General features: G+C 39.2%; 1 pseudogene; it reads left to right on the top strand.

The window, feature by feature from the left end:
- The first annotated feature begins 14,147 nt into the window (after nucleotides 1-14,147).
- On the top strand, nucleotides 14,148-49,598 carry LOC103345834 (sorting nexin-7-like; annotated as a pseudogene).
- The last annotated feature ends 22,491 nt before the right edge of the window (nucleotides 49,599-72,089 follow it).

Here is a 72,089-nt window from a genome sequence, read left to right as displayed (position 1 = left end):
TTTGAAAAAAAAAATACAATTTAATTTAAAAATGGTCACAAGAGACAAAGAAATAAACAATGTAAGCAGAAAAGGGTCTTTCATTAGGGATTATAAATACATATTCAGAGAGAAGAGCAAAGGACACAAATAAAAGAAATAAAAGGCAAACATTTGCAGAACTGAAGGGAGAAATAAAGTAACGAAGTAATAGTATAGTTTAGTCCTTTATTTTCAAAAATGAATAGATCAACTGGAGAGAAAGTCAATAAAAAATAGAATGAAAGATATCAAGTATTGATGAGGACTGAGACAAAAGCCCTTGTACACTGTTGGTGAAAATGTGAATTAGCACAGCTATTATGGAAAACTGGATGAAGCTTTCTCAAAATACTAAAATTAGAGTTACACTGTGATCCAGAAATCTAACTTCCAGTTATTAACCCAAAAGATACAAAACCATTATGTCAAAGAGTATCTGTGTCCCCATGTTCATCACAGTATTATTTGCTACAGCCAAGTTATGGAATCAACCTAAGTAGTTGTGTAACATATGAGTGGCTAAAGAAAATGTGGCTTCTAAAAAAAGAATACTATCCAATCTCTCTCTCTCTCTCTCTCTCTCTCTCTCTCTCTCTCTCTCACACACACACACCCCATGACAAAATGCCATCATTTGCAGAAAATGACTGAAATTGGAGATTATAATATTAAGTGAAGTATGCCAGGCACAGGGAGACAAATACTGCATGTCTTAGTAACATGCAGAATCTAAAAAATCGAACTCAAACAAGCAAACAGCAGAATAGTAGAGAATTATGGAATTCTGGGTGCAGATTCATGGAACAGGAAGACGATGGTCAGGGGTTACAAAGCTTCAATTAGCAGAACTGTTGTCAAACAGATATAGAATTGTAATTTTGCAAGATGAGAAAGTCCTAGAGATTTATTGCACAAGGTGCATGTAGCTGCTTCTGTATTACACATTTAAATCATTAATTTGGTAAATTTTATATCATGGCTTTTACCACAATAGAAAAAAAAGGGACACAAGGAAACTTTTAGGGTCATGTGCATGATTTTTTTCATAGATGTCATCATATATCAAATCTTATGTTTTTTAAATATGTGCATTTATTTGTATCTAACTGTATCTCAATAAAAAGGTATTAAAAATAAGCAGTAACAAAATAAAAATAAACAGTATACCCTAATTTTTGTTCAGGTTTGCTTTGCTATTTCCCATAGAACTACTTGATTTATGTTCTTGGTCATCTTAATGGGTTCTTAGCATTTCAGGTTGTTAGTATTTCTAACATGGAGTTGAATATATCTATAATGTGCCTAAAACTCTAAATAGCCAAAGCAATCTTAAATAAGAAAACTCAAGTCAGAGGCATCACAATATCACTCCATCCCACTAGCCAGCCCTGTCTGTAAGGAAGCTATGGTGTTCCCAGGGCTGCTGTCTGTGTGTTCCTCCCAGCCAAATTCAATGTTGATGGGGAAGGTGGGTTTTTCTCTCTGGTTAGGTCTGTGGGAGATAGGACAGCAGCTACCTGCCTATGTCCAAAAATGGCCTGAGTCCTTCCCCCACTTGACTGCAGGTTTCTGCTCTAGCAGGGAAGGGGGGAGGGAGAGAGATACACTGCCTTTTTTTTTTTTCCTGCCTCTGGGTGCTTGGTTGCCTGCTGTCTTAGAGTGTCCCTGTGGCACTCTAAAAGCAGTTCACCAAGCTCTCCCTCCTACTGCATCAGCAGTGCCGTGGGCCCATGGATTCCTCTCTCACCTGGCTCATCAGGGTCCACATCTTCCTCCCTGGATCCACGCTTTTGTTATCTTCTATTGTGTATTTGCTCTTTTGATGCAGGTCTGGAACATTCCTATTTCTTTCACAGGGTCTTCTTCTGTGGTTCTCCCACAGCTTTATCCTAACGTGTACCTTCTCCCTCTTTTTAAATATTAACTTCATTCCACATAAATCAGACCTTTCTGTTGCTATTCCACCATCTTGAAACTCCTCAATTTCCTTTATAATCACAGGTTTAACGCACCACTAACCATAGTGTTCAACGAGTGAAAAGTAGAAAGACTTCTGGGTTGAACTCTATTTAGAAGAGCATTAAGTCTTTGACTATAGAGTAAATTAAAAATATGTTATCTCCAAAATTAAAAAAACAAAACTTTTAATCTATGAACATGGGATATCTTTCCAACTTTCAGCTTTAATTTCTTCTAGCTACATTTTGAAGTTTCTAGTGTAGAAGCTTTTCATCCCCTCAGTTAAATTCAATCCTTAAATATTTTATTAGTTTTTATGCTATTGTAAAGGAAATTACTTTCTTAAGTGCCTTTTTAAATAGTGATGTTTGAATGTTGATTGGAAGTCCTCTAAGTTTACTGAATTTATTTATTAGGTATTTTTTCAGGCTTTAATCAAGTATAATCGAGAAATAAAATTGTATATATTTATATTGTATTAGATATAGCTTGCATTATATGTGCATGTATAAATGCACATATTTTAAATCAGTATAAATGTAATTAGCATATTAATCACTTTAAATACTTTTTTTGTGTGTTGTAAGAAGTTAAAAAACCTTTCCTATGCTGAATATTTTCTCCCATTTTATAAAAAAGTTTATTTATTTGAAAAGCAATGTGACACATTACCTCAGACTTACCCCTAAGGGTAAAGCTAAAACCTTGCTATGGGACACAAAATCGCATTAAGTTGGCAGGTGCCAATGCTATCTTACTATTTAAAGTGATCAGTTTAAGTTCATAACTGATCATAAAGATAGGATTAAGTATCAAAGGATTACATAAATAACAATTGGTAGAATTAAAAGGGGGAGAATGACCCAATATGGGAAGCAGGACACACAGCAGATTCATAGCATGACAAATGTCCTAAACACCACTCTGGCCTCAGAATCAGCCATTAAGGCATTCAGATCTGGCTAAAAAGCCCATGAGAGCATTTCAGGCATGGAAGCCAAGACACTGTGCCAAAAATTGACCTAAATGAAAGATCTCTGTGAGTGAGATCCTGGTGGAAACAAGGGGCCATCAAAGGAGGAGGTACCTTTCTCTGAAGGGAGGAGAGAATTTTAACTTTGACTATGGTCTTGTCTAAATATGGTCGGACTTTGTGAACTCAAGAGGCTTCCATAGCCTTGGCATCTCATGACAAGAGTCTCAAGTGATCACTGACATCATAAATAAGAGTGTCAATTGTTAAATCAACAACATGAGTCACTGTGCACATACTCCCCATGTGGGACCCCTGTTCTTAATGTGTTGTACCATGAGAATTAACAATAAAACTTGTCTTCAAACAGTATTTTATACTTTGTGTGTCTGTGTGGGTGCAAATTGTTGAAATCTTTACTTAATATACAGATCAACTCTATACTAAGATAATTAAAAATGAATCTTAATGCAGATTGGGATGGGAGAGGGATTAGGAGGTGGGATGGTCTGGGGGTAGGGGGGCGTTTATGGGGGAAGAACTGCTATAATCCCAAAGGTGTACCTATGAAATTAATATTTATTAAATAAGAGGTTTCTAAAAAAAAAAGAAAAAGCACTGTGACACACAAACACACAGAAACACACACACACACACACACACAGATTTGAGAGTGAGAGCAAGTGCAAGAACAAGAGAAAGAAACAGAGATGTATATCTCCCATTCAGTGGTTTATCCTTAAATGCCTGTAGCAGCTGGACTAGCCAGGCTGGTTTTGGTATGGTGATTCTGGTTTTTTTTTTTTTTTTTTTTTGAGAGAATTCCTTCCACTTCAATTTTCTGAAATAGTTTCAGAAGAATTTGTGCTTATATTTCCTTGAGTAGAGGGAACTCATGAGAGTCCTGGGACTTTCTTTGGACAATCATTTTATGTTGGCACTTTGAATAAATTGGTACACTGCCTTCTGCCCTCCAGTGCTGTGGATGTTAAATTTGCTTATAATCTCCCAGAGAATTATTTGTGTGAAGTGCTGCAGCCTCCCTGCTTCAAGATTCTTCGGTCATTGCCCTTAAAAAAATTGATTGTGGCCAGCACCATGGCTCACGAGGGTAATCCTCTGCCTGTGGCGCCAGAACCCCAGGTTCTAGTCCCGGTCAGGGTGCCGGATTCTGTCCCAGTTGCTCTTCTTCCAGTCCAGCTCTCTGCTGTGGCCCAGGAGTGCAGTGGAGGATGGCCAGGTCCTTGGGCCCTGCACCTGCATGGGAGACAAGGAGGAAGCACCGGGCTCCTGGCTTTGGATCGGTGCAGCATGCCGGCCACAACACACCGGCCATAGTGGCCACTTGGGGGGTGAAACAACGGAAAAAGGAAGACCTTTCTGTCTCTCTCTCACTGTCTCACTGTCTAACTCTGTCTGTCAAAAAAATATTGATTGTAATATGTCTCAGTGAGGATCTCTTTGAATTCACCTAATTGAAGTTTTTGGTGAGCTTGATGTTTGTTACAGTCATGCATTTCATCAAATTGGGAGATTTTTAGCCATTACCTTCCATGTCTTTTTTGATCCTTCCTCTTTCCCCTCTCCTTTTGTTGACTTGCACAACGATCCCACCTGACGGTGTCACACATGATTTTTAGGCTCTGTTCTCTTGAATCTTTGCTGTTTCTTAGGTTTGCTTATTTTCTTCGTTCTATCTTCGATTTTGCTGATTCTTTCTTTCATCTGTTCAGATCTGCTTCTGGATCCCTCTAGAGAACTTTTCATTCCTGTTTTTGTTGTTTTCAGCTCTTAGAATTTTTTCCTTCTTCTGTTTCCTTTCTCTTTAATGATATTCTTATATTGTTCATAGTTTTCCTTACTTTCTCCACTTTTTTAATTCTTTGCACATTTTATTCACTATTAAAGTCTTCATCTACTATATCTGCCATCAAGCCCTATTCAGGTACAGTGTCAGTTGATTTTTTTCTTTTTGATGGACCACACATTTCTATTTCTTTATATACCTTTGAATTTTTATTGACAAGTGGAGATTTGATTCTAATAATATGGTAACTCTGGAAAGCAGATTTTCCCTATTCCCCAAGATTTGCTATTTTTGTTCATTTTTCTTGATTATTTATAATAAGCTTTCACTGTGCTGTTAGCAGCTTGAGATGTCAACTTAAGACCTGCTTGGGTCTTTTCTGAGCTCTTCTGTGAGCATGCAGTCACTTTCACATTTTCCCCAAGTAAGCAGTTGTTTTTCAATATTCTAATCTCCTTTAAAGCATGGCTCACAAAAAGGAAAATGAGAACAATGAAAAGGAGAAAAAATATGTTGTCCTTTTGACTTTACTGGATATTTCAGCTGTAGGGGGGGGACTTAGCACAATGGGGGTAGGTGCAAGAAAAATGCCTTCCAATTTTTGAAGATACTTCTCTGGCCAGATGTAGCACTCAGTGATCACAGCACAGATCCTGATATTTGAAGGACAAGGCATGGTTTTGTCCAGGCATTTCCTGAATGCTTCCTGCAAGCTGCTCCAAGAGCATGAGCACAGCTGCTGCCAAGGAGCTGACAGTGGGGGATGGGAATTTGTGGCTGTTCCTGCACTAAAAGCTGAAATTTGCTGAAATTAAGCACAATGTACCATCCAACCATGTCACCATATTTGCAAACACTTAACAGAGTATAGAATTTTAAGTATTTGAAGTATTTACAACTGACAATATAATTATTTTATAGGTTGAGAGATTCCTAGTGCTTTCTACTCATCATCTTCTTATAATGTTCTCCCTCAGCTTTTAAAGAAAACTTTAATGAATGCAAATTTCATAGGTATGACTTTAGGAATGTGGAGATTCCTCCCCCTATACTTGCCCTCCCACCCCCACACTTCTCCCACCTCCTTCTCCCTCTCCCATCCCATTCTTCATTAAGATTAATTTTTAATTAACTTTATATACAAAAGGCATACTAAGTAAAGATTTCAACAATTTGCACACACACCCACACACAAAATACTGTTTGAGAACAAATTTTGCAGTTAATTCTCATAGTACAGCTCATTAAGAACAGAGGTCCTACATGGGGAGTCAGTACACAGTGATTCCTGTTGTTAACAATTAACACTCTTATTTATGACATCAGTGATTACCAAAGGCTTTTGCCATGAGTTGACAAGGCTATGGAAGCCTTCTGAGTCCACAAACTCCATCTGTATTTAATCAGGGCCATAAGCAAAGTGGAAGTTCTCTCCTGCTTACAGAGAATATTACATCCTTCTTTGATGGCCCCTTATTTGCACTGGTGTCTCACAGAGATTCTTCATATAGACTCTCTCTCTCTTTTCTTTTTCCACTTGGCTTTCCATGCCTGAAATGCTCTCATGGGCTTATCAGCCAGTCCAGAGTGCTTAAGGGCTGATTCCTACCCTAGCTTTTGTTTGTGTGGGCAGTAGTTACTTTATCACTTTTGAAAGAAATTTCTCCATATGTGATGTTCTAAATTGGCAAGTTTACCTGCTTCCCATCTTGGATTGTTCTCTCCCTTTTTAATTCTATCAGTTAGTATTTTCAGACACTAGTCTAGTTTATGTGATCCCTTTGACTCTTAGACCTATCAGTGTGATCAATTATGAACCGAAATTGATCACTTGGACTAGTGAGATGGTATTGGTACATGCCACCCTGATGGGATTGAATTGGAATCCCCTGCACATTTCTAACTCTACCATTTAGGGGCAAGTCAGCTTGAGCATCTCCCAAACTGTACATCTTCTCCATCTCTTATTCACTCTTATATTTAACCCAGATCACTTTTCAGTTCAGTTTAAACACCTAAGAACAATTGTGTGTTAATTACAGAGTTCAACCAATTGTATTAAGTAGAACACAAAAAATACTAAAAGAGATAAAGTATAAAGTTGTACATCAACAGTCAGGACAAGGGCTGGTCAAGTCACTGTTTCTCATAGTGTCCACTTCACTTCAACAGGTTTCCTTTTTGGTGCTCAGTTAGTTCTCACCGATCAGGGAGAACATAAGATATTTGTCCCTTTGGGACTGGCTTATTTCACTCAGCATGATGTGTTCCAGATTCCTCCATTTTACTGCAAACGACAGGAATTCATTATTTTTTGCTGCTGTATAGTTATTCTATAGAGTACATGTCGCATAATTTCTTTATCCAGTCTACTGTGGATGGGCATTTGGGTTGATTCCAAGTCTTAGCTATTGGGAATTGAGCTACAATAAACATTGCAGTACAGACAGCTCTTTTATTTGCCAACTTAATTTCCTTTGGGTAAATTCCAAGAAGTGGGATGGGTGGGTTGTATGGTAGGGTTATATTCAGGTTTCTGAGGAATCTCCAGACTGACTTCCATACTGGCTTTACCAGTCTGCATTCCCACCAACAGTGGGTTAGTGTCCCTTTTTCCCCACATCCTCTCCAGCATCTGTTGTTGGTAGATTTCTCCATGTGAGCCATTATAACTGGGGTGAGGTGAAACCTCATTGTGGTTTGGATTTGCATTTCCCTGATTGCTAGTGATCCTGGACATTTTTTCATGTGTCTGTTGGCCATTTTGATTTCTTCTTTTGAAAAATGTCTATTTAGGTCCTTGGCCCATCTCTTGAGTGGGTGGTTTGTTTTGTTGTTGTGGAGTTTCTTGATCTCTTTGTAGATTCTGGTTATTAACCCTTTATCTGTTGCATAGTTTGCAAATATTTTTTTCCCATTCTGTAGGTTGCCTCTTCACTTTCCTGTTTCTTTTGCAGTACAGAAACTTCTTAATTGGATGCAATCCCAAATGTAAATTTTGGCTTTGACTACCTGTGCTTCCTGGATCTTTTCCAAGAAGTCTTTGCTGGTACCTATATCTTTCAGGGTTTCTCCAATGTTCTCTAATAATTTGATAGTGTCAGGTCATAGATTTAGGTCTTTAATCCATGTTTAGTGGATTTTTGTGTAAGGTGAAAGGTAGGGGTCTTGCTTGTTTAACATGTGATGGACTGAGGAAACAGATGAATAAACCCATTGACTTAAAACTTCATAGGTGATCAACAAGTGGTAGTTACAGTTCCAATGGTTAATACCTAGAATATACTCTCTTTGGTGTGTTAAAACATATGATTCCTATTCTCAAGAGAATATTTTTTGTTGATCCAATAAACATTGTAAAAACAGTGTTGGGGCTACGATCTCTGTTTATTACTTAAAGGTTAGTTTCTGAATGATATTTAAAGAACATAAATCTTAGTAAAAACAACAACAACAAAAAGGAATGGAATGGGGGTGGCACTGTGGCACAGCAGGTTAACACCATGGCCTGAAGCACCAGCACCGCATATGGGTGCTGGTTCGAGTCCTGGCTGCTCCATTTCTGATCCAGCTCTCTGCTATGGCCTGGGAAAGCAGTAGGAGATGACCCAAGTCCTTGGGTCCCTGCACCCGCATGGGAGACCCGGAGGCTCAGCTCCGGCCATTGTGGCCAATTGGGGAGTGAACCATCAGGTGGATGACCTCTCTCTCTCTCTCTGCCTCTCCTCTCTCCTTGTAACTCTGATTTTCAAATAAACAACAACAAAAACAGTTTAAAATATATATTTTTTTTAAAAAGGAATGGGGATAGGAGAGGGAGGAGGAAGAAGAGTGGGAGTTCAGGTGAGATGGTGGGTAGGGTTTGAAGAATCACTATATTCCTAGAGTTGTATTTATGAAATGCATGAAGTTTGCATAATTTAAATAAAAGTGTTTTCGTTGAAAAAGTTTCCTAGGAAACTATGTTCCACTGGGACAAAAATCCTGTTTTTCTTGAACAAGATCAAAAACTAATGAAAATTACCTCTTAAGCATCTCTCTCCAAGATGGCTACATTGGGGGGAATTGTTTCTTAATAATTGGATCCATGCCAACCCACGTTTAGATTTCCACTTCACCAAAGTTGCTTTTGTCTACTCTAACCCATGCAGTTCATTTGGGCAGGAAATTCAGGAGGCAAGTCTTCAGAAACAGGTTTGCTTCCAGTACACTGTAGCACTATACTTGGGAAATTTGAAAACACAACCTTGCAGATAGCACAATCCCTCTGTAAAATTCTCAAATTATTCAACTTTAGATTCAAACAGAGCATGCCACTTAGCAGTTGTTCAAATATTATAAAGAAATAGATATTTGGGGGAATACAGGTCATCCATCCATTCTTACATAACATCACTAACTCAAATTTTCTGATCATCTAAGAACACACAGTAACAAAGGCATGCACAAATTTAGAGAACTCATATGTGCATTGAAAACTGTCTGTAATGTCCATTTTTGCTATTTAAAAATAAAAATTCTAACAATGTTTTCAATTCCTCACAAAAACTTTTGTCATTTTACTTTTCTTTGTAACAAATTGTTGTTTGAGTCAGTTTAAAAGCTATTGTTTACCAATTTTCACTATTATTTACTTACATAAAGCTAGTGAAAAAATCCATTCAAAAAGAGCCATTTAGAGATTTTTTTTTCATATAATTTGAGATTAAAAACAAACAGTAAAAATCCAGGTGTTGTGAAGTACTAAAGGAAGACAAGTGCTTGAAGGTCTTTGAACAGCTGGCCAATTCATAAATTTTAACTCAGATGCAAAAATAGGCTTTAAAATATGATGTGTTTATAATAAAAAAAAAACACAGGAAGAAAACGGGTATTGAAGCCAAGGAGATTTCATGAACAAAAAACAGATTATATTTAACAAGGTCAATAACCCTCCCAATGACGTCTTTCACTTTCATTTGCTAAAAATATACAGGCCAGGGAAAGACAGCTCCCTGTTTTGATCCTTAGGTTTGTTTAAGCTTCCCAGTGTTGCATAACACATTAAGACATATGGTAAAACTTTCCCTAAATTCTGAGGATTTATAGATCCCCCACAGCCAATGAGAACTGTCCCCTCGTGCTGGTAAAATGTCCTGAGATGTTTAAATCTATTTTTAAATATGTTTATTCTAAGGAATTGTTTTCCCAAATGATCCATCTCAGCTTCATTTTTAAGCATTAATATAAATACATTCATACATTAGTCTCTTCTCAACAGAAGGAAGTGTTTTAAACCCAGTATAGATTTTTGACAGCAACCCTTTTTGGCTTAAAGAGAGCAGTCACCAACACTTGGGAAATTATATTTACATGTGTATCTATGAAGTACAAGCAGTCAAGCTGTATCTCTTACTATTGCTACTTCCTTAATATAGATTTTGATAAGAATAATTTTCTTCAGTGCTGACTGGAAAAATCTCTGCAGCATTTTTTTCACTGTAAGGTCAATGTACATCATTAAATAGTAATTAAAGCTATTGGAAAAAGTGACTGTCATTTATCTTAAATATTTGATAAACATGTTCACATTATCAATATATGCACATGCCTTCACTCCACTATCATATGACAAATATTTACATTGGATTATAACATAATTGACACATAAATCTGTCATGGCCCATTTGCAGATATTACTCAGCATCACTATTTTTACTCCATTTTCGAAATTAGTTTCTGGCTGGTGTAACCACAAGGTTAAGAAACTCAAAGTGTAGCACATCAAACAGTAACTTATTTGAATAAAAATTTAATTGAACAGCAAATCATTTTTCATTCTGATGAACATAACACAGGAACATTTCTTAGGTTATTCAGTAAGAGAAAAACCAAGGACTGGAAAGAATTCAAATAGCTGTGATGGAAGTGTAACTTATTTAACTTCAACTAGGAAGCAAACAAGCTATGAAATTCCATGTTGTCATGTAAAAACACACGGACAGTTTCTGTTTCAAAAGGTCCATTTTTCAAAGAGCTTCTTTTTATCTAGACACTACCCAGGAGTTTATATAGATGGAGGGGGCAAAGAACACAAAATGCAGGCAGATTTCTATTAGCTCAAGCCTAAGGCTAATCTGCTGCATGTGCAGTTTCTACACTAGGAAGCAACTTGTAGGAAGCTCTGCAGCTGAGAACTAGAGAGCTGGAAACTGTTCCCCTGGTTAGGATCTCACAAATGACTCTGCTGTATTCCTTCTCCTGCCACACACCATGGCTCAAGCTTGTACACAGCCATCGGGCCCCCAGGGCAGCTTCTTGTCCTTAGATAAGGACCCTCTGCTCCATCATTCTTCCTGAAACCTTCTGACCAGACGAACACACACACAGAAGCAGCTCAACCAGGGTGATTCAGCCCCTATTCTCTGCATCCCCCCCACCACACACACACCAGGTGTCTGTGCTCCTTTAGCACTATTAACTGAGATCATACAACTGGACGAATTGTCAAGTTTCCCAATACACACACTCACACCTTTGCATCCAGTATTCCAACTACAGATTTACTAATTTTATGTAAAATAGCTTGTACCATTTACTTTCATCCTCGGACACCATGGTAAAGACTCTGTTGATGGAAATTCAAGAGAAACTTTCAGGACGACTTCTCTCACTCCTTAGCTCTATCTATTGATTCCATGCAATATCCTACTTTGTTACGTAACACTAAAATCACCAAGCTCACACTTAGTCACACAAACCCAGAGCAGGAACTCTGATTTCTACATCTACCCAATGTCATGTAGGGAGATTTCCAATTCATTATAGACCAATCCTCTTTGACATACCACAAGTTACAGCTATGTATTTCTTTTGACTAGAAAACAAAAGGGCCAAACCATACTACCTACAGTAAAGCTTCCCCCTCACCCCCAAAGAAACATAAACATACATTATTCTTCCAGACCATGCATTTTACACGTCCAAACATCCTCTTGATGCTGTTAGGAACTTTACCCTTGAAGTCTGACATGTATTTCTAGTTAAAAGGTATAACCACCCCATTGCTACCCTAGCAATGCACCCCAATTCCAGGCATCCCTGCAAACCTAATCCTAATCCTCTTGATGTTAGCTTCCCACCAAAACCCATTCAGTTTGGGGTAAAGGCAAACATCCTTCCCCAATTACATATCAAACATGTGAAAACTGGACAGGATGTGGCTTAAAAGGTTTTGTTTTGGCTTCTGTAACAGAATAACATATGCTGCAGTACAACACTGCTGAGCTTCTGTGTTCCCTGTTAAGAGAGCTCCCAGCAGAGTGCTTGCCATGTTCCCCAGTGACACCTGTCAGCCAGTCTCAGGGAGTCCCAGCGTCACTCAGCTGCTTCAGCACCGCTCTCTGAACAGCTTCTGCCACAGAGTGGTGCAGTCTTAACAGGTCTCTGGCACACCAAGTCCATTGCTAAAATAAGGGAACCATGAGTGAACAATGCTCTTTCCTCTAATGAAAGCCAAATCATTAGGTATTAATTAACAGTAGGACAAAAGCCCCCCAAATGTCGACCGCAACTTAAATAGTTGGCCATCACCGGATACAAATTGAGAAGATCTGACACACTCTGTATTATAGGCAGACAAAGCATGGCCTGGTGCTGAGTTTTGTGAAAATTCAATTAACCCAACCATCTAGTAGATGCATAAAGACAGAGGGAGAATGCTATTACGTGTATTAGAATTGGTGATGTGTAATCATGTGAATTTGTGGTTTGCGAAGAATACCATGTAATCATCAACACACAGCAGGTTATCAGTAAGTTACACAGATGTTTATATCACAGACATTATTTTACGAATGGCATAAATGAAATGCTACCTTAGAAGGGTAGTGAAATTTTTCAGCCGATTTCGCCAACCTGATCCTACCAGGCACCCCTGGGGCAAGCACACTTCAATGGCCTAAGGGGAAAAGGTGTGGGAAACTGGCTGCGACGCTTATCTTCCCAAGGCCTTCTCCAGGGCCTTCCACATGCCACTCCGTAATTCTGTTCAACGAAACTTTAGCGTTCTCACACCCAGAGAGACTCACAAGGTGCACATTGCACCCATCTGCGGGACATGGAGTCCCCCACAAACTCCCGCCAGCTCTGTGGGCGACCGTCCTCCGCCTGCCCGCTCTCCACACGCACCAAGCCGCGACCATCTCCACACTCCGGGCGCCCAGGCCCAGTCCTATCCGACCCGTCCTCCTTCCCAGGAAAAAGCCCCCACGGGGCGGCCCAGCACCAGCGCCTCCTCGCCACATTCAACTTCAAGCAGCCACACGCGGAGAAAGCCACTGACACGTTTCGGGGCCACGCAGTGAAGCAACCCCCAAAAAGCTAAATTTAAAAAAGCTTCAGAACGCCCCAACCAAGGTGCAAACTTGGGCTTTCCACCAGCAGCAGAGCCCAAGTCGCGGCCGGGAAGCCTGGGAGCCGCGAAGCCTCCCTTGCAAGGGGGCCGCCTCCGTCCCGCCGCCGTGGAAGCCCCGCGCGCCCCTCGCCCGCGCGCCAGCAACTTACCGCACCGCTTGCACAGCACTCGGCTGACCTCTTTCTTGAGGTTCAGGAAGAGGCTCCGAAGGCGGCCGGTGCGCGGCTGCTGCTGCTGCTGCTGCTGTCGGTCTCCGGCTCCATGAAGAAGATGTAGCTGCTGTCCTCCTTGAGCCTCCCGCAGGACGGGGAAGCCGGATGGCCCCAGGTCCGCAGGCGCACCGTGAGCAGAGTCCTTCTTCAAGCCTCGGCTGTCACTGCCCACACCTGGTGCACCTTCACCAGACAGGGCGCCTCCTCCTCCGCAGGCTCGCCGGGGCTGGGCGCCAGGGTCGTGGGCCGGGAGGGCAGGGTCCCGTGGGCGGCGGACAGCGGGTCCTCGGCGGGCAGCCCCAGCGCCCCCGGGCCGGCGGCTGGCTGCTGGCGCTCGGCGCCCCACGCCCCTGCCTCGCCGGCCGCCGCCGCCGCGTTCCTGTCGAGCGCCCCCTGCTGCCGCCGCGGCGGGCGCACCTTTCCCTGGATCACCGCGGCGGCGCGCTGAGCCTGCTCCTGCACCGAGCCCGCGCTGGGCGGGGACGAGTAGCACACCGAGCCCCCGCGGGAGCCGAGTCGTCGCCGGCCACCGTCCCCGCCGCCAGGGCCGCGGTCCCCAGCAGCAGCACCAGCAGCAGCGGCGTCGGCGAATGGGCGGCGGGGCCCGGACTCCCGGAGCAGCGCGGGGCACGTCGCCATCTCATGGTGTGAGGTGCGTGCGGGCTGCCGGCTGTCGGGTCGGACTCTGCCTCGCTCTCTGGAGCTGCCTCCTTTTCCTTCTACTCCTCCCCCACCCTCCTCCTTTTATTTATTTATTGGGGGGGGGTAGGAAAGTTGTTTATGGGAGGAGGTGGGGAAGAAGTGGGTGGAACCACAGAAAGGCGAAGAGGTGTGAGGGGAAGAAAAAAAAAAGCAAAATTAAGAAAAAAAGCCGCTGCCGCCGCCTCGGCTGCAGGGAGCGATAGGTTCCGCGCCGCCGCGCCCGAGCCGCGCTGTCGGGGCTGCTGTCGCCGGAGGACGACGCGGAGGTGGCGGAGCTGCTCGGCGGGTTACGGTCCTTTGTGTGAAGTGATGCTGCGGCGGCTGCTGCTGGGGCTGCGAGCGAGCGGCGTGGGAGCGCGGGTGGGAGAGCGCCCTGGAGGCGGGGCTGCGTGCCTGGAAGTCGCTGGGTGCCTGGGCGCTGCCCTGCGCCTCGCCGCCCCGTTTCCCTGTGGTGCGGGCTCCCGTCGCACCTCCCTGCCCCTTGCTGCTTCGGAAGCCCGGCCCGCCGGTCGCTCCCGCTGGCTCTGCCCTTTCCCTCGCTGTCGGCGCGGCCACTGCTGCTGCTGCAATGGGAGGACGAGGTGGCGAACAGGCCGCAGTGCGAGTGGACTGCGGAGATTCACTGGGGCTGGGAGGTGACGCTTCAGGAGCAGGGACCTGTCAGCGAGCGCAGGACAGCACCGACGCAGGTGCGAGGTAGGCCGGGCTGGGGGGCGCTCAGCCAGGCACGCGGGACGCGCTGACAAGTTTCAGGTGAACCGGTGTCTTGACAGTCAGAAGAAAGCAACATGCTGTGGTAGACCAGCAATTAAACTAACTTATCACACCTTTTTCTCGTGTGTGACGCCTCTGACTCCGTGCCTCAGTCAATCCAGGCTTCATGACACCTGCGATTTCTGTCATCCAAACTCCTGTTCCCCCAAGATTTCATAACAATTGTGCTACTGCTGAGAGGAGCTTAGCTTGAATTAAAGATTTGCTTGGTCAGGCCATGTTGTATGAAGTTTACGACACTTTAACACTTAAATGCAAATCTGTAAGTTTTGATATGAAGTAAGGTCATCTTCATTCATTTCCAGAATTTTTTGATTTCTCTTACAACACACTGTTCATTTAGAAGCATGTTGTTCAGTCTCCAGGTGTTTGCATACATTCTTGAGATTCTTGAGTTGTTGGTTTTGAGCTTAAATCCATTGTGATCTGAGAAGGTGGATGGTATGGTTTTGATTTTTTTGAATTTGCTGAGACTTGCTTTATGGCCTAGTGTATGGTCTATCCTAGAAAGAGTCCCTGCACCACTGAGAAGACTGTGTATTCTGCAACCGTGGGGTGAAAAGTTCTATTGATATCAGTTAGGTCCATTTGGTCTGTAGTGTCAATTAGCTCTGTTGTTTCCTTGATGATTTTCTATCTGTTAGATCTATCCAATGATGAAAGTGGGATGTTGAAGTCCCCCATTACTATGCATCAAAGTCTATGTCTCCCTTTAGATCTGTTAACAGTTCTTTTAAATAGCTACTCTCTCTAATGGGTTGCATATACATTTATTATAGTCACATCTTCCTGTTGTATTGATCCTTTAATCATTACATAGTGTCTTTCTTTGTCTCTTTTAACAGTTTTGTGTTAAAGCCTATTTTGTCTGATATTAGGATGGCTACACAGCCCTTTTTTCCCAATATCATGGAATATCTTTTTCCACCCTTTCATTTTCAGTGTACATGTATCTTTGTTGGTTAGGTGTGTTTCTTGTAATAAGCAAATAGATGGTCTTGTTTTTTAACCCATTCAGCCAGTCTGTATCTCTTAACTGGAGAGTTGAGGCCATTTACATTCAGGTAACTATTCATAAGTAACTACTTGATCCTGTCATTTTTCTGTGAATATTCCTATTGTTTACTTTGCATTTCTTTTGTAATTTTACTGGTTTTCACTGTGTTTGTATTCTTTCTTGATGATGACTTTCTTGATGTGTTTCTGTGCGTAGCACAGCCTTATGAACCTTTTGTAAGGTTGAATGCATGGTGACAAATTATTTCAATTTCTGTTTGTTATAGAAGGTCTTTATTTCACCTTCATTCATAGATGAGAGCTTTCAGGGTACAGTATTCTAGGTTGACAGTTTCTTTCTCTTCCTATTTGGACTATATTTTGACATCATCTTCTAGCCTGTGGGGTTTCTGATGAGAAGTGAGTTGTGAGTCTAATTGGAGATCCTCTGATAGTAATCTGGCATTTTTATCATGCACACTTTAGAATCTTTTCTTTATGCTTAACTGTGAAAAGTCTAAGTACAATGTGTCATGGTGAGGTAAAGATCTCTTCTCATTATCTGTTAGGAGTTCTGTGTGCTTCCTGTACTTGGACATTTGTTTCTCCAAGTTATGGAATTTTTCTGTAATTATTTTACTGAGTAGGTCTTCTAGTCCTTTCTCTTTTCCACACCTTTAGAAACTCCTAAGACCCATATGCTGGACATTCTTCCAAGATTTGTCTTCTAACTCAGATACTCTTTCTTCTGTCTCATCAATTCTGTTGTTATAGGTTTCCACTGCATTTTTATTTGATCAGTTGAATTAATCATTCTAGTATATCATTTTCATTTCTTTTTAAAAATCTTAATTTCCTGGAAAATTTTCATTCATATCATATATGGTTTACTTTACTTCATGGATTTTCTTCCAATTCTTTTGAGTAAAACTATGATTAATTTTTTGAATTCCATTTCTGATATTTCCTCAATATTCATCTTCACATTACAATATTGGAATGTTGTGTACCTTTGGGGGGTCATAGTGTCTCCCTTTTTCTTGTTTCTTGAAGTTCTGCATTTAGTTTTAGGCATTTGTAGAATTTTTGTCCCCTCTGATGGCTTTTATCTTTGAGCTAAGCCTCTGTGGCTTAGCAGATTGTCTACACATTAAGTGAATACCAAGAGGTGTGTGGTGAGTGTGGCCAAGGGGCTCTGGTCAGTACTCCAGGATGGGGTGAGTATCCAGGGTAACACCCAGGTTGGGTGTGGTAGCTCTCTTCTGGTTAACTGGATAGAGAGGAGTGGTCACCTTTGTAACACTCATCTGTACCACCTTATGCACTACACATGATCTTCACAGTCCTTTCTGTGAGCATAGTTCTCTCTGCTATGAGCTGCTCTGGGCAGCCAAGGAGCATTGAGAGTGTGCAGCAGTACTCTGTGATTGGCCATAACCCAGCTACACTCTGCCTCCTCTCACTTAGTCACATTGTTTTCTAAGACACGGGTGCCACACTGCCAAGGCATCATCATTGGGAACACAGGTTCAGTGTAGACACCAGGGATATGATAGGACCTTGGGCCAGAATAAGGAACTAATTATTAAAGATCCACTAGCCTGGGGAGCAGGTGGGTTGTGAAATTCTCTGCCTTAGATAGGCACTGATGGATGGGGAAGTAAGAATTTCATAGTGGCTCTTGATGGGTGAGCCAATGGTTGTGCTAATGAGGATCAGTATGCATGATTTTAAGCTGGGAGGTGATAATTAACAACAATGTTTGGAGGAGAATAACTAAGGGTAATGTGGAATAGTGATAACCTATGTAGGCTATTGGAAAAGTCTTGGTGTGAGCAATGAGATATTATATTGAAGAGAAGGCAACAGAAATAGAAAAGGGATACTGTTGGCATCCCATGTCGGACTGCTGGTTCATGTCCTGCTACTCTTCTTCCAATTCAGCATCTTGCTAATGTATCTGGGATGACAGCAAAAGATGGCCAAGTACGTGGACCACTGCTCCCCATATGGGATGTTGGGAGGGTGTTCCTGGCTCCTGGTTCATCTTGTCCCAGATCTGGCTATTGTAGAAATTTAAGGAGTGAAGCAATAAATAGAAGATCTACCTATATATCCCTGTATTTCTGTCCCTTCAAATAAATAAACTATACACTATAGCTTTGCAATACAACTTTGTCAAGAAATGTGATACTTCTTACTATGTTCTTCCCAACCTTAGTTTGACTCTGCTGGGGTCTTTTGTAGTTCTATATGAATTTTAAGAAATACTTTTTCAATTTCTATGGAAAATGCCATTGGAATTTTGAGATTGCATTAATCTATAGTTTGCGTATTTATGAACTCTTTAATTATCCAAATCCATAAATATGTGATGACTTTCTGTTTATTTGTGCTTTGATTGGCATTTTGTAGTTTTTAATGTAGACATCTTTCACTTCCTCTGTTAAATTTATTCCTGAGTATTTCATTATTTTGATGCTATTAGAAATGATGTGGTTTTAATTTCATTTTAAAGATGGTTTGTTATTAGTGTACAAATGGTTACTTTTATTTACATGTTGATTTTTGTGTTCTTCAACTTTACTTAATTTGCTTATAAGTTCTAATAGTTTTTGGGTCTTTAGGTTTCTATATGTAAGACTTTATATCTGCAAACTGGGACTATTTTATTTCTTGCTTCATGATTTGATGGCTTTAATTCTTTTTATGGTCTAACTGCTCTGGAGGTCTTCCAGTAATATATTGCATAGAAGCGAGGAGAATAGGTGCCCTTTTATTTTACCAAATCTTTTAGAAAATATTTCCAATTTTCCCTATTGATTTTTATGTTTGTTGTATATTTGTCATAGATGGCCTCTATTGTACTGACTTAAGATACTTCTATGCTTAGTTTATTGAGAGGTTTTATTATGAATGGATTCTAAACTTTGTTAAATATTTTTCTGCATCTGTTGAGAATATCAAGTAGATTTTATCTTTCAATCTGTTGTTCTGGTGTATCACATGATTGATTTGTGTATGTTGAAACAACCTTTCATTGCAGAAATAAATCCCGATTGATAGTGGTATATAAATTTTGCTATGCTGTTAGATTCAGTTTGCCAGAATTTTGTCAAGAATTTTTGCACTAAGGGATATATAAATGATTAAGAAGAACAAATTAGAAATTTTGGAGGTGATAACTTTAATCATTGAAACAAAAAATATGATTGAGGGATTCATGGGACAATAGACCAAGTGAAGGAATGAATTTCTTGTCTGGAGGACAAGTCTTTTGAAGTGACACAACCACATACACATAAAGAGAAAGGAATGAAAAAATCCTACCTGAAATATGGGATACCATTACATGATCATTTATTTCTGTTATAGGGATTCCTGAAGGAGAAGAGAAGGAAAAAACATTGAGGATTTGCTAAATGAAACAGTATTTGAAAATCACATAGGTCTTGAAAAGACATGGACATCATGATACAGGTAGCTCAAAGGACCTCAAGCAGATTCAACTAAAAAAATCTCCAAGATGTTCAAATTGTCAAAATTAAGGACAAGAGGAGAACCTTAAAGATAGAAAAAAAATATCAAATTGAATATAAAGGAAAACCAATTAGACTAACAGCAGATGTCTCTGCAGAAATACAACAGTCACAAGAGAGTGGGATGATATATAAATTTTCTTAAAAGAAAAAATTCTCTGGGGCTGGTGTTGTGGAATAGCAGGTAAAGCCACTGCCTTCAATACCAGCATCCCATGTGGGTGCCGGTTTGTTTCCCAGAAGCTCCACTTCTGATACAGCTCTTTGCTAATAGCCTGGGAAAAGCGGCAGAAAATGATCCAAGTATTTGGGCCCCTGCTGCTAACCTTGGAGATTTGGAGGAGGCTCTTGGCTCCTGGCTTCAGCTTGGCTCATCCCTGGCCATTGCAGCCTTCTGGGGAGTGAAGCAGTGAATGGGAGCTCTCTCTGTCTATCCTTCTTTTTATCTAACTCTGACTTTCAAATAAATAAATAAATCAAAAAATATTTCCAACCAGGAATATTATCTCCAGAGAAGTTATCCTTTGGAAGAGAAGGAGAAATTAGGTATTTTCTTCCAGACCACTTGACAAGAAATTGTATTTCACCATCTCCAGACCAGCCTTACAGGAAATTCTGAAATGAGTCCTGCAGTAGAAGTGGACAAGGAAACATATGACACTACCAAGTTCATGAACAGACCAGAATAAATCAGTGACCAGTCAACAAAATGACAAATGTTAGTCCTTATCTATCAATACTAACCTTGAATGTCAATGGATTAAATTCTCCTACCAAAAACTTTAGGTTGGCCAAATGGATTAAAAAAAAATCAGACCTGAATATATACTGCTTACAAGAAACTCACTTCACTAATAGAGATATAGATAGATTTGAAGTGAAGGGCTGGGAAAAAATACAGGCAAATGGAAACCAAAATTGAGTAGGAATAGCTATACTCATATCACATAAAATGGACTTTAAATCCAAAAGTAAAAAGATAGAAAAGGAAGTTCGATTGATAAAAGCTCAATTCTCCAAGAAGATGTAACAGTAATAAACATAAACAATACCAACACAAGAACACTCAGATACATACAGCAAATACTATTAGACTTAAAGAGAGAGATTGACACCAATACAAAAACAGTGGTTACTTCAACACCCATCTGCTAGTAAAGAATAGGTGTTCCAGACAGAAGATGAACAAAGATACATCAGACTGGAACCATATTATTGAGCAAATGGACCTGACAGAAATTTGCAGGACATTTCTCCCAACAGGTACAGAATAACATTTCTCTCATTAGCACATGGAAAATTTTCTATGACAGACTAATATATTAAGCCACAGCTCAAGTGTCAGTAAACTAAAAAAATTGAAATCATATCTTGTATCTTCTCATATCACAAAGAATGAAATTAGAAGTCAACAAAAAGGAACAATAGAACATTTAGGAATATAATGAAATTAGTTACATGCTACTAAGTGATCCATAGATCATAACAGAAATTAAACGGGAAATTTTAATTGTTTAAATTTTAATTTAAATGTTTAATTTTAAATGTTTAAAACGGGAAATTTTCTGAAATAAATGAAAATGAAAACACAAAACATATCAAAACCTGTGTGACACTGCAAAAGCAGAAATTAAGAGGGACATTTAGAGCATTAAGAGCTCATATTAAAAAAGAGAAATGTCTCGAATAAATTATCCAACAATGTGTCTTGAAGACAGTAAAACAAGAATAAATCTAATTTAAAATTAGCAGGACATGAGAAATAATAAGATCAGAAAATAAATAAAATTGGAAGGATCAAGAAAAATAGCTGGTTTTGGAGTAGATAAAACAATATATCAGATCAACAAAAAATTAAAGAGAAAAAAATAAATTAGAGTTGAAAAAGAGACATTACAAGCAACACCACTTAAATGCAGTCTGTGTTAGCCTAACTAGTATTCCTTTATATGTAACTCAATGCTTTTATATTTTTTGCACTTAAGAATCTCTCCTTGTCCTTAACTTTTGACAATTAGACTACAAAATGCCTTGGAGAAAGTAATTTTTGGTTGACTCTGCATGGGATCCTTTGTGTTTCCTGTATCTGGATAACCACATGCCTTTCATACATAGGGAAATTTCAACTTTTTTATGTAGCAGTTTCTAAATGCCTTTTTCCTTCTCTTTTCCCTCAGAAATTCCTATAAAGCACATATTTTGTGATTTAATGGTACCCCATATTTCAAGTAGGTTTTTTTTTCATTTTATTTATATGTGACTGTGTTATTTGAAAAGTTTTTGTCCTTCTTTTGTTTTATGTATTCTGCTGTCAAAATCATTATATTTTTATTTCATTAATTGAAGTTTTCAGCTTCAAAATTTCTATTCAGACTTTTTAATGATTTCTAACTTCATAGTAAATTTTTTATTCATGTCACCCAACACCCCTCCCCATTTTTTAAACTATCTGTATTTCCTACTATCATGTTGAATTTTCTTAGGATCATTACTTTGAATTCTATTTCTGGCATTTTATAGAATTTTTTGTAAAAGCAGATATTATGTATTTGTAAGTCACTATGGAATAGGTATACAAACAGAGGTTATGCAGTGTTAGTATGCTGTTTCATACATACCTGTATGTAGGTATGAAAACATACTATGTATGTTTTACTTCCTCTATATTTTCCTTTAAATGTTGATTATATCACCTAAGATTTTTTAACATGGAAAATATTTATTTTTAACTAACTTGTACATATTTATGGCCTATAGATTAACATTTAATTTATATGTATACAAGCCATACTGATCAAATCAAATTAATCATTTTTGCCAATGAAATTTAAAGATTATTTGAAATTTGGAAAATCACATAACTCTACTCAACTAAAATGGATCCATCAGATGAAAAATTGGGTCTAAATTTATCCCAGCAATCAGAGTATGAGATGTGGATTCTGTGACCCAAAAGTCATTGAGTGAGTAATCAAATTAAAAATAATGAGATTGATTGGATTATTTTTACCTGAATTTTAAAAAGTATATTAATATTGAAAGAGAATTTAAGGGGCTTTGGGACTATTCAAAATGCATTCCTTAAACAATTGTTAAAAGTGTTTGAAATTCTCCTCCTTCCTTTTAGAGAAGGGATTATCAACTGCTAAAAGCTGATGTCCTTTGGAAGAAAAAATCATCTCAAATCTACAAGACCATATCTGCCTCTTAGTAGGTCAACCCATGTCCATGTTTGCTACATTCTGCTGTTTTTCCACAAATATTATTTATTGAAATGTGAATATGTTGTCCTACCATTCACTCTAATTCAAACACTTTACCATCTCCCCATTTCTCTGAATGTAATGGTCACACACATACCATGAGGGAAAAGGGAGGATGAAGAAAGGTGAGGAAATGGAGCAGTAAACGCCAACTAACCCATTTCAGGGTTTTATTGGATGCAGGCACTTCAGTCCAGTCATCTTCTATGCATTGGCCATCTGAATGACATCACCACAGCAAGAGACTAAAAATGCGGGATTCAAGTATGAGTGCTGTGTGGAAAAAGTCTTTAAGGTATTCTATGGTGGCTCTAACATTCTGACAGAGAAATTAGATGGCAGAAAGACAGATGTGAGATCCTGTGGTACAGGGTACAATTTACAATGTATTAAGTGGTATACCAAAAATTTTCTTTGTAATAACAAAGTCTAATCATTTATTTTGCCTGTGTGCTATTTTTCTATTGCATCCTTTCTGTGGGAACATAGTGGGCCACAGGATGTGTTTCCAACATATCCTGACTTCACCCAGGTGATGAAGTTAAATGTAGTAGGAAAAATAAATAGCAAGAGTTTTAAAAAATATTCTTTTTAATGATTTCTTGATTTCTAAAGCTGAAATGGTGTATTTAAGAATGGTCCAGAATGAAAATGCACTATATATTTTTCTAAAAATAAACTGGAAGGAAAGATTTTAAATGTTTTCATCACAGAGAATTATCACTATTTCAGAAAATATATATGCTTACCCTAATTGGACATCACACAATGTATAAATGTACCTAAATGTCACAGAGTATCATATAGATATGCATATTTTGATTTTAGTTAAAAATAAAAAATATAACTCAGATAATTAATGTTCCACTCCTACCCCAACCATGTCTTAAGAATATAATTTCCTTTTGCTACGTATTTGTTTTAAACATTTCTAAATTTAGTTAGGTAATAGTTTTTATTTTTAAGAGGAATTTTAGATTTGAAGAAGAATTGAGGAGCATATGTTAAGGGTTGCCATATGTTCTCTCTTGTTCTTGTTGTTCCCACTATGTGTGTTATTAATAGTTGTGTGGTAACTTGTTTCAATTGATAAACCTATGTTAGTACGCTACTACTGAATAAAGTCCATAGTTTACATTAGGGTACACTCGTGATGTTGCAAAGTTCTGTGTCTTTTGACAACCACATCCCTGCAAGTATCTGCCTTTATGGTATCCTCTGTACTCCACCTATCCTTTCCTACGCCTGACTAGGCCTGGAAATTGCTGATTTTTTCACTGTATCTCCAGTTTTGCCTTTTTCATTTTAAATATTTATTTATTTGAAAGGCAGAGTTATAGAGAGAGGAAAGAGATAGAGATAGAGAGAGAGAGAGAGAGAGAGAGAATCCATTGGTTCATTCCCCAAATGACTGGGACTGGGCCAAGCTGAAGACAGAAGCCAGGAGCCAGGAACGTCATCCAGTTTTCACCCAGTTCTGCCATATGGGTGGCAGGGACCCAAGCATGTGAGCTGTCTTCTGATTCTTTCCCAGGTGCATTAGCGGGGTGCTGGATGGGAAAGTGGATCAGCCAGGACTGGAACCTGGGCCCATATAGCATGCCAGTGATGCCAGAGGCAAATTAGCCCACCACACCACAATGCCAGCTCCTGCTTTTTCAAAATGTCCTTAAGTTTGTTCTCTCTGTAGACTTTCTTTTTATATTCCTTACACTATGTCTTGCTGATTCCCTTACTTTTTATTTGTTGAGATGGTCTTTGTTCTTTGTGTTTGAAGTATTCTTTCACTGAATAACCAAATTATACATTGGTGGATTTTTGTTGTTGTGGTTGCTCCTATTCTTCAAATGTTTTACTCTACTCTCTTATTGGTTGCATGTTTTCTGAATAATTGTCTGGTGTAACTGATATTCTTATTCCTCTGTAGGTAATGTGTTTTCTTTCATCATGCATTTGTTTTATTCTCTGTAGTTTGACTATAGTATTCATAGGTGTAGACTTCTTGGTATTCTTTCCATTTGATGTTCTGTGAGCTTCCTGTACCTATGGTTTCATGTTCATCAGAAATTTTGGGAAATACACATGTACACATAACCTTATGTATTTCCTATTTCTTAAAAGATAGAAGTGGAATTGCAGAGTCCAAGGGTACACATATTTGCTAGATTTTGCAAAGTTGCCTTGCTGAAATATACCATAATCAGAGTAAAAGGACACCTATTACCATATCTTCTTATAAACATTGACTGCCACAAAATATTTTAAAATGTGTGATTATATTACATCTTAAATTCTATTTAAATGGTTTTAATTCACATCCACTTGCTTACTGTGATACATTTTACTTAAATTGGCTAGTGTTAATTGATTGTGAATTGCTTAATCCTATCCTTTTCTAGTTTACTGAGGTTGTTTGTCCTTTTCTTGCTTTGTAAAATCTCTTTATCTGCTAATAATGTTTTGTATATTTTGTCTTTAAATATTCTCATCAAAACTAGCATTTATCTTTCTGGTTATTTATGGCTTTTTTCTTATCAGATTTATTTATAATGATGCATTTTCTGAAGTTTTTAACATTTTGTTATCTGATATATACACTTCTCCTTTGGGAATTTTGGTACTATGCAAGCTTATGAAATATTCCTGACACTGAGCTAATTAACATATGCTATTAATTTCTCTGTAATATTTTAAATTTTTACTTAGACTATTCACTCTGCATACAGCATAAAGTGTTCAACCATATTATTTTTCTTCAAATGCACTTATGGAAAACTGTCCCCTAATTTATATTAAAAGAAATTAATGTTACATTAATACATACTAAATACATATTTTCTCAATTTTTACCTATATTTCTATGCTATTTCTTTTTTAGCTTTTACATGTTTCTAAGCTTTTCAATTGATCTAATCAATTTGTGTTCTTGTTATATTATTGTATAACACCGTTTTAGTTTTCATACTTTCATATATTTTGATACCTGACATCACAAGTTCTCCCTTCTGTATTGAACTTTGAATTTTTTTTAATTTCATAGAAAGATTTTATTTATAGAAATAATACATTTTATTTCAACTGGTTCAGTGTAACTACAAATTGTATTTTATATATGATTTTGTGTAATAAAGAGCCAATTAAAATCCCTGTCTAGGGTGGTAGATGGTTCCAATATTATTTTGGTCTGGAAACTTTTGGGCCATTTACAGAAGAGAGTAATAATAGCAATTACTGGTTTTTCACATGATGTGGTGTTTATCTAACAGACTTCAAGCCAGCACCTTTGGTTTTCAATTCACCATAAGCATCATTCTCTTGAATTAGCTGTTTGGAAATTTTTGAAGCATGCAATTTGATCTAGGTATTTAGAAGAGAATATGGATGGTTTCTTTAAGGAAAATATGACCCCTTTATTTTTTTTTCAATTTAAGGCTAATGCTGAAAATATGAAAAAAAAAACAGTATGGAAAAAGCAGCAAAATTACTTACCAAATAAGTGTTATTGAAAGTGTGCACATTTTGTCCTAAATGCATTCAGAAGGAACAATGATATTTAAGTTTATTCATTTACATGCTTGTTCATCCACATGTGAAGCTGCATAGATATATGTATCTCAGAGACCAATTCCTAACATCTGTCTCTTTCAACAATATCTGACCATTAGGGAGCTACAACTCCTTTGTAGTTGCTGGGGAAACAATGACAGAACTCAAGCTAGGAATCAATTAAACTAAGGAGACTGTTACAGGTGTTTAATAATTTACATAAATTATGCAAAATCTAAAGCATTTACAGTAACTAAAGACTTAGCAACAGACATGAATGAGAGGTGAATTGGCTGATGATGTTTGGTATTGCAGCGGCGCCTGCTAGCACTGCTATTGTTACAGTTTTTCAGAATTTCCATCGTAAACAGTTCTTCAGGGATTTATATTTTAGTCATAAAATCTGCCTCAGATTTATTTTATTTTTTTAACTTTGAAATTTAAATAATTTTTTTATATTTACTTATTCAAGTAAATTTTATCTAGGTTGTAAAATTTATTACAGCTTACTTTTATATCTTCTTCAACAACATTCTATTGAGATTCTAATTGAATGTCATTGAATTCATAGATTTATTTGGAGGGGAAGTGACACCTTTATAATATTGAAAATCCTCATCCAGGAACATGGAAAATGGAATCAAAAGATAAATTTAGTTTGATGCAAAAATTGAAATTAATGTACAGTTTTTCATAATATATGTTTCATGAACTTTTTGAAGACTTCTCCTATTTACATGCATTCAGTCCTTCTTTAAGTGTGTCAGCTAGGTTTCATATTTTTTTGAAAAATCTCATAGTGAAGCTATATGTGATGGTATAAAACCGGAAGATTAGAGGTTGTCCAAAGGGTTTCTGCTGGTTACACCTTCCCCTTGAAAATTTGCAAGGGAACTATGTCATCAGGCATTAAGCAAGTAAAAATCAGGTCAGATCAGTGCTGGGCACTCATGCACACTTTGTGAAAAAGCTGGGCCAAATGTGAATTTATATGTTTTCTCCAGTATGAGTTCCTCATTTCTTGGGTCCAAAAGCAAATTCATTCAACTTCCAATGTATATGTACTGAGCATTGCTTTAGGACCTAAATATATAGAAGGTCATAAAAAGAGGACCAAAAACTCTACATTATCCACACGGAGCCTACATTCTTGTTGGATTGAAGCTTTCCTTATTACCTCCCTCTGTCTGTGAGTGAAATACAGAAAGCCAACAGCAAGGACAGCTTTACCTAATTTGATACTTGGAATGAAAGATAGAAGATAAGAGATTATAAAAGTAGTCATGCCATTAGCAGTCATAGACAGATGACTCTTGGGCAGGAAGCCGGGTTTGCACACACACACAGGGTATATCAGGTATAAATCGTGTGTAGATATCATCCAATGAATGCCTGCTTTGTTGTTGGCACCCTACTAATGACATTTTACATTGTACTTCATCTTCAGAGATAGAAACTATCCTCCTTTTATGGAGGAAGAATCAGAGACTCAGAGATTAAAACAATACATCAAAGCTTATATTGCTTCAAATGTTATGTATGCTCTTTTCTTCCTGTTACTCTAACTAACCAGTTATTAATTCATCCACCATTTAGTGAACTTTATTGAATATCATTTCTGGCTTGTAATGTGTGAGGTACTGCAGATAAATGTGGTAGATAAAATAGTCTCTTCCCTCAGGAGCTGTCATGGTGGCAACAGTGAAATACAAACAAAAATTATAATGTGCCAGATTGGTTCCAGGATAGCTGCACAGAGAGGCCCTGCACTTGCCTCCACCACAAAAGAGAACCAGAACATCAAAGGAAGGACTACATTTCCAGGAGATTGAGAGAGAATTTCAGTAAAGGTGTGATAGGAACCCTGAACGGCAGACTCCATGAGCCAGAGTTGGGGGGGGCGGGGAATAAAGTACATCACACTTTCTATCCTGGCTGGGAGGTCAGGGGGAGGACATTTTGCTGGGTAAAGATAAGGGAAAAGCTTTATGATCCCTCCCCCCATCATTTTCACATACTGACAGTCCTCACACAGAATTTCACAGTCCTCACTGGCCTAATAGCTTGACTGGGGTCCAAGCAACTGCTTTTCTCCAAAAAAGATACCCACATTGGCTACCCCCACCCCTACAGCTCCAGACCTGAGCAGCTGTGGTACAGTTGCTTTCAAACTCCATTTTGCCTTAACGAACTGCAAGAAACCCCAGTGCTACCAGAAGCTCCCAGGAGCTGCAACCAGGGTTCCTCACAGGGCAGAGAACAGGACCTTTTGCATCCTGAAGCTACAGGAGCAATGCTTACTTACCCACCATGATCTAGGGAAGATTCTACTGCTTCTTGGGGCTTGGTACCAGCAGCAACCTATACACAAGCCACGAAGACCAGACCCGAGGAACCCCCCTCCCTGCATCTCCTAGAACAGGGTGCTGGGTGGCCAGGGCACAAACCCCAGCATCAGCATTGCAAGCTCTGTGGGAATTGGGGGATATCTTTTCTCTGTACTGAAGCTCTGGAACAGTGACTGTTGGTGCTACAATCTATGGAGTAACTTAAACCCAAATGTGGGATAAGGAGGATTCTGTAGATGTTCCTCTGCTTCAAGTTGGCAGCTACAGAACCGAAATCTCCAGTAAAACCTGTTCTCACCTGTGGGACCTGGGGAAGGATTCTGCTGCATTCTGAAGCTCTGGAACCATGATTCTTGATTTAATAAGTTTCAGGAACACCTGTGCTCTCCTGTGGGCCCAGAGGAAGGCCCTATCTATATTTCTCTCTCTCCAGGCTTGCACCTGAACCTGCTAATGAGCAATCCCAGTATAACCTGATATAACCATGTAATACCTTAGTAAGGTACCTTCTGAGTACCGCTCTGGTACTGTGACTGTTGTTTTATTCTACAGTAACCTGAGTTCCCTCTGAAGTACCTAAGGACCCCAGTGCATTCTGCAGATCTGGGAATTGACTATTACATGAGTCCTGGGACCTGGGAAAGGCCCTCACTGAAACCCATTGATCTAGGGTTGCAGCTGCTATTGCACAACCCCCAGCACAACCTGTGTCAACCTGTAGAGTGTAGTAAGTTATCCCTCAATGTCTTCAACTCAGGGACTGAGACTGTTGGGGCTATATTCCACATAGTCACTGCAGATCGATCCATGGGAACTGGGAGAACTCTATCTGAATTCTAGTGCCCCAGATGCATGCCTGTCAGTGTGTAACCCCAGGCATACACTGAATGTCAAATGTGAGACCTGGTTAAGATATCCACTGCATTCTGCAGCCCTAGGACTGTGATTCTTGACTCTCTGAATCCTGGAAACAACTATCCTTGACCTTGTGGACCTGCAGAAGCCTCTTTCTCCATTTCGATGCTACAGGTCCATGGCTACCAGTGTATAATCCCCAGCATAGCCTATGATTTTCCCATGGTAACTCAGCAAGGTATCCTTCTTGTCCTGCAGCTCCAGGCTGTGACTGTTGGCACTACATTCCTCAGAGTTACCAGGACCCATATCACAGGACCTTGGGAAGACCCTACATGGATTCAACTATTCCAGGCTCACAAGTACCCACGTACATCCCCATACATAAGGATTTTCTCATATCACCCAGGGCTAGAACTGGGAATGTTGATGCTATAAGCCCTGCAATCAACAAGACCTGCCGGAAAGAATCTAGGGAGGGTCCTATCCATATTACACAGTTCCAGGGCCATAGCTATTGGTGCCAGAAGCCCCAATGTTACTCAGGCTTGTCTGATGGGGTGCCAGGAATATAGCTACTGCCATCACAAACTCCAACATGATTGACAACTCTTTGTGGCTTGAAAGTACACACCTTTGGAAGTCCATGTCCATTGTAAAGTCAGACTACTACCTCCACGAGCTGCTACAGACTAGAAACTAGACAACTATGGCTCCCATAGATAATGCTTACACTGATTACAGCTAAAGAAATCACTAAATGTTTATGCTTCTGAGCTCATATGAAACCAAAGCAAAAGCAACAACCTAACTGAAACTGCCTTTCATCTAAACAAGACAGTTTTTCTCATGAAAGCTGCTCCATGGCCAGCGCTGTGGCTCAGTAAGCTAATCCAATGCCTGAGGCGCCAGCACACCGGGTTCTAGTCCTGGTCAGGGCACCGGATTCTGTCCCAGTGGCTCCTCTTCCTGTCCAGCTCTCTGCTGTGGCCTGGGAGTGCAGTGGAGGATGGCCCAAGTGCTTGGGCTCTGCACCTGCATGGGAGACCAGGAGAAGCACCTGGCTCCTGGCTTCAGATCAGTGTGGTGCACTGGCCACAGTGGCCATTGGGCAGTGACCAATGGAAAAAGAAGACCTTTCTCTCTATCTCTCTCTCTCACTGTCCACTCTGCCTGTCAAAAAAAAAGAAAGCTGCTCCATGAAGATGAAAGAACTGTTAAACCTGATGCAAAGATGACAACACAGGGACACTGGGAATGTGAAAAAGCAAGGGAACATGGCAACTTGCAAAGAATTCAGGAGTTTTTCAGAAATAGAACCTTGAGTTGAGAAAAAATGGTGAAGTGCCTTAAGAGGAATTCAAATAATGATCCTGAGGAAACTTAGCGTAGTGAGGGAGAATACAGATAAACAATTCAAATAAATGAAGAAAACAATGCATACCATTGATGAGAAATTCATCTAAGAGAGATCATTCAAAAGAACTAATACAGTTTGGAGCTAAAACTTTCAATCAATGAAATAAATAATACAACTGAGAGTTTCAGAAACAGAATAGACCAAGCAGAAGTGAAGAATTTCTGCTATTGAGGACAAGGTTTTTGAAATAACCAAGTCAGAGAAAAACAATTTTTAAAATGAATGAAGAAATGAGATGCCATTTAGTGATCAAATATTTTTAACAAATTTAAAAATAATGAACTCATACCATGTGTCTTCTCAGATCACAAAAGCATAAAACTATAAATAACACAAGAGGAACAATATAAAACTTCCAAATATGTGAAAATTGAGCAATATGTTCCTGAATGACTGATGGATTACTAAAGAAACCATTATAGGTAGTGAAATAAGTCAGTCCCCAAAAGACAAATACCAAATGTTCTTCATAATCTGTGGTAACTAATAAAGTACCTAAAAGGTATAGGAGTGAAATAGAGACTTTGAGCGCTTGTCTCAACTGTTGAGAAACAGTTGTTTTTTTTTTTTTTCTACATACTATTTGTTTTGAACTCTTTACTTAGTATAAGGTTAATCTTATCTCAGAACCAGGTGACTTTGCAACTCAATTTTTAAAAGCTTTATTTTTTTATTTGAAGGGAGAGATGGAGAGGGAGACACACACACAGAGAGAAGGAGAGAGAGAGATAGAGAGAGAGATTGAGAGATCTTCCATTAATTGGTTCCCTCCCCAAATGGCTGCAAAGTTCAGAGCTGGGCTGATCCAAAGCCAGAAACTAGGAGTTTCTTTTGGATCTCCCACATGGGTGGCAGGAGCCCAGGGACTTGGGTCATTTTCTGCTGCATTACCAGGCACATTAGCAGGGAGCTGGATTGGAACTGGATCATCCAGGCCTCAAATTCATGCCCATATGGGGTGCTGGAATTATAGGCAGAGGCTTTACACACTACACCACAATGCTGTCCCCTGTAATTCAAAAAATTATGAAACACTTAAAGAGGTGCTGCCTCCAATACTGCTCCAACTTTAAAATAATGAAAAGGCTTAAATTTCACCAAATTATTTTTTGAGGCCAGCATTACTCTGATACCCCACAAATAAAATTATATAAATAAAAGCACAGCATAAAAAGGAAACTAAAATGGACATCGTGTTCTGGTCCTGGCTGCACCTCTTCCAGTCCAGCTCTCTGCTGTGGCCCGAGAGGGCAGTGGAGGATGGCCCAAGTGCTTGGGCCCCTGCACCTGCGTAGGAGACTGGGAAGAGGCACCTGGCTCCTGGTTTCGGATCAGCGTAGCTCCGGCTGTTGAGGCCACTTGGGGAGTGAACCAATGGAGGGAAGACCTTTCTCTCTGTCTCTCTGTCTCACTGTCTGTAACTCTACCTGTCAAATAAATAAACAAGTAAATATTTAAACAATTAAAAATAAAACAGGAAACTAAAGACCAATATCCTTGATGATCATAGATGCAAAAGTTCTCAACAAGATATTAGCAGCCAAATATAGCATTACATCACAAAGATTATGTATTATGATAAAGTGGGATTTCTTCCTATGATGCAAAGATGTTTTGACATTCAGAAACCAATCAATGTATAAAGGGCAGGCATTTTGGCTCAATAAGTTAAAGTACAACTTGGAATTTCCACGTCATATATCAAAGTGCTGATTTAAATTGTGAATGCTCTGCTTCCAGTAAAACTTCCTGCTAATGCAGCATGGGCGGGAGCAGATGGTGGCTCAAGGGCTTGAACTCCTGCCACTGACATGGTAGACTTGGATGGAATTCTAGACTGGTTTCAGCTTTGTCCAGCCACATCTTTGCATGCATTTGAGGGAGTGAACCAGTAAGTGGGAGGCAACAGTCTTTCTCTTTGTAATTCTGCCTTTCAAGTAGATGGAAACAAATATATAAATATCAAATGGAGGAATCTGGAACACATCATGCTGAGTGAATTAAGCCAGTCCCAAAGGGACAAATATCATATGTTCTCCCTGATCGGCAACAACTAAATGAGCACCAAAGGGGAAACTTGTTGAAATGAAATGGACACTATGAGAAACAGTGACTTGATCAGCTCTTGTTCTGACGGTTGATGTACAATGTAATACTTTATCCATTTTAGTATTTTTTTTTGTTCTAGTACCATTGGTTGAACTCTGTAATTAACACACAATTATTCTTAGGTGTTTAAATTTTAACTGAAAAGTGATCCCTGTTAGGAATTTGGAAAACATTATGCTGAGTGAAATACACCAATCCCAAAGGGACAAATACCACTTGTTCTCCTTGATAGGTGACAACTAACTGAGCACCAAAAAGGAAACCTGTTAAAGTGAAATGAACACTATGAGAAACGGTGACTTGATCAGCCCTCACCCTGACTATTGATAGGCAACTTGATATGTTATCCCTCTTAGTATTTTTTTTGTTTGTTCTACTTAATACTTTTGGTTGAATACTGTAATCAATACACAATTCTTCTTAAGTGCTGAAACTTAACTGAAAAATGATCACTGTTAAATATAAGAGTGGGAATAAGAGAGGGAAGAGATGTGCAATTCGGGACATGCTCAAGCTGACTTACCTCGAATGGTAGAGTTAGAAACATACCAGGGGATTCCAATTCAATCCCATCAAGGTGGCATGTACCAATGCCATCTCACTAGTCCCAGTGATCAATTTCTGTTCACAATTGATCATAATAATAGGACTAAGAACCAAAGGGATCACATAAACAAGAATAGTGTCTGCAAATACTAGCTGATAGAATCAAAAAGGGAGAGAATGATCCAACATGGGAAGTGAGATACACAGCAGACCCATAGAATGGCAGATGTCCTAAACAGCACTCTGGCCTCAGAATCAGCCCATAAGGCATTTGGATCCAGCTGAAAAGCCCATGAGAGTATTTCAGGCATGGAAAGCCAAGACACTCTGGGGGAAAACAAAAACCTAAATGAAAGATCTCCACGAGTGAGATTCCAGTGGAAAGAATGGGTCATCAAAGAAGGAGGTACCTTTCTCTGACGGGAGGAGAGAACTTCAACTTTGACCATGGCCTTGTCTAAAAATGATCAGAGTCAGTGAACTCAGGGGGCTTCCATAGCCTTGGCAGCTCATGACAAGATCCTAGGTTGATTACTGATGCCATAAACAAGAGTGTCAATTTGTTAAGTCAACAACAGGAGTCACTGTGCACTTACTCCTCATGTAGGATCTTTGTCCTTAGTGTGCTGTACATTGAGATTTAATGCTATAACTAGTACTCCAACAGTATTTTTCACTTTATGTTTCTGTGTGGGAGCAAACTGTTGAAATATTTACTTAATGTATGCTAAACTGATCTTCTGTATATAAAGAGAAATGAAAATGAATCTTGATGTGAATGGAAGGGGAGAGAGAGTGGGAAAGGGGAGGGTTGCGGGTGGGAGGGACTTTATGGGGGGGGGAAGCCATTGTAATCCATAAACTGTACTTTGGAAATTTATATTCATTAAATAAAAGTTTAAAAAAAAACAGTGCTTGGCACACACTTGACATTGCATATTGCTTTGGATTTATTAATGGATTTTAATGTTCACATTTTGAAGTTGATCAACACTTTATTTAAATAGCACATTTGTGAGAAATCTGCTTTTTTTAAAAACAGTTGTCCTATATCTAAGCCTATATCACCCATTTTATGTGTCTTCATATGTGTGGGTAGAGTTGGGATGCCTTTAGACAAACAATAGTAAAAATTTGATTCTTTTTATTAATTGATAATGGCCAATTTGATTCCAGCATAAATTGCATTTTCTACCAATTCTTTCTGCTTGAGCACCTGGTCAATAATCTGTGGTATTATTAAGGGTCAAAATATGTATGTCTGAATAAGAATTAAGTTGTTAACTCAGTTCTCTTTGGATAGCAAACATTACATTTGTTTATATATTAATAGTTGCCTCTTAACTGATGCTTGGTGCTTCTAAAACTTTGACTTTTACTTATTTCTCCTGATATCAAGATTTTAAAAGAGAAGTCTAAATTTGTTTTTAATACAAGGTACACCTTTCGTTGGTAGGCAGTTACTTTTTTTCTGCATCATGTGAATTTCTCCAAGTAATTCATATAGAATTCACAAAGAATCAAGTGTTAATAAAAAAAAGAATATTGGCTTTTCCTCACAATGTATGGATTATTTCTCATGATATCGTTACCAAAATTAGGGACATTCCAGGCATATAATACATGAAGTAAAAGGATTCCTCCATTCATTTCTGTTTTTTAAGACTTATTTATTTATTTGTAAGTCAGAGTTAGAGAGAGAAAGAGAGAGAGAGAGAGAGATCTTCCATCCACTGCTTAAGCCCTCAGATACCTGTAACAGCTAGCTTTGGGCCAAGCTGAAGCCAGGCTCCAAGGGCTTCATTTGATCTCCCAAAAAACACTTGGGCAATCTTCCAATACATTCCCAGATGCATTAGCAAGAAGCTGGATCAGAAGTGGAACCACCAGGACAGGAACCGGCACCCATAAGGGATGCTGACATCACTGTACCACAATGCCAGATCTGGCTTCCATTTTTTATTAGGACTTTATTTACTAATTTAATTGAAAGGCAGAATACAGAGAGAGAGGGCAAGACAAAGAGAGAGGCCTTCCATTCACTGGTGCATTCCCAAATGGCTATAACAGCCAGGTGTCTGGGTCAGGCCAAAACCAGTAGCTAGGAACTCCATCCTAGTCTCACACCTGGGTGGCAGATGCCCAAGCACTTGGGCTACCACGGCCTTCCTTCTCAAACACAGTATCAGAAGAGGAGCAGCTGGGACTCAAGCTGCCGCTAGGACACAGGATACCAGTATTCCAAGTGGCACCTAAACACAACGCACCACGGCCTCCTCATTTTGAAAATATTTTATGTACATCAAACTCTGAAGCAGAGGTACTAAGGATATTTTCACAGTGTAAAACTACAGATGCTTTGAGGAAGACAGAAATATAAAAGAAAATGTTAAATATACAATAGCAATATATTGTAAAGCCAAATTCAAAGACTTTCAGAAAATGAGAGGAAAGGACTACTTTCCCAGTAGAAGTTTTATTGATGTATTAAATAGTGGTCACTATCTCTGATTTATGGAAAGTGGTTCTCAAATGTTTATAGAGTCTGAGAGAAGTTTTCTGAACAATTCGAGTTTCTACTTTCCTGCACAGGCTTCTCAGTTCTTTGTTCTCACTGTCTTAGCTTGAAAAATCATGTTTATTCTGAAAGTGAACTTTCCTGGTCTAAGTAAAAAATTTGCCAATATTATCTTGATTATAAGACATATAAAAGACACAAGTTATAAAATACTAAGTTTTAAAGGCATTTTATCACTATCTGCTCAGTTTTAGAATATCACAACCCAACCAGCAAAGCCAAAGTAAATTATTCAAATTAAAAAGCAATGTAATTGTCTGTTTTAAAAAATGTATTTCTAAACCTGAATTTTACTCTACTAATGGCATTTACTAAAATCCTTCTCTTGAGTCTTAGGTCTTGGAAGATAATTTGTTTAAAGATCTCACCATGTGGAATTGTCCAAGATGAAGAATGGTGCTGAGTACTGCAGTTCACATAGAGATGTTGTCATGTGTCTATTCATCTGGAAGACCTGCTACTGGCTGATCAGTTTTCTGTTTACTAATATGGACTAGCAAGAACCAAGTGAGCTGATAAATAGAGAAAATCTGGGGGTCCAGAATCTTATGGAGCTGACTTAATCTTACAGTGTGCACTAAAGCTTTCTGCTCTAGAAAATTTAGGTGCCTAAATCTGGGAAGACACATTGGGAATAATAGGTAAAAAATAAAGAAAAGTAAGCCATTTGTGATACCTTAAAGTGTAGATAGAATAATTATAGAAATTGCTTTAACTGTGTTCAACTATATTATTTTTTAAGTAGCAAATAAATTAGATCTTTGTAAATTCAGTGACAACAAACAACTGTAATTTTAAGAGAATATAAAAGTTTTCAAGTATGGCTTGTATGAAAATGAAAACCGGGTAAGTTGCAGTCTAGTACAGAATTATCTATATTTTTGATATTATACCTCCAATATTTGTCATTGTAGTTTTAGTTGATATTCATTCTAACTCTCATCTTTAAAAGAAATACTTGAAATTCATCAATAAATCATTTTTATCTGCAAGTTTGTAGCATTGACACGAATAATAGCTATAGCAATATTTAAATGTTTTATGCTTCTAAAATACTAAGAATGATTTCCTTAAAAGATAATATATTTCTTAATTTACCCTGATTCACATATATTACTGTTTTTAAATGCTTCCTAGTATTTTTCCAAAATTGGTAATTTTTTTAACTTTTGTTATTAACCAATAACAAAATATGTCAAAAATATTTTCTTGTGGTAAAGTGAAAAGTGTAATCATGTAATATATACAGGGTATGTGTGTGTGTGTGTATTAACATCTACATTTATAATTTCACCCTTGAAATTGATGGCCTAAAAGTAAAATGGGAGAATCATCTAGATCTAAAGATATAGACAAGTGCAATTTAATATAATTTTGCTTAGCCTATAGCCCTATAGAAAGACTGTTAACCAGTTAAAACAAAATTTTTAAAGAAAGAAAATAACTATGCCTATTTTTATGAAATAAGACAACAATTCTTTTAAAGCATTCAATAATAATTTAATTTGTTTACTACTGTTATTCATTGAATAATAATTTGTTTACTACTGTTATTGAATTAAATGTATCCATGTTTAAGTACATTCTTTGAAGCAATAAATCTCAGTAATTCATAATATGACCTTATTTGTAAAAGATGGTTCTTATAGAGATTCCCAAGTTAAAATGACACAATTCAATGGACTTTAATCCCATGACCAGTGCCTTTATGAAAAGGGAAAGAGTTTGGGGACATGTATACACACAGAGAGATTTTGCATGTAAAGAGAGATGGGGAGAAGATAGCTCTCGATCAGCCAAGAAGAAAGCCCTAAACTGGATCCTTCTCTTACTACCCTAAAAAGAAAACTGCCAGTATCTTGATTTCAAAGTTCTGGCTATAGCAGCAAATTTTCTGTTACTTAAGGCAGCCAAGTTGTGTTACTTTTCAATGTAACTCAAACATATAAATGCAATCTGTGGAATATGTGCATTTAAAAGAATGCAAAGGTTGTTACTTCTTTGGGACAGTGTAAATGCAAAATATAATCCTTCATATCTTTTAGGAATTTTGATTCAGAATGTCAGCACAATAAAATTCACTGGCAGTGTTTAAAGTAATAATATATGTATGTATACTAAAATCCCACAAATAGACCAATTAAGAAGATGTCACTCAAAATGATCTTTTTCTTATTTTTTTAAATATTTATGTATTTGTCTTATTTGAAAAGCAGATAGATAGAGACTTTCCATCTGTTTGTTCACATCCTAAGTGCCCACAAAAGTCAGGGAGGGTACAGGCTCAATGCTAGGCCTGTAACTCCATCCAAGTTTTCCATGTAGGTGGCAGGGATCCAAGCACTTGAGTCATCAGCTGCCACCTCCAAGGATGCACACTGACAGGAAGTTGGCATTGGGAGTGGAGCTGTGATTCAAACCAAGGTACTCTGATGTGGAATGTGAGCATCCCAAGTGGCATCTTAAATTTTACACTAAATGCTCGCCTGGGGCCATACTTTTCAAAATTTAATTGTGAAATTAACTATCACTTTTGTTTAATGAAATCGAATACTTTAAAAGCGAAAATACCTGCCTGCTTTCTATAGATTTTGAAAGTGATCTTTTCAGAGGCATATGGTGTTTTCGCCTACTGAGTTTCACAACTCAGTAAATAAGGAGATCTATTTTAATAGGAAAAATTACTGGAAAGCTGTTAGCTGTTAAGGCAACCTTTATCATCATTGTGCATGCTAGAATAAATTAACAAGTCCCATTTTAATATATATCAGTCACCAATAAAATGAAATATATGCATATATTTAATGTTCAGGTCAAAGAAAGTACACACTGATAATTTAGAATTATACCATAGACAGAAAGACAAATTTTATTTTTAACAAATAGTTTTCTTAAGTCAATACAAAAATGATAGTAGAGTTTAAGGAAAAAGGAAGAATCAGCTGAATCTTAAACAGTCTGAGATTTTTACCTAAATGTCACATCTATCCTGCTATTTAATTGACCTCTGTGGGATGACTGTATGAGAGTGGGGAGACACCAAACTGATTTTCTTGCACCTGTTTCTTACCTGTGGTATATGACAAATCAAGCAGTTACTTTCCAAATTAAAGGGACAAGCTGCGACCCAGACCAAATTTGGCTCCTATTCAAAGGGTTGGGTATGGTAGAACTAATATTTTGTGTTTCTGCATGAAACATTTTAAGAATCATGCTTGCAATCATTTATTATTTAAACACTGATTCAAACATATTACACTTATTTATTATACTGTATTTACTCTACCAGACTTTTAAATTAAATATTCATCCTCTAAATATTAAACTTAACTGATTTAGGAACAAAAGCAAATCATATCACAGACAAAACATAACAAAAATACAGATGCAAATAAAAATAAATCTTATGATTCATATTAAAAATTCATATAAAGTATGATGTTAATATCTTTACATTGTAAAAGCTATTGTGACTATAATACCTTAAATATGACTGATCTTAGTTATTGAAAATATTAAATTGATAGGATTCTGCCTTATGCTGGATGTAATCAACCTTGAAAAATACACATAATTCTGAGGTTAAATTCAGAGTAAATTATTTTATTGTTTTTGATATGATACATTTCTGCTTTTAATTTAATTTTCTAATCCGAGGCAATATTTTCTCTTTATTTTGTAATCCAGGTCCTCCAAATAACTTTTTAAAAATAACTTTTTAGCAGCATGATTCTAAGAAGATGACACAGTAAGAAATACCAGAAATCTTTCTTCTCACTTTGATAACAATTGTACAGGCAGAATTAACCTGGTGTGACTCTTTCAGAACTCAAGACTGTGAAGAGCTTTCACTTCCCAAGGTAAAGATTATCAGTAAATTAGAATTAACTTTGCTCAAACTTGGCACAGCAGTTGTTATCATTCCCTCCCTCATATCTGGTGGCACGGAACCAGGCACGTGCTCCTGGAGAGGTTACATGGTGACAAAATCTTGTCTTTCAAATAGTGGGGTTTGTGTTCTCTCATTTCTGCTCCTGATCACAGAGGTCCGAAGAGACTCGGAGCAATTTTTGCCCACATACAGCTCTCTTCCTTCCCTATGGTGAACTCTTCCTCTGTGGCTAAAGTGCAGAGGAGTTAAAGAGCTAATGCCTTTGTTTCCTTGATTTTACTCATTTTCTTTTTTTTCAAGCCAATCATTAAGGATGATGACTTGCAAAATGAATGACTGTACAAGGAATATTAAAAACTAACCATGCATGCATATAGAAATGCAGCATCAGAGAAAACCTAAGGCATTACATTTACACCTTAGGTTCATCTTTGGCATAGAGACAGACTACAAATATCAGAAACTAAAATTAAAACATAGAAATCCCTAAGGGAATTATTATATTTCTGAAGTCACCACATTAGTTGATTCAGATTTCAAAAAAATCACAAGACATACAAAGAAGTGGAAAAATATGGGCCATCTAGAAGAAAAACAACAATAAAAATAAAAAAGAAGTTATCCATGAATAAGACCAATGGCAGACTTAGTACACAAAGACTTTAAAACAATGATCCTAAAAATGCTCAAAGAACTCAAGGAAAACAAGAAAAATGCCAAGAAACTAATGTATGAATATGCATGAATAGTATAGAAATATAAATAAAGGTAGAATCCAAAGGAAGTCATAAAGAATTCTATAGTTCAAAATTACACTAACCATATAACCAAATGGCTAGAAGAATTTAGAGGGTTATTTGAGTAGGCTGAAGAAAACGTCATATAAGTTTAAGACAAAAAGATTGAAATGGTTAATTTGGGGGATGGAGTGAGAATGAAGGTTAGAGATCCGAGGACTCTGCCAAGCAGACCCACACGTATTAAGGGAATGAACAAGAGAGAGGAGCAGAGAGATTTTTGAAGAAATAATGGACAGAAATTTCTCAATGAAAGACATGAGTGTCAACACTGTCAAAGCGCAACACATTCTAACGTGGCTCTTTGGACCACTTGGGGGGTGAACGAGCAGGTCAATGATTCTCTCTCTCTCTTTCTGTCTCTCATTCTGGCTCCATTGCTCTGCCTTGCAAATCAATTAATCAGTCAATCAAAAAACTGGCCGAAAAACATAGATTTTTATTGCTTTATTGTGACTAAATGGAAAATATCCTGGGTGAGACTAAACTTACAACTTGGATAGAATCTCTATGATTCACTGTTATTAATATTGTTAAAAGCTAAGAGTAGTGAACTCTTTCCCTGCACCCAAAACTGCTATGAGTTTTACAGACATTAGTTTACTTAACTTTATAACAATAAATCAATCAATCCATATCAAGACATTTTAATCAAGTTGTTGAAAGACAAAGAAATTATCTTGAAAATAGCAACAGTTTAGTGACATCACAATAAGATTATCAGCACATTTCTTATTTGAAGATGAGAATTCAGTGGACTAAGGTTAACAAGTGCTAAAAGAAAAGCTGTCAGTCTATAATCTTGTATGTATAAAATTATTATTCAATAATGATGGACTAATTAGCACATTATTAGATAAATAAAATCTGAGGGAGAGGGTGGCACTGTGGCATAATGGGTAAAGCCACCACCTGTAGTGCCAGCATTTCATATGGGCACTGGTTCCAGTCTCAGCAGCTCCACTTCCAATCCAGCTCTCTGCAATGGCCTGGGAAAGCAGTAGAAGATGGTCCAAGTCCTTGGGCCCCTGCACCCACATGGGAGACCCGGAAGCAGCTCCTGGCTCCTGGCTTCAGATCGGCGCATCTCGTCCATTGGGGAGTGAATCAGTGGATGGAAGAACCTGCTCTCTTTCTCTACCTCTGCTTCTCTGTAGCTGGGCCTTTCAAATAAATTAATAAATCTTAAAAAAAAAAAAAAACTTGAGGGAGTATGTCACCACCAATTGTGTGAAATCCTAAAGGGAACCCTGCAGATAGAAGTAGAGGGATACTGAAAATTCAATGCCATAAGAATAAATAAATATATCAACAGAGAAAAACATATGGGCAGTCATAAAAGCTAGTTTATTATCATAAAGACTCATAACTAAATTTTCTGTCTACATAAAGAAACTAATGCACTAAAATTTATTAACTGTATTTTTTGGATACAAAATATACAAAATGTAATTTTGTTACATCAAAACTTGAAAAGGGTAGGTAGAATTATAAATGAGGAGAGCTTTAGTGCAGTAATAAAAATAAGTTGGTATAAACTCACATTAGAGTTTTTATAACTTTAAAATATTAATTGAAATTTTCATAGTAACAACAAAAAAAAGAATATACATAGAAGGAAATGAGAAAGGTATCTGAGTGTTTTTCTGCAAAAATAAATCAACTAGAAACAAAAGAGAGATTAAGAAAAGCTATAGGTTGGGGCAGACGTTGCGACACAACAGGTTAAGCTGCTATTTGTGAGTCCAAGTTCCAGTTACCCTGCTTTTGATCCAGATTTCTGCTGATGTGTCCTCAGAGGCAGTGAATGATGGATGGGGCAAGTGCCTGAGCCCCTGCAACTCACACAGGAGACCCTGATGGAGTTCCTGGTTCTGGGTTTCAGCCTGGCCCAGTTCTGGCTATTGTAGGCATTTGAAGAATGAACCAGTGGATGAACAATCTCTCTCTCTCTCTCTCTCTCTCTCTCTCTCTCTCTCTCTCTGTGTGTGTGTGTGTGTGTGTGTGTTTATGTGTTTGACTCTGCCTTTAAAATACATGTCTTCTTTTTATAAATTTTATTTAATAAATATAAATTTCCAAAGTACAACTTTTGGATTACAGTGGCTATTTCCCCCATAACCTCCCTCCCACACAACCATCCCATCTCCCACTCCTTCTCCCTTCCCATTCACATCAATTCACTTTGAATTATCATTGTATACAGAAGATCAATTTAGTATATACTAAGTAAAGATTTCAACAGTTTGCACCCACACAGAAATACAAAGTGTAAAGTACTGTTTGAGTACTAGTTATACCATTAATTCACATAGTACAGCACATTAAGGACAGAGATCCTACATGGGGAGTAAGTGCACAGTGACTCCTATTGTTGATTTAACAATTGAGACTCTTGTTGATGGCGTCAGTTATCACCCAAGGCTCCTGTCATGACCTGCCAAGGCTATGCAAGCCTCTTGAGTTCTCCAACTCTGATCCTAATTTGACAAGGCCATAGTCAAAGTGGAAGTTCTCTCCTCCCTTCAGAGAAAGGTACCTCCTTCTTTGATGGCCCATTCTTTCCACTGGGTTCTCACTCACAGAGATCTTTCATTTAGGTCATTTTTTTTGCCAGAGTGTCTTGGCTTTCCATGCCTGAATTACTCTCATGGCCTTTTTAGCTAGAGCCAAATGCCTTAAGGACTGATTCTTAGGCTAGGGAGCTGTTTAGGACGTCTGCCATTCTATGAGTCTGCTGTGAAAATACATGTCCTCTTAAGTAGCTATGGGAGAATTTTCCATTATAGATTATATTTTCAGCCACAAATTGAGTCTCGATAGATTTTGAAAGTTAATTTCAAATCCTGACTACCACTGTCTTCTATCCTTCCATGAATAACTTTCTTTAATGTCTAAACATTTGTTTTCCATATGTAAAATGGAGAGAAAAGTCCTATTTATTTATAGAGTTATGAAGTTAAATAAACTAATATATGTTTTAAGTGCAGGAAAAGTGTTCACAACTCTTAGCTTCTAATAGTGTAAATAATAACAGTACATAATAGAGATTTTAGCCAAGTACTAGGTTGAAAGTCATCCAGTATATTTTCCATTTAGTCACAATAAAACAATAAAAATATACACCTTTTTCTGCATTGTTAAGATTGATTAACTGAATTGAAAGGCAGAGCAATGGAGACAGACTAAGAGAAAGAGAGAGAGAGAGAGAGAGAGAGAGAGAGAGAGAGAGAGATGTGTTCCATCTGCTGTTTCACTCCTCAAATGGCTGCAATGGCAGGAGCTGTGCTGATCTGAAGCCAGGAACCAGGAGCTTCTTCTGGGTCTCCCATGTAGGTACAGGGGCCCAAGGACTTCGGCTATCTTCAACTGCTCTCCCAGGCCATAGCAGAGAGCTGGATCAGAAGTGGAGCACCAGTACTCAAACCGGAACCCACATGGGATGCTGGCAAAACTAACAGTGGCTTCACGCTAGGCTACACAGCAGCACCGGACCCTTCTTTGCTTATTTTAAAAATAAACCTCTTAATGGAACAGAAACACATCTTGCCACACTAAAAAGACGGAGGAAGAAATGGCCAACTAGTAGCATGTAAGTCTATAATTCAATATATGAAATGCATCCCCATTCTAATTGGGTTTCTCTGCATGATTCCTGATTCCTTGGACCAAAATATAATCCAAGGTAAGAAATATCTAAAGAGAAATTTATCTAGGAAATTGTATACATTGCTCTTTGCACTAAGAATCTATGTTCTCTTTAATTTCAGTTCTTAATCTCATCAAAGCAATACATGCATATGATCAATAACTCAAAATATTCACCAAGACATCATTTATTAATTGGGTTATTGTCTCTTTGTAACACTATTTTCACAAAGTTATGGCTTAAAACAAGGCACTTCATTACCGCAGGCTTTCTGTGGATCAGGAGTCAGGTTGCAGCTTCCCTGGATGTTCTGCTTCAGCGTCGTACAAGGCTGGTGTGAAATTTTTCTCAGGTTCTAGTCTCCTCTGACGACTTCACCAAGGAATGGCCCTCTTCTGATCTCATTTATTATTGACCACATTTACTTTCTCATGGAATTTTGGACTAATGGCCGTGTCTTACTAGCCTTGCTGGGATGTTCTCATCTTCTTGTCTCTGGGCTCTCCTATCATTATCTTTCCCTTTGCAAAGGAGAGTGCAAGCTCCCATGTAGACAGATTTAATATAAAGTAACATTAACATTCCATCACCTTTGCTTTATTGGTTGTAAGCCTGCCTCAAATCCTGCCCACACGCAGGGGAGATCACTCAAAGCCGTGAATGCAAGGAGATATCCCCCCCTGTAGTATTTCCCCCACACATAGTTTAAAATCAGCCCCCAAAGCCCCATGTCAATCTAGTTTTGATGCCTGTGAACCAATAACTTCCTGCTCTTTTATCTGTTCTTGATATTTTTAAGAAAAATTTACTTCCAAATATTTAAGGAATAGGTCCATAAGACTTAATTCTTAAAATTATCAATTTTAGAAAAATTTTAATCACCTGCTACAGAATATAAGCTTTTATCCATGTGATATATTGTACAACACCAATCCATTACACACACTCACATTCAGAAACATCTATGTAGTATGTGAATATAGAATCTATAGTTTTAAATAGGTACTTTATTGTTCCATTTATTATTTTGCATTATATTGTATTTAGTTGTTTTATATAAAATATTATTCATTGTTTACAAAAATAATTCATAAATGTCTTTCCAGCTCTGATGTATAGCATCCAATTATCTATCCTTTTTGAGCAACCAATTTTCCCTGAAATTAATAATTGACTTGTTTTTCATTTTGTTAGTCTCTTATATACTTAATCAAAATTCAATCACAAATACTCTCTTCATGTAGTTATCTAAATCTCCTTTTAATGCATTGAAATATAAAAGGTATATCTCAATGTCAGGTTCTTGGAGTACTTAGTATCATCTAAAATTGTCTTCAGAGGAATATAATTTATTTTTGTTCCACAACTGTCATCCAAGAGTTTTCTTTAACTTTTATTACAGAGAAGTTTTTGACATCTCTCTTGAAACTCTGGTTCCTATGACCTCCTGTTTATACCTTAATTTTGTTTAGAGCTTTATTGAGAAAGGATTCATTAAAGTAAAACTTGTGAGATCCCATATGCTTTCTATCCTAACTAAATGGTAATACGGCTGAACACAGAATACGAGGTTAACAGTCACCTTCTAATTTTTTCAAGCATTGCTCCATTATTTCATTGATTTTATTGCTGCCTTTTACAAGCTAAACAACTTTTTGGTCCCTAATCATTTTAAATAGCCTTTCTTATTTGGTACTTTAGTGTTTTTTAGCTTAAAATTCTGAAAATTGTTGATAATACACATTGGGAGAGTTCAATTTTAGTAGCTGTTCCTGGTACTTCACTGAATGATTTCAAACTGGAAATCCACACTTCGCAATTCCATGAGATATACTGAAGTACTTATTCAATGATTTTCATTTTTTGTTTTATTTTTTCCTTTTGTGATTTCTAGTATCTTATTGCTATGCTCCACATCAAAATCCCAATGTTTAAAATATTTTCCTCTAATTTTCCACATGTATCAATGAGTGATTCATGGGAGATTTTTTCAGGTTTAGTTTTTTGTTTTTTTTGACAAGCAGAGTGGACAGTGAAAGAGAGAGACAAGAAGAAAGGTCTTCCTTTTCTGTTGGTTCACCCTCCAATGGCCGCCGCGGCCAGTGCACCTTGCTAATCCGAAGCCGGGAGCCAGGTGCTTCTCCTGGTCTCCCATGTGGGTGCAGGGCCCAAGCCCCTGAGCCATCCTCCACTGCCTTCCCGGGCCACAGCAGAGAGCTGGACTGAAAGAGCGGCAACCGGGACAGAATCCGGCACCCCGACTGTGTGCCGGCGCCGCAGGCGGAGGATTAGCCTATTGAGTCGCGGCGCCAGCCCTAGACACATTTCTTAAGTAAAATCAATTGGACTGATGACCAGTTTGGATGTAGAGAAAGGTACAGTATTCAGGTTGCTGTCATTTTCCTCTGAGAACAGCCATTATTGTTACCTGTGTGGCAAAGGCTTCTCAGATGTGCACAGGAAGAGAAAAGCCCAGTCATCTCAGAATCCCAACTGGTCCCAAACCTTGGCTAACCAATGTGTTAAATGAAGAGGAGTAGATCATAGCAACACCAGAAGCACTGCACAACAGAACTCAGATCTAAATGCAGAATCACAAACAAGTACAGTGTTTCTTGAGTCAACCACTGAATTTGGGGGTGTTTTTAAATCCATCACCATGCCAAAATCCAAGGGGAAGGAAAGTGTCTTGAAAATAAGAGCATGTTACAAAAACAGAGTCAAAGCCAGAGACACAGGTTTTGGATACACAAACATGTAGAGAAAAGCTAATGCCATTTTAGAGAATAAAATGATCCACGGTAGGATCCAGAAAAGAAAAAAATTTAATGGCAGAATGATATGTGTACCCAACCTTTAGGATGTAAGCAAACAAAAAAGATTCACCATAACGCAGAACAGTCCATAGTTGAGTCTTGGAAGCCCAGATGAAAATTTTTGTGTTGAGTGTGGAGTACTGACTTCCCAAGTATTATTAAGTGTCAGAGAGAAATCAAATATAATTTTGGTTGTAAGTCTACTAATTTTGCAATGAAGAGATCATCAGTGTCTTCCATAGTAGTAATTTCATTCAAGTGTTATGGTTGAGAAAAAAATGAAAAGAAGTAGAAATAAACTATGTGTGTGTCTTTGTGTAGGTAGATGTGGTTTGCATAGGGACTTGGTCATATTTTAGTCTGACACTAAATAAATAGATGAAAAATAAGTAGATTGGATATCCAGGAAATGGGAGGATCAAATGATAACTGATTATTTGTGGTCATATAGTTATTGAAATTTTTCCTTTCCCTTCTTGGAGGAGAAAAGGAGGAACCACACATTTCTTTCTGAGAGAGAAAGGAAAGATTTTAGAAGTGATGATTAATATACACTACTTTAAGATAAATTTTAAAAATATGGGTTTCTGGTAAATATAAAAGGATAAAATCTATGCTTTTATTTTAAACTAGAGAGAAAACCAGGCTTTGATTTTCTTACTCAGCTCAGTCCTACACGAAGCAAAGAAATTTTGTGTAGTTTTTAATGACAGGGAGGAAAACCATGTGATTGATAAAATCATTTGATACCATGTGTCCTTTTGATCCAAAACAGGGTGCTTAGTTCTTTTGTATTACTTTATACATAAGTATTTATTCAGAAATATAAATATATATAAAACAGGGATGGAGGGCTTACCAAGGCTGCTCCTTGGGGCACCAATAGGGAGAGCCCCTTCCTGGGCAGCAACAGCTCCTCTGCCCTACTGCAGGATGAGGTGCAGGATCTAGACGAGGACAAGTACGATTTGGAGGTGTTCAGTAAGAATATACTCAACTTCTTCAGAAGCTCTGACTGGAGTGTTTTTCTGGCTTCTTCTGCATCCAGGTAGTCAACACTGAATCCACAATTGAAGTTGTGTTGAATAGGATGCCTCAGTGAGGGACATGAATTCCTTCAGCCCTGTGATGCCAACATCCCCTTTATCAATGATAAACCAAATCAGGTTTGAAGCTGAGCCAGATTTAAAGGATCTCTTCCTGTCAATGAACCTGAAAGCCACACTACAATTGAAACTTTCATCACTTATAGAATCATTAGTAAGATGTCTCATGGGGAATTTGACTCCAGTGAATCTGAAGTTCAGAGATGTTATCAAGATTTTCTTTGGTTGAAGGGAAAACTTGAGAAAGCACACCCCACTCTGATTATTCCAGAAATACCTGAAAAGTTTATAGTGAAAGTAATGGTGGAGTGCTTTAATGATGACTTCATTGAGACATGAAGGAAGCCATTACATAGATTGTTTAACCAAATTGCTGATCACCCAACTTTAACATTTAATGAGGACTTGAATTTTTTTTTTACTGCACAAGCATGGGGACTGTCTTCTCACAGGAAGCAAGGGCCTGGATTGCGGATTGTTCAGCAGGATGGGGCAAGGGGACAGAGCAGTGGCGTCCTCCATGAGAGGAGCTAGAAACTGCCCCGAGGAGTTCATGGAAATGAGTAACTTTATTTAAATGTTTAGCCAGAAAATAAACTTAGTAGATAAAATATCTCAAAGAATTTACAAGGAAGAAAGGGAGTATGTTGATGAAAGACTAGGGCCCCATTCATGTTCTGTGGTCAGCGTCAGAAGAGGATTCGGTTGACACTAGAAAAGGTGTTGCCAGCTGCATCAACAAATGCTGTGAGGCCCCTGGAAAACAGATGTCTGGACTCAGAGCCTGGTTTCCTGTGGTACATGAGTATGTGCTTTAGAGTGAAATATCAATGGGTGTTATGGAGAGAAGAGACCAAACACACGCAGAACTGGACTCCAAAGTCGAGGACTTGGCCTATAAAAAGGCCGGTACTGATCTGGACAAGGGAGACAGGGGCAGATTATATTGGTGTTCCCTTCAAGATCAAACTCTCCAGTTGACGAGCTTACAGAAGAGACTGGAAAACCTAAAGACAAAGTGGAATGTGCAAATAGTGCCCTGAAAGCAGATTGGGAAAATGTAAACAAAATATGTAGAATGATACCCAGCCAGCACTTACAGATATGGCTGAGGAGAACACCCACTGTTATGAACACTGCCTTGCTACATGGGAGCCATTCCTTGTATCACAGGCTGACCTCCACTTAGAAGACTCTGAAGTTAAACTTTAACCCTATTGAGGACTTCCGCTTGATCTTTGGGGACTGCATCTATCAACCAAACTTATTTTTTCTAGATCAGCTGTGTGCTTAACCAAGTGGATGAGAAATGTTTTACATTATCTGGAAAACCAACAACTTGAAAACTCAGGTATTCCAGGTATTGATGTGAATTCAGAGACATGTACATTTATCTATACAGATATGTCTGTATAGAGAGATTTAGTTTAGTTTTAATTATGTTCTTAAATTTGTGTGCCAAAAATTGCATATAGAAAATTTTTTCCTTAACTACTTGACCGTGAAACATGACATTTTAAATATGAAGGAAAGACTCAGTTATAAAATAGTTGAGTAATTACAGTTTTGTGGCCAGGATGATGTTTTTGTGAGCCATGTTAACATTGGTCATTATTCAACTTTTATTTCCTCTTAAATAGAAGGAAAGCTTTTGGTAATTGTTGTTCAAGCATTCAGATCTGATTAGAGTATTTTGGAAGTCTACACATAAAAATAGTAAACAGCCACATGTTTAAATCTAAAAAAAAAAAAAAAGAAAAAAAAACTGGATCAAATAAAATAAAAGATGGCAGAATATTCCAGTAAATTCAAATTAATATTTCTTAAACTTTTGAAGAAAAATTGAGGAAATAAAATATCATGTAATGTCTACTCTTTTGTTCTAAACAATAAATGCAGTAAATACAAATCTCCGCCGGTGCTGTGGCCCACTAGGCTAATCCTCCACCTGCGGCACCAGCACCCGGGGTTCTAGTCCCAGTCGGGGTGCCGGATTCTGTCCCCGTTGCCCCTCTTCCAGTCCAGCTCTCTGCTGTGGCCCGGGAGTGCAGTGGAGGATGGCCCAGGTCCTTGGGCCCTGCACCCGCATGGGAGACCAGGAGAAGCACCTGGCTCCTGGCTTCAGATCAGTGCAGCACACCAGCTGCAACACACCAGCCTTAGTGGCCACTTGGGGGGTGAACCAACAGAAAAAGGAAAAGCTTTCTCTCTGTTTCTCTCTCTCTCTCTCACTGTCTAAGTCTGCCTGTCCAAAAAAAAAAAAAATACAAATCTCCCATTTTCTTACTCAGACCAGTGAATGTATTTTAAGTAGCAAAAAAAAAAAAAAAAAAGTTAAATCATACAGTTAAAAAGCCAAAGTTATATATTTTTATCTCAATCATACTAATTTATGTATAGTAATCAGAAGAAAAAATTCAAAATAATGTCATGTTTTCAAATTTTCATTCAATAAAAGAGCATACTTATGGTGCTAACATTGTAGCACAGCAGTTTAAGTTACTGCTTGTGACACCGACATCCCATATCAGTAATGGTTTTAATTCTAGTTTCTTACCAATGCTTCTGGGAAGGTAGTAGATGATGGCCCAATACCTGGGCACCTGCCACCTGTGTGGGAGCCCAGGTCAGTGCTCCTAACTCTTGGCTTTAGTGTGGCACAGCCCTGGCTGTTGCAGTCATTTGGGGAGTGAACCAGTGGATGGAACATTTCTCTCTCTCTCTCTCACCAAGTACTGAAACAACAGCTAAGATATGTGGGATAACTTAAATCACAGCTATACAAACCTTGTACTTGATGATTTCACTTCCAAATCTATAATCTTGAGAAATATTTACACATATGCACAGAGATATGTCTATGAGTGTTTACTATAGCATCATTTGTAAAATGCTTAGAAAGCAGTAATTTAAACATTAACCAATAGAAAAATGAAAAATAAATGATCAGAGCCATAACAGGTGAATAAGTAAAACATCACTTCACAAAAAACATAGACTTCAAGACTAGTCTGCAGCCAGCTCTGTGGTGTAATAGGCAAGCCTCCACCTGTGGTGCCTGCAGCCCGTATGGGTGCCGATTCAAGTCCCGGCTGCTCTGCTTCTGATCCAGCTCTCTGCTTATGGCCTGGGAAAGCAGTCAAATACGGCTCTAGTACTTGAGCCACTGCACCCATGCAGGGGGCATGGAGAAAATCCCGGCTCCTAACTTCAGACCAGCTCAACTCTGACCATTATGGCCAAATGGAAAGTGAACCGGCGGATAGAAGACCTTTCTCTCTGTCTCCTCCTCTATCTGTAACTCTGCTTCTTAAGTAAATAACTTTTTTAAAAAAGAAAAAAAAAGGCTAGCCTGAGTCTGACTAGAAAAATTAAAAAAAAAGATATTTAAAGAATAATATTGCTTATAGAAAGTTCACTCATTAAAGCGATGCAATACATGTGCCTACACCAGTAAAAAAAAAAATTGAAAACATACCTAGGAATGACAAACACAAAGTTAATGAAATCAGAAACAGTTGGCAGATATAGAAAAAGGCACAAGAGAGACCTTGGTAAGTAGAGATAATAGTGTAAAATAAATAAATTTTGAAGCAAATAGAATCAATCATAAAGGATTGAGAAACTTGGTTTTTAAATGGATTTTTTTTACTTGTATGATTTTGTGTATTTAACTATTTGAAATTAAACTAATAATGATTAGGAAAATGATAATAGTAATAGTCATCATAAAAATAATGAAACAATAGAGATAAATTGCTGTGGACTTTTAGAAGTCTTGCATATGTCATAACTTCTACCAAGAGATTCAAATTAAAACCATTTATACCTGAGATACACACTTTCTTAAATAGTTCTTTATGTGGAAATAGTGATAACTTTTATATTGAAAATATACTTGGCAGTATATAGGATTTGCCCCACTACAGCATTTTAAATTTACTCAGACCAGAATCTAATAACAATATGGAAAGCCGGTGCCACAGCTCAATAGGCTAATCCTCCGCCTAGCGGCGCCAGCACACCAGGTTCTAATCCTGGTCGGGGCACTGGATTCTGTCCCAGTTGCCCCTCTTCCAGGCCAGCCCTTCAATTTCTTTCTTTCTTTCTTTCTTTCTTTCTTTCTTTCTTTCTTTCTTTCTTTCTTTCTTTCTTTCTTTCTTTCTTTTTTTTTTTTTTTGACAGGCAGAGTGGACAGTGAGAGAGAGAGAGAGAGAGAGAGAGAGGTCTTCCTTTTTGCTGTTGGTTCACCCTCCAATGGCCGCCGCGGCTGGTGCGCTGTGGCCAATGTACCGCTCTGATCTGATGGCAGGAGCCAGGTACTTATCCTGGTCTCCCATGGGGTGCAGGGCCCAAGGACTTGGGCCATCCTCCTCTGTACTCCCTGGCCACAGCAGAGAGCTGGCCTGGAAGAGGGGCAACCGGTACAGAATCCGGCGCCCCCGCCGGGACTAGAACCTGGTGTGCTGGCGCCACAAGGCGGAGGATTAGCCTAGTGAGCCGCGGCGCCGGCCCAGCCCTTCAATTTCAAAGTTCTACTTTCTTTTTCATTTTTCTTCTCAGTGTTTTGTTGTTGTTTGATTTTAATATAGAGCAAGCCCAGTCCCAAAGAGATGAAACCTAGAGGGTGTTCATAAACACTGCTTGGGCTTATTTGCTGCTTGATAGCTAATGGATTTCCCTGTCAAATTTTATTTTGTCAAAGGTGACTCTCTGGATTACACAGTGGCTCCCCCATCACTCCTCACTCCCCACTTTGATCTCTGTCCTTTGGCTTATATCTTGGCTCTTCCCCTGAGTGTAATTCTCCTGTAAGCTGCGCCATAATTTGACCCTGGAGAAAATTTCTTTCTTGGTAACTGGCTTTCCTCCAAAAGAAAGCAGACTGGAAGTAAAACTAAAATGCATTCCTCCCACTCCACTTGACTCTACCACCCTGTAACTCATCAGATGACACATATACTAACACTCCGCATAAAATTGCCTTTTAGTCATGCAACAGTTACCTTCAGACTCCAAACCTATCCAGTCTTTCCTACCTCATGGCCCTAATCTTGCAATCACAAGCAGCTGTTTTGAAGTCACATGTAGTAGGTGGCATACCAGGCTTGGGGTTGTTTCAGATTACTTAGATTCTCTGTGCCTTGGATTCTGGATAAAGAAAGAGATGACTGAATGTAATATATGTGAATGACCAGCAGTAACTAGAACTCAATAAATGTTACTTGTTAGTCACCATCATTTTTTCATCCTTTCCAAACCCAGATTTTTACACAAGCATCATGTGCCTCCATTTCAGGATCAGGGCTGCAGGATTCTGCTTTGTAGTGGAATCAGCAGAGTGAGTGAAGCCCAGAGCTGTAAAGCAGCATTTCCAAACATCGTTTGCTATTAGAATCACCTGAAGAAACTAGTGCTTCTCATGCCCATTCTCAGCCGCTTAAATGGGAGCCCTGCAAGTGAGGCTGCGACATATACTAAAGCTAACCAAGATTAAATCTAGGTGTTTTTGCTGTGCAGCTAAGGTTGAAGATCATGATTTTGCAAATATCCAAGTGAATTGGCTGGACCTATTAGATGTAAGTTAAGAGCTCTCTCACTGCTTTCTGAAAGCCTGTGATTTGCTTTATGGCATCATTTTTATTCAGTAGAACAAACAAAAAAATCAGAGAGTTGACCATCTACAAGAAGGAAGCATGTAGAATTACTGGGGTAAAAGATTGGTTAAGATAGTTTTAGAGTGCCTGCATTTGACTATTCAAGCTGCCAGTTATTAACATCATGCCCTTGTCCAAGTTATTCAGTGTCTATAAGACTTCTCTTTTCTAAAATGAGGAAAAAATAGCAATAATAATATCAAAAAGTATGTTGTGAGGATGGAATATTTCACATATATCAGTTAAATTAAGTCATACTTAACTATTAACTAAGTGGGAGCTAGTTTATCCCATGGTCCTTTAATCTTGCCTCTGAGGGCACAGGGCACTGAGTGAAGGTGTAAAAATGCAACTAATTTATGTTTTATAAAGCTTTTGTTGACTTTTTATCAAAAAATAGTATACTTGGAAAGATCAAATGGAAATCATGGCTCAGGATCAAAGGAGGATATTTATCCAGAATATTATGCTATATTATATGCAACATTCAAATTTTCATAGAATATATTTTCATATTATGGCTTTCAAATCATATTCCCTTGGAAACGGAATGTTGAAAAATACTCAGTGCACTTCAGTGGCACCACATCCTTCATCAGATTATATGGTCTATATGGTTGCACCTACATGCCTAATATTATACTGTTGTTCTAGACTCAAGTGACAACTGTCTACACATTCCATAGGCTTGGAGAGATTAAATAATGCAGTTAGATTGTGTTTCTGATCAGCATAAGATATGGCATCTGAGTCCAGATGGGTCTGACTCAAAGCTGTACTTTTTCCGGAGCAATGTGATGACAGGGTCAAGAGAAGGAAGACAAGACTACAACAAGTGGAAAGGAGGAGACAGCTGGAGGCAACATTCTCCTCCTAGCAGCTTTATACTTCTCTTATCATCTCCCTTTTACCCAAGTGCTCTTCCATGTCTTTTTCCAGTTACTCTTCTGGTATTAGTAACGTCATTCAATCTCTGCCAATGTCTCTCTTTTCAGTAACAAAAAATGATAAGCACATTTTCAAAAAGGAGCACAAAGTGAGATTATATATGTTAGTTGAATAATTATTAGAACTCTTAGGCACTATTTAAATATTTGGATAAGAGCCCTACACATGGGACTGGAGATAGAAGAATGGCTTGAAACTGCATCTCCTGCATTGTTGCTATTTTGATAACCAACAGGACATTGTGTCAGTTTTGGATGAATTAGATTTGTCGCAGAGAAGGTTAAGACAAGAACAGAGGATTATGCTATATTTTAATGAAGTACAAGACCGAGTGATTCTGCATCAATGTAGTTGAATAATTGCCTGCTTGTGGAGGTTTAGATGATTTGCCCAATTATATATGCTTTGGAAAAAACTAGAGTGCATTGATGGTGATTGCTATACAGCAATGAGTGAGAAATCATTCATTAGGGCTGCACATTTTGATAGTTTCTGGCTCTCTGAAGTTTTCTGATTTGAAGCTCTAATCACTCCTGCTTATTCTCCGCCATGAGTAGATAATTTGAAAAGCTTGAGACAGATTTTACCCATGAGATTGTACATTTTCTTTCGAGTAGATGGAAAATAATACTTTTGAAAAGTGAAATTAAGCTTTACAATAAAATTTGCACCTGAAAATATTTGAGTTCCATATGAAATAGAGGAAACAACAAATGAAACAAAACTTATGAATAATTTTAGCTTGCATCTTATGAATAACTAAAATTGAGATACCACATGTAGTCTAGGTTCAGGAAATTACTTGCTATGGTTTTTATAGCTTTGCATTAATAGCTTCTGGATCACCAAAAATTAGACAACACAGAACAGTGACTTTTCCATTAGTGAGAGATTTTTGTATGTGTTTGTATGTGTGTGTGTGTGGGGGGGTTACAGACCTGGAAAGTTCAATAAGTTCATGGAAACTAGAAGCAAAAGATAAATTTATTTAGGGACAAAAATGTTTTGAATTTTGTGAATAGTTTTTCTCATTATGTGCATTTTTTCTGTGAACTTTTTAAGGACTTCCTAGCATGCATAGGTTTCAAATGTTTTTACACCGAAATAAACTCATTTTTCAATTTAATTTTCCACAAATGATTTGAAGTACCCTTGCACAAGATAATATACCATCACCACCACTGCAATTATCTATAGTTTTTTGGGGAATTTTCTAAAGATATCTGGTTCCAGTGATGTAAGATTGGAAAAGAAACAATGTGTAACTTTAAAGCACTAACTGAACCACTTGGGATGGTTTTTCAATTTTATACTACTTTTGAGAACAGATGTTACAGTATGAATCAGAAGTTGAGTTTTGATTTAGAGCAAATATCAAAACACATTATCACTCAAGGCTGGAATTTGTAATAATAATAATTCTCTACACAAATCAAACATTGTAGCTTTACTTAAAGAACTTTAAATAGAAAAAGTAATAAAAGTAATTTTACAGATAAAATTTCATCTGATCTTAAAATAATTTCAGAATTCAGATGAACTATTTAATTGTTATTATCATTCTTTATAGTAAAAGTTATAAGTGATATTTACTGAAAGCAAAGTGAGTGAGAGGCACTATCTATTATCAATCTGACTATTCTTGGCTTTGCGGTCTTAATGTGATACCATGCTATATGGCGAGTTTTCCTTGGTGTTTTCAGTATTTTTGCTCTAGAGAAATCGTTATTTCTTATTCAATTATTCACTCAAGAAAATTAAAACTTGGATTCGATTCTGACTTTGCTTGTGACCCAACTTCCTGCTAATGTACCCTGGGAGGAAACAGATAACGGTTCACATACTTGTGTCCATGCCACCCATGTGAGAAACCTGGATTGAATTCCTGACTTTTGGTTTCATCTTGGCCCAGTGTAGGCTGTTGTAACCATTTGGGAAGTGTACCAGAAGATGAAAGGCATCTCTCTCTCTCTCTCTCTCTCTCTCTCTCTCTCTCTCTCTTACAAATAAATTAAATGTAATTAAAAAAACACAGAAGAATAACTATATTAAGCAAAGCACACAGAACTTCTTCAGCTCTCTTAAGGTATGTGTCCTAATTACAAGAGACAAAATGATATTAGTAAAAAGCAGGAATCTAAGTTTGTTTCTTAAAATTATTAAGTCAGTTTGGTCTTCACATATGATATGTTTTATGAAGCATCATCCAGCTATATCAGAAGTAGGATTCAGATATCCCGAATTCTCATATCCTGGAATTATCACTTACTTTAGGATTTCAGCCCTACCCCTTTTACCATGAACTCTAATATCATTATGAATATCAAGTAAACAATGCTGTCAGGAATTATCTCACTGAAAATGAAACCATCCAGTATAGAAAGTCCTTGGAGCACCTTTTTGATAAGAAAACATCTGAGGGGCTGGCGCCATGGCTGACTTAGTTAATCCTCTGCCTGCCACACCAGCATCCCATGTGGGCACCAGGTTCTAGTCCCAGTTGCTCCTCTTCCAGTCCAGCTCTCTGCTGTGGCCCGGGAGGGCAGTGGAGGATGGCCCAAGTGCTTGGGCCCCTGCACCCAGGAAGAAGCACATGGCTCCTGGCTTCAGATCGGTGCAGTGCCGGCCATAGTGGCCACTTGGGGAATGAAACAATGGAAGGAAGACCTCTCTCTCTCTCTCTCTCTCTCTCACTCACTGTCTGTAACTCTACCTGTCAAATAAATTTAAAAAAAAAAGAAAACGTTTGATTATTTATTTGGTGTTTTTGTTTTTGTGCACTTTTCCTTGCTTTCTTTCCTTTTCTCTCCTGCCTAACACAGTGCCAGTCAAGTACACAGTAATTCAGAACTTTACTGCATCTATCTCATATTAGATATGTGATTTTAAAATTTTTACTCAATAACTTTTGTTCAAGAAGCAGAGAGACAAAGCAAGAGCAAGAGAGAGGGAGAGCTCCCAATCCACTGGTTAACTCTTCACAACATAGCTGGCACTGGATAAGGCCAAATCAAGAATCAGGAATGCCATCCAGGTCTCCCATGCAGGTGGTAGGGACCCAATCACTTGAACCATCACCACTGCCTCCCATGATTTGTATGAGCAGGAAGCTGTATTACAAAGTGGAGCCAGGACTCAAACCCAGGAACCATGGTGTAGAATACAGGTGTCCCAACTGACATCTGAACCATTATGGAAAACACATGTCCCTGGCTTTTTATAGACATGTATCAATATCTGAAATGTTATAAGAATCATAATGTATGTCCCATGTTCTCCAGATTGATAATTTTGCCATTTAAATGTTAACCACTATGCAGTATGCATCAGAACATCAATTCCACTTTAGCATCTGCTTTATGATAGAAAAATGAAAGCAGTAGGGTAAAGAAGCAAATTGATAGGGGAACAGCATGTATTGTCAGACAGTTCCCATGTGTTCATTTTCACTAAATTTATATTCCCCAGGATACCTAGGCATCATAGGTCAAAATTTACTCATACCTATTTTGTTTGCTACTGTTTTTGGTTTTTAATGTTTCTAGAAATTTCTTTTTTAATATTTATTTTTTATGTGAAAGGAAGTGTGAATGACAGAGAGGGAGAGAAACACAGAAAGAGGAAGAAACACACAGAGCAAGAAAAAGAGACATAAGTAAAACAGAGGGGAAGGAGGGTTGATCTTTCATCCTCTGGTTCACCCCCAAAATGATTCCAAACACTGGGGTGGGGCCAGCAGAAGCCAGGAGTCTGAACTCCATCTAGGTCACCTACTTGAGTGGCCATCATCCGCTGTGTCTCCAGATGCATTATCTGAAAGTTGGATTGGAAGCAGAGCATACAGGACTTGAACTGGCACTCCAGTATATGTTGCTGATGTCACACGTGGTACCTTAGCCTGCTGTGCAATGCTTGCATTTGTTGTAGGTACTCAATCTATAAATTCTCTAAAAACCATGTAAATCCTAGTTGTCCATCTGTTGTGTCTCCCTGGCACAGTTTCATAAGTTATATCCTCTTACATTTAGCTCATTATCAGTTTCTCAGTTATGTCCTTAAGTTATGTCAGGAGCTGTGGAATTACCATTTGTTAACATATTTCAGGTATTTACCTCTTGATTGGCTGCAAATTAATCTGATCAGGAACAAACTCATCAAAGATAATAGAAGTTTCTCTAGTGTTGGCAAGAGGCAAGATTTTTCACTGGCTTCTGTAGAGTGGGTGCTGAATTGTCTCTAGAATTTAGAATTATAGATCTGGGAAGTTATTGGATTTTACACAGTTCTTGTTACCCGCACATCTATTTACTTAAAAATAAGCATTCAACTTATTTGAGTCCCAGTCCTTTTCAAAATATCCTTGAGAGAATGACACTATTCAGTTATCTGGGCTGGGTTGGACCCAGTCAAAATGAAGAATATTTTTCAAATTATTTATTTATTTATTTATCTGAGAGGTAGAGGTACAGACAGTGAGAGGGAGAGACAGAGAAAGGTCTTCCTTCCACTGGTTCACTCCCCAAATGGCCACAATGGCTGGAGGTGGGCCAGTCTGAAGCCAGGAGCCAGGAGCTTCTTCCAGGTCTCCCATGTGAGTGCAGGGGCCCAAGGATTTGGGCCATCTTCCACTGCTTTCCCAGGCCCTTGCATAGGGCTGGATTGGAAGTGGAGCAGCTGGGACTAGAACAGGCACCCATATGGGATGCTGGCGCCACAGGCAGAAGATGAACCTACTACACCATGGCGCTGACCCCGAAGAATGATTTTTTTTTTTTTTGACAGGCAGAGTGGACAGTGAGAGAGAGAGACAGAGAGAAAGGTCTTCCTTTTGCCGTTGGTTCACCCTCCAATGGCCGCCACGGCTGGAGCGCTGCGGCCAGCACACCGCGCTGATCCGATGGCAGGAGCCAGGTACCCATCCTGGTCTCCCATGGGGTGCAGGGCCCAAGCACTTGGGCCATCCTCCACTGCACTCCCTGGCCACAGCAGAGAGCTGGCCTGGAAGAGGGGCAACCGGGACAGAATCCGGTGCCCCGACTGGGACTAGAACCCGGTGTGCCAGCGCCGCAAGGCGGAGGATTAGCCTAGTGAGCCGTGGCGTGGGCCCTGAAGAATGATTTTAAATATCATTCACAGCCTCTCAGACAGCAAGATGAGTTTCAGCTCGCCCCCCAAATATTCAGCTCTTTTTACAAAGTTTGCTTGTCCATGCAGCTTTAAAGAAAATAGATAGAGTTGTCTACAAGCAAGAATTATTCCATAAAATGTACACAGGCTATAAGTCAGCGCCAGAGTTCAGAACCTAAGGCTTTCTCTGGGCAAGCTCAGTTAAGGCAGAGCAACATTATCAATTTGTAGACAAGAGCAACCCAGGAGACAAGTGCTGGCCATCAGGACTGAGCATTTCTGCAGCTGTAAGCCCAGTGACAAGGCTGCCTTCCTGGCAGAGAAGCTGGAAAAGTGGCCCCTGATTGCTCTGTTCTAGTAAGCATCCTTCCCTGCTTCTGGAAAACAAGCAACAACTAACTTAATCGACGCTGACACAGTTTCCTCACAGAAACTACAGCCCCATGTCTTGAGCTTCCGTTTCTGTCCCTCAGTAGTTTCCTGGAGACCTCCTCTGTTTCTAATTAGAGTGCTGCTGGTTTTGAATTTGCCACCACATTCTAGATGCCAATAGAGGAGTGAAGCATTTTTTTCTTTATCACTTTCTGTCTCTCATTTCTTTTTCTCTCTCTTTTTCTTCTCCTTTTTTGGCTATTTCTTTTCTTTAATTAGTTGGAGCTGTACTGTATTTTACCATAAGACCTTTACCAAGTCCATTCATACTGGGCACTTACTTATTTGCCTTTTTCTATCCAAGAGTCGCATGAACAAAATTGTGTGGAGTATACGCTGGGAAATGGCCAAACTATCTAGAGAGAAAAGGCAATATATTTCATGTTCTTACATATCTGCTGAGAAAGAAACTCTTTGATATAAATGAAAAAATTTAATTATTTGGCTTCCCAAAACTTCTTTTCTGAGCATTTCATAAACTGTCAAAGAAAACCAGTGTGTCCTTTCGGTATCCCCAGAGGAATGTCTTTTTTAAATATATATATTTATATATATAATTATTTATATATAATATAAATATATATTTATGTATATATAAAATATATATATATTAACTTTTATTTAATGAATATAAATTTCCAAAGTACAGCTTATGGATTACAATGGCTTCCCCTCCATAACTTCCCTCCCACCTGCAACCCTCCCCTTTCCCACTCCCTCCCCCCTTCCATTCACATCAAGATTCATTTTCAATTCTCTTTATATACAGAAGATCAGTTTAGCATATATTAAGTAAAGATTTCAACAGTTTGCACCCACATAGAAACACAAAGTGAAAAATACTGTTTGAGTACTAGTTATAGCATTAAATCACAATGTACAGCACACTAAGGACAGAGATTCTACATGAGGAGTAAGTGCACATTGACTCCTGTTGTTGACTTAACAAATGGACACTCTTGTTTATGGCTTCAGTAATCACCCTAGGTTCTTGTCATGAGTTGCCAAGGCTATGGAAGCCTTTTGAGTTCACCAACTCTGATCATATTTAGAAAGGTCATAGTCAAAGTGGAGGTTCTCTCCTCCCTTCAGAGAAAGGTACCTCCTTCTTTGATGACCTGTTCTTTTCACTGGGATCTCACTCGCGGAGATCTTTCATTTAGGTTTTGTTTTTTTGTTTTTGTTTTTTTGTTTTTTTTTTTTTTTGCCAGAGTGTTTTGGCTTTCCATGCCTGTAATACTCTCATGGGCTTTTCAGCCCAATCCGCATGCCTTAAGGGCTGATTCTGAGGTCAGAGTGCTGTTTAGGACATCTGCCATTCTATGGGTCTGCTGTGTATCTCACTTCCCATGTTGGATCGTTCTCTCCTTTTTTATTCTATCAGCTAGTATTTGCAGACACTAGTCTTGTTTATGTGCTCCCTTTGGCTCTTAGTCCTATCATTATGATCAATTGTGAGCAGAAATTAAATATATTTTAACAGAATATTTTTCTCTCTTGAGAAAACGGTGAAATGCACTATCTTCATGAACCCATATATACAGTGAACCCTCAATTCATTGAATTGTTAGGATAGAAATTCTTTCTACATAACCCAATATAGTCAATATGGTTTTGCTCAAATACCAAGAAGAGTATTAAAGAAGAACAAAGTGAAATCACTTATTCTACCATATATTATGCTAATTAAAAATCAACGAAGATAAATTATTGGAGTGTTAGGAATAGAGATCAAACATAGACTATATGAACAGAAGCCAGAATCCATAAACTGAAGTAAGAAATATATAAAAATTAGATTTGGTGCATCAATATGATATAAATCAATGACACTTATATTCTCACCACACTGTTGGAATAATTTGCCATTTATATGACAAGAAGTAAAACTAATTGCACACAGTCCTAGGTATACCAAAGATTGAAACATCAAAGGTAAACCTTCAAATTAACGGAAAAGTATTTGTACAAATATTACTACTCTAGTATATACAAAAGACTCAAGACAAAGGCATAAGACTTTAACTGAATATTTTGTTTGAAAATTAAATTGTGCAAAACAAAATACATGTAAAAGACAAGACATAGACTAACATAAGATAATTACAGTTATTTAATGTTGGAATCTTAAAATCTTAAGAAATCACAGAATAAACAATCTATTAGAAAAATGGGAACAAATAATTCATAGAGTAAGAAACCTAAAAGACTAACACACATTTAACAAAAATCAGTCATAGTTGTCAACAATGAAGTGTAAATTAAAACAAAAATTAAATAGCATTACCTATATACCACTCTGCATGGCAAAAGATGAAATTATTTTTGGAAATGTTACAATATGAATGTTACATGTATGTAAAATTATCTACTTTCCAGGGTGATCAATTTTAACAGTTTACCAAGCTGGAACAGTGGTAAGTTCTAGCCAAACCAATAGTAGTCAGTCACTTTAGTCAGGGTATACACTGAAAGTAACGTTAATATATTTGGTATTACACAAATTATATTACTTATAAAAGAAAAAAAAGAAAATAGCAAATGTCGAGCAAGAAGAGAAGGGTTAAGCTGTAATATACTTATAAAACCAAGTACAAAACAAAGGCCAATGACACTATTGAGAGAAGTGGTTTCCACACTTTGGTTGTGTAAGAATCACCAACACAGAGAATAAAGAGCACAAAGATGTAGATTTATCACAGTAGGACTTTCTGGTCTTTGAGATTTTTTCCCAGTGTCCTTGGTGTCCCTGATACCCAACAATGTGAGGACCGCTGAACTGGGATGTACCTGTCAGAGAAGGTAAATTGCAAAACCTAATATGGGGTGAGAGTAGCAGGCTTCTGAGTGAAATATAAAGTGGGATTTAATACATATAAACCCTTAAATATTAGAAGACTAGATTATATGTGGGAATATACATTTATATGTGTCTATTAAACATTAATATATGTAAGGGATTTAGAAGCATTAAATTCATATTTGTAATTTTCTTAATAGACTAAAATAGAACTCAGAGGCTTTTTAAATAAGGCTCCAAGTTTACCTCAACTATCTTGTATTTTTTAAGCAGTTGAGCTGGAGTGAACATAGTACAATGTTAATAGTCATTGTATTTGAAAACTGGATACTTGTGTATTTGAAATATTTCATGAAGTAATTTTAGTAATAAAAAGCCGTAAATTATGATACCAATTTTGTGAAGACATATCTAATAATTTATGTATTCCTTAAGTGGCATAGCCATAGATTATTATCCACTGCTACTTTTATATAAATTAATTACTGAAAATTTCTTTGGGCTATGATTAAGGTAAGACAATATAATATTCAGTGCCATTTATTAGCTTCTGTTTAATTTCTACTTTTTATCTAACTTACAATTAACACAATAAGTTGATAGCTTATGACTAACTAGAGTTATCAGTCACAGTTTTTAAGCTAGTTTAGATGACTAAAAATGACATAATTTACGATTTCCTATATTTTTGTAGATAGTATGATAAATACAGGTTATAAAATATATTAATAATTGTGTTTATTTTTATAATAATTTTAATACTGAAAGACTATACATGCACACTATCTCAAATATGAAGGAATATATACATCCTGAATGACCTGTAATCATCACTTTATTTTGATTAATATTCTACCATTGTAACAAAAAGAAAATTGAAGAGTGTATGCTCACTTGCATGTATAATTATACAACATATTGGAAAATAGCCAATTGTTGTGGTTTGAAAGTAAGTGAAACATGTAGAATATGTATTAATTCTACTCTTTTAACTAGTAGATTTTTCTAACAAACATCATCAATTATAGAAAGACTGACAGGAATCATTGCAAACTAGACTTCCTTGAGTCCATTGGAGTAGTCTGGCTACAGCCTAGTGGGCACACCTTAGAAAGTCCCCATCAATAAAAGACATAAAGATAAAACTCTCTATCAATTATTCTAAAAGGTCATTTTTAGATGAGGTGTTGCAAGTTGATGTCAAAGATGACTTCATTTCACTATCAGCCTGATAGAAAATGAAACTTCAATGATAAGGAGTTGTATTACCTGTTGCAAATTGTGCTGTTTTTAACCCTTCAGAAATAACTGTCAATATGCCTAAAAACTGTCACAACAACTTGAGGGCCAAAACAGGAAAACTGACAATGTCACAGAGAAAAGAAGTTTGTGTTTGGTTAGTGGTTTTGGCTTCGGCTTTGGCTCTGGCTCTAATTTGACTTTGGCTTGGGTTTGGGTTCTGTGCTTATTTGTGTTGCAGATATCAACGTTTATTACCTGTGAATGGCTCTGGACTTCACATCCAGATTGGCCTTGATTTTTTGTGAAAGAGCCTTATTAGAAAGAAGCAGAAGTAGAAAGAGAAGACCAAGTTTGGAGGAAAGAAGTGATGAAAAGAGCTAGCAAGAACTTCGCGCTCAATGTCTTTGTCTTATCCCTCACTCCCTTTTGCAAGGAACCCCAGAAGGGGAGGGGGAGACAGAGAAGGCACTGAATGAATCCAGCCAGAGCATAGCATTATCAGTGTAATAACCAGGAAGAAATTCTGGAAAAATTGTGTAATGTTGTTTTACAATGTGAAACAGAGCAAGATGTGATTTTTTTAGAATTTACCAGTGAATTGGTTAAGGCTGGTAGATGGTCTTGGATGAGTTACTTTGAAAGAAATGTAATAATAAAGGTGCAAAAAATGCTTCTTGAGAAATATTTATAAGATTCTAAGATCAAAAATGTATAAAAGCTGTCATTTAGCCTTAAAGTTAAATGGAATAAAAAGCTACTTATTAAATTCAAGGCAATGCCACTTACAGTTTTATCTTTTTTTAATTTTTATTCTTAGTATAGTGGGGAGAGTTTAGTCCTGGGCTGAGATCTGAAGCTCTGAAGTTTGGTTGTGGTTCAGGGGGCTTCATATGGAAAAAGAGCTGGAACGTTAAAGAGTAGAGCATCCTGGAAAATACAGTGGGTTAGAAGCAGTTTGACTTCAGAGGAAGAATGAGTGATCTGGCTAATAACATCATTTGTACACCCCTTTAGCCACTTTTGTATCTACATTCATGGAGTTCTCAACTGAGGCCAGTGCAACTCTGACCTCCAGGAGAGAGTTGCCAATGTCTGGAGACCACTTTTCATAACTGGAGAGATGGGGGACACAGAGCAGAGGACAGGGATGTTACCAAACATCTTACAACACCCAAAACAGTCTTTCACAACACAAAATATCCATCCTGTAATGTTAGTGATGATGAGAGTAAGAAACCCTGATATATAAGGAAAAAAAAGTATAATGCTATATAAGCCATAAGGCTATATAAAGTATTAGGTATGTACAGCTCTTTTAAAACTACATATAAATGAACATTGTATGTGGCATTCTGTGAAAAAAGTTGTTTTTTTTTTTCCCCTTAAATAATTGTATAGCTCAATGGAAAATTTTTAGTAATTCACTAAATATTAAGAGAGCTTGTGTGAAGTGATATTCAGGTTTTAACAGTGTAAAATATATCTTGAATTTAACATTTTGAAGAATGTATCCATTAATTCTGACTCCACTATCAATAATTATTTAACAAAGGACATTTGTTGAACATGTTTAATACTGAGTCCTCTGCGTTCAGCAAGAACACAATGTAGCTTGGCAATTTGCTGAGCAAGTGTCTTATTAGTTCCTTATTATAGGAAATATTTAGAGCTTTAGGACTCTATTTCATGTAAAATAAAACCCCTCAAAATATACTCCAGAAATGAGAAAGCCACAGACCTGTAGAAATCAGTATGATAAAAAGTATACTCATAGCTGAATTGTCATATCCTGTGAGAAATACTTAAATGAATTATTTAGGCATAGACTATCAGTTCTTTTCTTTTTATAAGTCATTCTTTTATTTGTGAAAACATCTTTCCTCTTTAAAAAAAACTTACCTCATTAAACTCATTTTGATAGTGACAAATAAATTAGACTTTTATACTAACCTTAAAAAACTAGGTTCTTTTATCCAAAAGGATAATTTCAAACAAAAACAAACTAGTGATTTTTTTTTTACCTTAAAATAACTTCGGTATTTCTGAACGCCATGCTGAAGAACAAAGAGGCCAACAGATGCACTTGTCACCACACACAGTTAAACTTTCTAAACACAGTGTCTCTTTAGCACAGGATCAACAATCAGTTTACCACTGGAAGAAACCCAAATGCTATATATTTCAACTATTGCAGAGTCAGCTTGGAGTTCTCTGAGAAGCAAAATATACTTGGTATCACATATGTGACATCAAATACGCAGGAGGCCATCAGCCTGAGGCTGTCCCCATTCTTTGAGACCCTACGTGACAAACCACAACTACTTCAGCACCTACACCTTCTTTAGGACTACATTCTTCTAAGAGCTGGGTTTCAAACTAACAGCTGAGCTCTGGCCAATCACAGGCAGACAACTGATGATATCATAACCAAATAAGGCAAGAACCTAGGGCTACCAATCACATTATGTCTGCACTTCACTTCCCCGGACTGCAGGACACGCTGCAGAAAGGAGTTCTCTGCCCACTTTGGGTTTTGAGCGCTGCCCAATTCACGAACTGCTCTTGGCTCAAACTCTGTCCATATGAATAAAAAGCACAAGCACTGTAGATACCGGGAATCCAAACCAGCCGGCGACCCACGTCCTTTTTCACAGATGTTGTAGGCTTCTATCACCTGTTTCTTTTCCCATCATTTATTTCATTATTTCTTTTTTTTACTTGCTGGACTGTCCAAAACTTCAATCTTGCCTTTTCCACCTTCCGAATTAGGAAGCTTGATGTTATCTTCAGTGCCTTCACAAGGCACGCTGTCACCCTTGTCCTCGGAGGAGGAACTCTCCTCGGAACTGTCTCCTAACTCTCTTCTGAATGGTCCTCTTCCTTCCAATCCAACTGATTCATCTCAAACAAGGCCACATCCATTTGTATACTTTTCCCAGAGTCCCATCAATATTTTCAATGCTGAAACGACCAGGTAGTGCAGCTGCCATTTCTTTTCTTAGCTTTTCATTTGCCTGGGCCATCTGTGGGAGAAAGCTCTGGACTTGAAATCTCAAGTGCCTGGTAATAATAATAGAATTAAAATGAGGGAATGTCCATCATGGGAAGCAGTCCACAAAACAGACTCACAGAATGACAATTACTTTAAGTAACACTCTGACCTCAGAACCAGCCCTTAAGGCATTCAGATGTGGCACGGCAAGATCCTCAGGTGATCACTAATGTCATAAATAAGACTTCACATAAATAATTGTGAAATTGAGAACAGAAATCATGTACACTTATTCCCCATGTAGGAACTCTCCTTAATGAGTTGTACTATGAGAATTAACTACTAAACATGTTTTCAAACAGTACTTTATACACTGTGTGTGGGGGGGGGTACAAACTGTTGAAATCTTTACTTATTATACAGTTGATCTTTGTATATAAAAGTAATTAAAAATTAATCTTAGTGAAGAATGAGATGGGAGAAGGAGTAAGAGGTGGGACAGGAGTCAGGGTGGGAGGGTGGGTACGGGGGGAAGAACCACTATATTCCTAAAATTGTACCTATGAAATTTACATTATTAAATAAAATCTCCAAAAAATGAAAATCTCAAATCAACCACTGAAAATTCATCTCAAAGAACTAGAAAAAGAACAAATTATAACTCAAACTTAGCAAAGGAATGAAATGATAATGATTACACCAGACATTTTAAAAAACAGAGAAAATGGAAAAAAGTAAACAATACAAATAGCATGGCTTAAGAGCACCAAAATGGACACTTCAGAAGATTAAGGAAAATAGAACACTCAATGAAAGTCAGAAGTAGAAGAGGATTGCAAGTGATGCCACACAAAAGAAAAACAGTTATGACAGATTACCTAGAACAAGTATATGCTGTAAAGTTGTATAACCTAGAAGAATAGATAATGAATCATAAATCTATAAGATTTAATCCTAAAACATGAACAGCAGGAACCTATCTGTAATTGATAAGAAGACTAAATCAGTTACAGAAACCTTGCAACAGAGAAAAGTCCCAAGACTAAATGACTCCATTGGATAGTTCTACAAAACATTTAAAGAAAACTTCACAGGAATCTTAAAATGCCTCCAACAAAATGCAGAGAAGGAAACATTTAAGATTTGTTTTATGAGATCAGCATTACCCTGATAGCAAAGCTCGACAAAGATTCTACAATAAAACTACAGACTATTATAGCTGATGAATGCTGTTGTGAAAATCCTCAACAAGGACATTAAATTCTAGCTACTCTCCTTCTGATCCAATTTCCTGCTGCTGTGCCCAGAAAGGCAGAAGAGGATAGTCCAATTACTTGGTTCCTTCCCACCCACGTGAGAAACCCAGATGGAATTCCTGACTCCTGTGTTTCAACTGGTCTTACCAGGGATACTGTGGGCATTTGGGGAGTGTCCCAGTGGATGGGAGCTCTGTGTTTGTGTGTGTGCGTGTGTGTGTGTGTGTGTGTCAAAGAGAGAGAGAGAGAGATTCCCACTCCTTCTCCCACTCCCTCTCTCTTGCCTTTCAAATAAATAGACTTCTTAAATTAAAAATTAACAAGGCTGTCACCCCAGGGCCTTTGCACAGGGTGTTCCCTCACCCACCCGCCTCCTCACTTCCCCCATCCCTGCTGCCTCCTGTCCCAAGCTCCCCAGTGACTTCCTGCTAAGATTCCCCTTTGTCCCTGCCCATGCTGCATCTGCACTGGGCACACAGTAGGCGCTCAGCAGATGCCGGCTGGGGGACACTGAGGGCGGCAGTTGGTTCCTGGGAAAGCAGCCCCCCGCAGCTGTGCCCTTGTGTGCCCTGCCTCTGTCCTGGGCCAGTGTCCCCTGCTCCCTGCCCCGCAGCAGGTGCTCAGTAGACCTGCACCTGCCACTTCTGTGGCTGCCAGCAGGGTGAGGGAGGAGCTGCGAGTGACCTTGAGGTGTCCCTGGGCCCCCTCCCCCACTCCCCACCTCCGCAGCCCCTCCTAGATGGCTGCCCTGGGGTGGAGGGGTGGAGAGAGCATGGGCGAGGGTGGCAAGCACAGGTTACAGCCTGCCAGGCAGTGGGGTGGTTGTACCTGGTTGCCAAGGTTATGACCGTGTCTCCTGGCCGCTGACACAATCGTCGCCATGATGGTCTTGGCTGGCCATGAACTGTGTGCCCGCCCTCCCCTCTCTCATCTGAGAGGCGGGATTGACAGCTGAGCCTGTGGCTGTGAAAGCCTATGCTGTGGGCAGTGAGCGACCCCCCAGAGCCCCCACACCATCATTGCCACTGCAGGCTTGGCAGACGGGGGGCCTCGGGGGAGCCTCGGGGACAGCCCAGGGCTGAGGTTGGCAGCCAGAGCCACGGAGGGCTGGAGGCAGGGCCGAGTGGGCGGGAGTATGCGTGTGGCGAGGGCCTGGAGACCACAGCCCACAGCCCTGGGCTGGGTTTTGAATGGGGTTACTTCCTTGGCCACTACGCAGGAAGTCTCCAGCACAAAGTTCTTATGGAAAATTTCAGACGCCAACAATGCCAGGAGGCACACTCGACGCCCCCGACTCCCCTGGGGCCTCTCGGGCCTGTGTGGCCCAACAGCTAAGCTGCTGTCCTGGACGCCCGCACCCCAAGTCAGAGTTCTGGGGTCAAGCCCCCCTCCCCAGGCCCACTTCCGCCGCAGCTCCCTGCTCTGCGCACCCCGGGAGACAGCAGGGACAGCTCTGGGGCCTGGGTCTCTGCCAGCCACGTGGGAGCCGGAAGGAGCTCCTGGCTTCCGTTTGGGACCGCCAGCACCTTGTGCAAAGGCCAGGAGACAGGAACAGGACCAGCGCTCCTGGGGGTCAGCAGAGAGGCCCTGTGGCCAGGACAGAGCAGCGAGCAGGGGCAGAAGAGTCCAAGGACCGCGCAGGACGTGGGTGGTGCTGAGCCCCATGGGGGAGGGGTGGCCAGGAAGCAGGTGGGCGGTCCTGGGTTCCTGGGTGGGGACACTCTCCCCCACCATGGGACAATAGCTGTGGCTCCCCTCGGCCGGCCCCAGTTGCTGGATTTCGGGGTGAATGGTGTAGGACATCGGCTGCCGGTCTTCCTCCTGTGTGCCGAGGGCCGAGTGGTCTGGGACCCGCCCTGCCTTAGCCAGGCTTTCTCTTCCTGTCCTACCTGGCAGGTTTCAGCTCCCCTGGCTCCTGGCAGGTCTGGTGTTGTTTGCTCCTTGGAAGCTTCCGGATCAGTTCTGGGGCTGGAGCTCTGAAGGTGACCCCAGCATTTGGATGTGGAAAGCTGGTGGGGCGCCAGGCAGCCTTGCGGGTGCGTCTGGTGCTGGGCAGGCAACGGGGACTCGGGGGTGGCACCTGTGGGCACCCGTGCCTCAGCCGTTGCCTGCGCCATCTGATCACTGCCCAGGCTCTCTGCGCACCGCTATCCTCACACCTGTCACCGTCCAGCCCCAAGCCGGCACTGGACACCTGGTGGCCTTCGTTCCTGGGCGAATCCTGACCCCTGCTGGCCTCCATTGGTGCAGCAGCCCAAGGCAGGGTGGGCAGACAGTGGCGGGAGGAGCATGCCATAGAGCTGATCAGGGTCCTGGGTGGAGGCAGGGCCTGGATCCTCTGCAGAGGGACACACGTGGGTCCTGCTTGGATGAGACCCTGCGGCCAGGGAGGTGGGTGTGGCCGTGCTGAGGGAGGTCTGGAGCCCTGGGCGCCCCAGGTCTTGCCCTGGGCAGTCCCCATCTCCAGGCAATCCCGAGGCCTCTGGTAACATCCACAGAGTGGCTGAGTCTAGGCAGGAGCAGGCCCCTCCCCATGGCCATTGAGGGGACAGCGCCATGTCCCAGGGCTGGGCAGAGGCGCTCCTTCCTTCTCTCCGCCTCCTCCCACCTGGCTCTGGGCCTCAGTTTCTGCACCCATGAGGTGGGGGTGGCCTTGGAGCCCCGGGGCGGGGGCGGGTGGGGGTGCTGCGCCCTGGCTGCTCACCCTCTCTGGACCTGACGGGCAAGGGGGCGGGGGGCGCAGGAACCAAAGCTACTCCTGGACAGGGTGGGGGCAGGCTGCCCCTCAGCGAGGTCAGGATCCTGGCCGCCTCCAGGGCCCACTGTGGGGTGGTGTCCTGGGGTTCTCCCGTGGCTCCGGGTTCCCGCTGGGGCCTCCGAGGATGTCTCCCAGAGCCGGCCCTCTGTGGACATGACCCGAGGCCTCTCTGCCAGCACGCAAAGCCGTGGGCCGTGACCGTGGGCACGTGCGACAGGGCTGGACTCTGCTCCATTGCCCTAAGCCCCTAGCCCGGGGGCAGAGGCCTGCGCTGACCTCGGGCAGGGAGCTGGAAGGGCGGGACCCGGGCAGGGGTCAGTGGGCGGCCTCTGGCGGACATGGTGGGCGGGTTGGTGCGGCGCGGCGGGCCAGGATTTATAGCGGCAGCGCTGGGGACCCAGTGTCGCCGTGGCTGTGCTGCCCCAGTTTCTGTGCCTGCCCTGCTGTCTCTAGCCCCCTTGTGAAATATTAAAGTTTCCATGGAATACTGAAGGCAATAATGAAATATTAAACTTGTTCACTTAAAATATTAACGCACCCACTCAGGGCTGGGCAAGGATCCGTCCGATTGTTC

The sequence above is a fragment of the Oryctolagus cuniculus genome, chromosome 7 (assembly GCF_964237555.1).
Source record: "Oryctolagus cuniculus chromosome 7, mOryCun1.1, whole genome shotgun sequence".
Taxonomy (NCBI): domain Eukaryota; kingdom Metazoa; phylum Chordata; class Mammalia; order Lagomorpha; family Leporidae; genus Oryctolagus; species Oryctolagus cuniculus.
This window is presented reverse-complemented; position numbering and strand designations above follow the sequence as displayed.